The 72,089-nt window shown below is 36.8% G+C and overlaps 1 protein-coding gene and 1 pseudogene across 8 annotated transcripts; one reads left to right on the forward strand and one right to left on the reverse strand.

Annotated features, from left to right (window-relative positions):
- Positions 1-2,881: 2,881 nt before the first annotated feature.
- Positions 2,882-33,814, forward strand: CPSF6 (cleavage and polyadenylation specific factor 6). 8 transcript variants are annotated; one of them, XR_002644278.2, is made up of 12 exons: positions 2,882-3,011; positions 10,840-11,049; positions 12,703-12,806; positions 17,282-17,427; positions 18,349-18,522; positions 18,652-18,762; positions 19,222-19,726; positions 21,836-21,951; positions 22,447-22,600; positions 24,892-25,084; positions 25,165-25,240; positions 25,626-33,814. XR_002644278.2 is itself a non-coding variant. In XM_022571572.2 (11 exons), exons 1-10 carry the CDS (start codon positions 2,952-2,954, stop codon positions 25,079-25,081), a joined length of 1,770 nt encoding a protein of 589 aa, XP_022427280.1. In that variant the 5' UTR covers positions 2,882-2,951; the 3' UTR covers positions 25,082-25,084; positions 25,626-33,814. The 8 variants fall into 8 exon arrangements, 6 of the variants coding, with proteins under 6 accessions (XP_022427280.1, XP_022427279.1, XP_022427281.1 ...); XR_016394973.1 differs by having other exon boundaries at positions 24,892-25,240; XM_022571572.2 differs by lacking the exon at positions 25,165-25,240.
- A 35,266-nt stretch (positions 33,815-69,080) lies between these two features.
- On the reverse strand, positions 69,081-70,142 carry LOC115803510 (cytochrome b-c1 complex subunit Rieske, mitochondrial pseudogene; annotated as a pseudogene).
- Between the last annotated feature and the right edge of the window lie 1,947 nt (positions 70,143-72,089).

The following is a 72,089-nucleotide window of genomic DNA, read 5'->3' on the forward strand; positions in this document are numbered from 1 at the left end:
ATCTGCAAAGTCTGTTTTAGAATGTAAGTAACATATTCACAGATTCCAGGGATTGGGATGTAGAACTCTATGATGGGCCATTATTGCACCTACCACATTACCAATCTAAAAAATGCTCTTGCCCTTTATCATGAGTGGCTCTTTTTTTCTAGGAAGCCCCATAGAAAAAAGGAAATCAGTGTTTCCAAGAAGCAGAAGCAGATAGGCATTTTTCATACTATGTCATTTAAACCACTATCAACCTTCAACCTTGGTGAGGTAAATATTATTACCCCAATTTTAAAGATTCTGAAATTGAACATGAGAGAGGATGGGTAACTTGAAGGAGGTCATCTAGCTTAAAGTGTCTGACTAGAAATTTGTATCCAGATCACCAGACTGGTCTCTAAGACTCCAGCCAAGCTTTTCTACCATATTAAGCACAGTTATCACTTGGCTTATCATTGTATGAATAATTTCTGGGCAGTATGTATCTTATGAAACACACTCTAACTTGGTGGGTTTTTAAAAAGGTGAAAAAGAAATAAAGAATGGGAGAAGGTTTCAAACTGGAGAGACACCTTTGAATAGAGTGTTGTAGTCCCCACTTACCTGAGGGGATATGTTCCAAGACCCCAGTGGATGCCTGAAACTGCAGATAGTACTGACCCCTACGTATACAATGTTTTTTCCTGGACTAATAGGTATTAACACACATATGTGGAATTTAGAGAAATGGTATAGATAAACCTATTTACAAAGCGGAAATAGACACAGACGCAGAGGACAAACGTACGGACACCAAGGGGGGAGGGGTGGTTGGATGGATTGGGAGATTCGGATTGACGTATGTACACTACTATGTGTGAAGTAGATGGCTGGTGAGTGCCTACTGTACAGCACAGGGGGAAAAGAGGTACAATCTGTCTGCAGGACATATAGTAAGTTAACCTTAAAAATGCATTCCAATATACTTTAGATGCAGACAAATACTGTTTGATTCCACTTATACGAGGTACCTAGAATAGTCAAATTCATAGAGTCAGAAACTGCATTGGTAGATGCCAGGGGGTAGGGGTGTGGGGAGGGGGAATGGGGAGTTAGTGTTTAAAGGGGACAGAGTTTCAGTTTAGGAAGGTGAAAAATTCGGGAGATGGATGATGGTGAGAATTGCACAACAATTTGAGTGCTACTGAACTGTACAGTTAAATATGGTTAAAATGGTATGTTTTATATTATGTGACTTTTACCACAATAAAAAAAATTTTTAAAAAAAGTGCTAGACAAAAAGATGATTCATTTCCAGGGCTGGTTGGAGTGGGATGGCTAAAGATTACTTGACACTACTAAGAACGGTAGCAACTTAAAACTTAGAAATTGTCTATTTCCAGAATTTTCCATTTAACATTTTTGGATTGCAGTTGACCCCAGGTAACTGAAAACCTCTTTAAGGGAGGACTGCTATATTGGTGGCAAAAGCTTTCTTTATTAACCACGTGACTCCGGTTAAACCACTTTGGTTCTTTTTTTATTTTATTTATTTATTATTATTATTTTGCGGTACGCGGGCCTCTCACTGTTATGGCCTCTCCCGTTGCGGAGCACAGGCTCTGGACGCGCAGGCTCAGCGGCCATGGCTCACGTGCCTAGTCGCTCCGCGGCATGTGGGATCTTCCCGGACCGGGGCACGAACCCGTGTCCCCTGCATCGGCAGGCGGACTCTCAACCACTGCGCCACCAGGCAAGCCCCGGTTCTTTTTTTAAAAAATAAATTTATTTATTTGATTTATTTCTTTTTGGCTGCGTTGGGTCTTCGTTGCTGTGCACGGGTTTTCTCTACTTGCGAAGAGCAGGGCTACTTTTTGTCGCGGTACTCGGGCTTCTTGCGGTGGCGGAGCACAGACTCTAGGCACACTGGCCTCAGTAGTTGTGGCACACGGGCTCAGTCGTTGCGGCTCACAGGCTCTAGAGCGCAGGCTCAGTAGTTGTGGCGCACGGGCGTAATTGCTCCGCAGCATGTGGGATTTTCCCGGACCAGGGCTCCAACCCAGCTCCCCTGCATTGGCAGGCGGATACCCAACCACCATGCCACTAGGAAAAACCGATTCTTTAGGTCTCTGTTTCCTTTCTCAACTGTAAAAGATGTTTGGATTTAATGACACCTTTTCCAGTTTTCTGACATTCTATGAGTCTAAGAGTGAAGCCCTTGCCTGAAGATACCTCCACCTTATAGGGTGGGTCCAAGAGGGACCGCATTCAAGTTAGAGGCATTTAAACTATCCCAGAGAAAACCAACTGCAGCTCAAAGGAGGAAACAAATGAAGAGAGATGAAAGGTTGGGGGTGGGGGGAGGTGGGACGCGGAGGAGAGGAAAGAAGACGATGCCGATGATAGAGATGGAACGATAAACAGCATGCAAATGACACAAGTAGCATGCAAATAACTAAAGATAATCATCAACGGGTAACTAGCGTTTACAAGGCAAACGAAATTCTGCTGGTCTCTGAGGTTGCAGGGGTGAGACATCCTCTCTGGGCGCTCACAGAAAGCGGAGCTACACTTTGTATTTCATCGTGACATAAAACTTCCACCTCTCTAAAAGCCCTGGCTGTGAGAAATGTAAGAAAAACCGAGAAATGAAAATATCACAAAACACTTGAGTCTGCCAGGGACAACGTGAAACCACAGTCTCTGGAAATGACTGGGACCACCCCCGCCCCGCCCCGCCCCGCCCCGCCCCTCAAGCCTAATCCAGACACACAAAAGAAACCGCTTGTGCCCTTCGAGGTGCAGTTTTGATTCTCCGCCTGCGGAACTGGCGGCAGCGGAGCAGACGCACGCCCCCGGCCGCCCCCGCCTCAGCCCTCGGAAGTGACGCAGCGCGCCCCGCCCCCGGCGCTAGATCCGCTGCTGCTGCCGCGGCGGGCGGACCTGCAGGAGGTAGCGGCGGCGGCGGCCGAGGCCGAGGGAAGATGGCGGACGGTGTGGACCACATAGACATTTACGCGGATGTGGGCGAAGAGTTCAACCAGGTACGTGAGGGCCCTGGGCCCACGCCGCCGAAGTAGGTGGTGCTGCGGCCGGGATGCGGACCCGGGGCCCACCGTGGGCCGCGAGCCGCCGCGGCTGCAGCCCGTGCGCCCTTGGCGCTTGTGGGCCGCGCCGCCCGACCCAGGCGCGGCGCTCCCCTCACCCCTCGTTCTAGCACGTCGTCTTGCGGGCGGCAGGCGCCGCCACCCGCCGCGGGTCCCCGAGCGCGAACGCGGGCCGCCGTGCAGCCGCCGCCGACCCCTCCCTCTCCTCTGCCTCGCTCCCCATTGTTGGCGGCGGCTGGCGGGCGCTTCCCGCCGTGTTAGGCCTGGGCGGAGGGCGGCTTGTGCGCGGGGGGAGAACCGGCCGCCCCTGCGCCCCCTCCCCGGCCGCCGGGGCGAGGAGGAAGCCTGGCGGGGCGCGCGCCGGCCGCCGTCTCGCCCCCGGCCCTGCCGCTCGGGCTCCGATTCTTCCGGTCGCTCCATTTTGTCTCTGTCGGCGCACGGTCGCCTCATGGAAGGCCGCATTCACGGCCCTTTGTATCCCGCGCGCTCTGCTTCCTGCGCTCCCCTGCTCGTGTTTGCGACAGGTTTCGGCGTGGCGCCTTCTTCCTCCTCCCCTCACACTCCGGGAAGGCGGCTTCGTGGCGGGCAAGTTTGCAACAAGTCCTTTGACTTTCGGACCCATGGCTCGTGTTTAAAAAGTCGGTTCGCTGCCTCCCTGCCTCGTTGGCCCAGGGCTTGTAGTGCCTTTGAGGCCCAGTCGTTCGTGCTTGGCCTTTGTGATGAAAATACCTGTGAAGATAGGTGGCCCGGGCGAAAAGGAAGACTTGGACGCCCGAGGGCTGGATGGAACAAAAAAAGGCGGTAGCTCACCAAGAGATCAGAGGTGTGATGAAAGAATCTCACCCGAAATTCACATGGTGTTGGTTTTAAAATAAAGGATTGTAGCTATGACCCGATTTCCGAAAGCAAAATGTTTACTGTCCTCCGAGGGGTTTTGAAAGGCCGGAGAAAGTGAGAATGCAAGGTTTTTCCGGTATCTCACTGGCCACAGTAGCCTAGAAGGACTAGCTGTGGAGCTATGATGTCTGATGTTGGGCATCCTTGCGAAGGGTTGTTACTAGAGTAGTGACGTTTAAGCTGTAAGCCTACTGCTCACATCTCTACTCCCTTTTATGTAGTAACACATTTAAAAAATTAAATTGTGCGTAATTGCAGTGCACCTAATCGCTTTATCTCTTATATTTTCCAGGTCCATATGAGAAGCTTAGTAAAATTCTGGTTAATGTGTTTTTGTGGGTTTTTCCCCCTTCCATTAAGGATCTTATTTGTGACTAGGGGCTAAAGATTTTATTTTAAATAGGGAAAGCTAGAAATCTTTTCTGGTTTTTTTGAGAGATGATTGTGCCCCTGGTTTAAATATTAGAAAAAAAATGCAATTAGCTTTAAATGTTTCCTACTCCGTTAAAGACTGAATATTTAAATGTAACCCACTGTAATCAAACATTAAGTTTGAAATTTTTTTCTTTTTTGTTGTGTTTATATTTTGGATATATGATGCCTGAGTTGTGTCAGTGACAGTTTAGAAAATTACCTTGAGTGCTAAACAGAGTCAGATTCTAACCCTTTTTTAAGGTCAGTAGACGAAGACTTCTCAGGAAATTTCTTTTCCTTTTATTTATCAAATAAGTGTAACATTCCATCGAAAAGGGGTCCATATCTGGAAGCAAAGGAAGAGTTAAATGTTCAAGACAGTCTTCATTAGCTTTCTTACAAGAAAATATATGTGCTTTGTCTTTCTACCCACAATAAAGGAAGAATTGGGCTACAATTTTAGAAGTTGAGCTTTCTTCAGAACCTTTTAATTAAATATTTTTTAGGCTTTTGCCTGTTTAATTTGGGATGGGCATTTCTCTAACCTGTATAGCTGGATGTAGTGATACTTGCTTATCCCTGTGCAGTAACTAGTGCTGACTGAGCAGGAGGTAAGAAGAGGTTAAAATTCTGTGGCCCTGATGAGGAACTGCTTTAAAGGGTTCTTTTAAAAATGTAACTTTTTGTTGATTTGTACATATAGTATTATATTTCACACATAGTTGCATGATTTTTACTAGAAAGATATTTATACTTTTCAATCGGTTAATGGGATTAAAGAGACTTTGTTTTTGTTATTATTTTGCATATCACTGGCCTTTGTAATCTGCTTGCTGTGGTAATTCCTGTTCAAAATATGGCCACATAAGGATAGTTGGTGGATTTTAAGGTTCATCCTTCATTTTTAATAATGTTACTATCATTGAAATATTTATCTGAAATTTTATCAGAATTAGAGGCAACTACAAAATTATTATTGATTGTTTTATTTTGCACTCTTACTTTGCACTGACATTACTTCTGCTGGTTGCTGTAGTAAACTATGACTTTTTTTTGGCTGTGTTGGGTCTTCGTTGCTGCACACAGGCTTTCTCTAGTTACGGTGAGCGTGGCTTCTCTTGTTGCGGAGCACAGGCTCTAGAGCGCAGGCTCAGTAGTTGTGGCGCACGGGCATAGCTGCTCCGTGGCATGTGGGATCTTCCTGGACCAGGGCTCAATCCCGTGTCCCCTGCACTGGCAGGCGGATTCTTAACCACTGCGCCACCAGGGAAGTCCCAACTATGACTCTTTATTTTGTTGTAGTTGAGTAAAATGTTTTGCTAAGTATAACGGGTCATGACTTTGGCTTCTAAACTGCTGTAAACATTTGAAAAAAATCTTTGTTCTTCAATGTGAGCTGTAGTTTTAATTGCACAGTATGCTTTGAAATTCTTTGTAATTCATGTATTTTTCATTTTTTTAAATTTTAAATGGTCATACTTTTATGATGCTTTTTTTTCCATGTGTGTTTTGGTAAAGAACAGTATAATAAACCTATTTCAAAATATGAGATATTCTGCTGTCTTAGAAGAAACTTTCATTTGGATATGGTGTGAGAAAAAGTTAGTAAAACTATAGAATAGTTCCTTTCTTCACCAGATGAATTAAGAATGGAGAATGAAGAATGAAATTGGAGAAAGGGAGAAGGCACAAGGGACTCAACTATTCCTTATAGCTGCTCTTTTAGTTCTTAAGTTGAAGGTCTTTGCATGTAACCAACCAAATTGAGAACAGTTGCTCCAGTGGAAGAATTTGAACTTCCAAACCTCTACCTTGGATTTGGAGTTGAGAAGAAAGTGGATGGTTTCAGACTCTATAGTGTGTATCAATTCAGTTTGAACTGGGATTTGTACTTGAAGGTAGTAGTTACTAGCCTGATATTTAATAATTATAGATTTTTATTTTGACCAAAACTAAATTAAATTTTTTAACTCAATTGTTTAATATATCTTGAGTATTTGTTACATGCCAACAAGGAAGGATACAAAGTTTAGATAGTCTGTCTTTAGAGTGCACTGTAGTGGGATTGGGAGACACATACATAAATATAACACTAACAGGTCATGTGTTACAGAAACCACTCCTTTATGTGTATATTTTATTTTATTTTTTTATGTGTATCTTTATCTGTAGAATTTTTGTTGGCAGAGGAGAGGAAAGTCAGATTCTGTGAACTTCAGGAAAGCTTATGCTGGGTGCGTTGAAATAGTGTGTATTTTGCTTGTTTGGGGAGTAAAAGCTCTTAATGTGGCATTTAGTTATTGATGTACCTGGTGGTAGGTCACTGATAGCAGTGCTCACTTAGTAATCTGACCATCCAACTTTAAAATGAAAATGTATATAGGTAGTGGGAAAAAATTCATTTGGAAGCTAGAGACCTAGACATGCTTATAACTCTACTTGCCTTTATATCATGAGTCGTTATAGTTTATATTTAGTTATTGTGTATCTACTATAGCCAATGTCTAGCTAATTTTGGAAAATAAGTTTATTAGGCAAATATCAGTGAAATCTTATTTCTGATAAATTTATGTTGAATAGAGAACCCTCTAAGATAAGGCTTGTAAGGTGGAAACTGAGGTAGGTAGAGATTGATTCAGAAACTTGGATAGAAGAAATGTTTAGGGGAGCTGGAACTCTTCTTACTCAGTTTTATTATTTATGAGTAGTTCATTCAGTTGCCCACTTTGTGGTTTATGTGGCATATTTTTAGTACCAAGTTGGCTTCCTTACCATTAGTTGAGCTTTTTACAGGGATTACAAACTAATTTTAATATCTACTTGAAACATAGACAGAATCAGAAAATGAAGTATTTTAAAAAGATAAATATGTATTAGATTATTTGCTGTTGGATTTTATGTGCTGGTATATTATATTCTCTTCCATGGTATAGAATACATTTTGTAAATGCAAAATAAAACCTTTCCCCCTGCTATATTTCTCTAAATGGAAATGACTATTAAATTTCCTTTTTTTTTTTTTTTACTACGAAGACTTTGAACAAGTGGCCTTTACTGTGCCATTAGTGGTAGTATCATAGAATGCAGGAGTGGTATTAATACAAATTTAGGACCACCAAAAGCAGTCTTGGGCCTATCAGGGAGAGTGAAAATATAGTACAACTATACCACAGTCATCCCAATAATGGTATACAGTATATCTGTGACATGAAAATTTTATGGGAGGTGATTAGGGAAAGTATGTCTAAAAAATAATTATTTGGAGGGAGGGGTTAATGATAATGAAAAAAAGGTTGAGAAACACTGCTTTTAAAAGGAGCTAATTGAATTTTGGTTATTTTACTATCCATCTTAATTTAAGTGTTTTCTCTGGGCAACAGCTACTCATATATCATGAGGAACATAATCTTGGAGTGTACAATCTTGAAAGGATACCTTGCCTTTAAAATGATTATAGTAATTAGAATGTAGGGAATGAAATAACTTAGTGGATTTTTTAACAAACCCTAAGAGCTGTTGCCTACTGGAATTTATATATAATGTACATACAGCTCTATTGGTGATTAGCTGCTATGAAAAGTAGATAGTTACAATTGGGCAGTATTTGGTATCTAAAATAATTAGAGGGGTAATGTTGATTATTTTTTGTTGTTGTTGTTTTTGAATGCCATTAAAATTTCCTAATGGTAATAATCAAAAGACTACATAGTAGAACTTGACACTGTGGGCTATCTCTCTTTGACAAAGTTTGTCCAATAGACTTTCAGAGCTCACCTTCTTTATTTCTGACCCGTGATATACATTTTCCATAATGTCTGAATGTGCATGTTTTCCCCCTTTTTAGAGTGGGAACAGAAAGTAGGATGTGTTCTGTGTGTGTATATATATATATTTTTTTTTCCTTAATCTGGAGGATAGGTGTGATATGCTAAAGCTGAAAAGGAAGATTACTGATACTACAGAAGAGTATGTGTTTTGAGTTGCATTTTAGTAATGGTGGCAAATGTATTCAGATTCATTAATATTTTTTCACCAAGTCCAAATGCATACCATTGGGGTAGAAGTACAGGCTGTGGCCTTGGAACTGAGCGAAGCTAACTAGTCCACATGGAGATCAAACCCCAGGACCATGGTCTCAATTAGCATCATACTTCAACCAATTGGAAGCAGTCCAGCTACCAGACAAAATGGCTGATCCTAAATATTGGTAGAATCATATCAGTATGGAAAATTGGTTGGTGTCAACATAGGAATTCGTGGATGGACAAAAATAGTAAGTCATGGTGATTCACCAGGTTAGTGTAGCTGCAATTATGCTTGTAAATGATGTCTACTTATGTGAACATTTTCCTAGATTTACAACTGATGAAAAATCATAATGTGTTAACCTGTTTCATGAAAGTGTAAATCTAAATACTTTTATTTTAGTTCTGCTATTAATAACCCTTGCATTCTCTTTTACTCTCCCTCAGACCATATAGTGTGATTATAGTCTCTGCTGAGGAGGATGGAAACACAACTCCTTTTGAATAATAGTAATAATAATTCTACTTGATGTACAGAACTGGATTGCCAAAGAGTCTAAAGTGCCCACTACCCCTTGCGGGAAGGTTTTTAGTATCTTAAGTGTGTGGAATCACTGCTGCAGCCATGCCACCTGAAGCTTCAGCTACACTGAAACTTCATAACAAAACTCACCCTTCTTTTTTCTAATTTTTGCTATCACTGCGATTTGATCATGTTGGTTGGTTTTTAAAAACTCAGTTCTCAAAGGTTATTTTGGTATTGTTGTACAAACAAAATTATGGCATTATTCAGCGACTTGTGGTCTTAGTTTCTGCCCATTGCTAATGATGGTTTTGTTCTCTGACTTACCTTGAGATTTTTGTTCCTTGTTAAATGTTACAGACATTCAACCTGGTTAACAATGTTATGTAGAGATTCTGTTACATAATCAGTAAATTGGATAACTTCGTTATGCAGAAGGTTACCTGAAATGACTTTACAAATTTCAGGTCCCTTTGGCTATGCGTTATAAGTGGTATTTCCCCTTCTAGATTTTTTTCTTCTTTTTCTGTTTCTTTTTAAAAAAATCTTTTTCTGGCTCCCTTCTGAATAACAAAACGACAGCCATGTTCCCTTGGGACCTATAATAAAAATATTTTGTTGATCTGTTCACAGTCATCACAAATATCTTCTCTGTGTCATTCTTTATCCATATAATAGTCCCTAAAACTATTAGCTTTTCCTTATGTACCATTTGTATTCATCCTTAGTGAATTGTATTAATGGAGATGATACGAGTTATGTCTGAACTCTTTAAGTTTATTGTTTTCTAAGTGTAATTGCCTCTCTTCCCTTATTATCTCAAATATTCTACCTCATAAGAATAAAATAGTTCACATCCATCTAGGTACTTGGCGGTGGAAAGGGAGGAAGATAAAAATAGAACTTTTCCTCTGATACTGGCTAGTCAAGCCTGTGGCCCAGTAACTGTTACCAAAGGCAATTTAAATGGTGTTCAGTGTTCTGCCAGTACCTGCATTTCATTTTTCTTGTGCTTATTTACAGATTGAACCCTATTTTTCCATTTTTCTCCTGTTCACATATTTGCTTTTTTTCGTTTACCTCTTACTTGCATATCACTTGGGCATGTAAGTGGCATCTACTAGCATTGCTTTAATTCTGCTGCTGACAATGGCAAAGCTTTACTAGATCCTTGTTCGTATCCCTTTTCTCTTGGCTATGTAGATATCTTTTGCCAGTTGACTAAGAAGTCAGGTAAGCATTAACTCTTTGTTGACGGAGAATAATGAAACTATTAATAGATACTAATTTGGATAGTTTAACCTGTGTTTTATTTATTGTTTCTCTTTCCCCTGTTCATTTGTTGTGACATACGGAATCATTTACATACCCACATTTCTTTATCCCTTTCCTATGGCTTAGCTTACTATGCTTTTTCTAAAACTAATAGCTTTCAGAGTTGGGAAGCAAGATACTGAATACCAAAGAAAACAATAGTTGTATTTTTCTGTTAAATATTAAAATATTTGTAATGGCTCTGATTTTTGTGATATTTTTGTGTCAAAAAAATGTAAGCCCATCTATTTGTATTCATGTGTTGTTACTTTTAGAGTATTTTATTTCCATGGAAAGTTTTTTATTATTTATTTTGTCTACATGTTATTCTATTCCTAGAGGAATGTTATTTCCTGTATTATAATAAATATCGGTGGGAAAATAGGATTGATTGTATAGAAATTCGCTTTATAGGCACTGTTCAAGAAGAATACGTCTGTGGCATAAAATGAAAAGATTTGTACTGAGATCTTTGGCTGTTTCTATCTTCTACCAAATGTTTAAAACAAAATAGTTGAATGAATTTGCATTCAAATCTGTTTAGTAGTAGTCTGACTGTTGTATAATCTAGAGCATTATTTCTGTATCTCAGGAAGCTGAATATGGTGGGCATGATCAGATAGATTTGTATGATGATGTCATCTCTCCATCTGCAAATAATGGAGATGCCCCAGAAGATCGGGATTACATGGATACTCTCCCACCAACTGTTGGTGATGATGTGGGTAAAGGAGCAGCACCAAATGTTGTCTATACATATACTGGAAAGAGAATTGCATTATATATTGGAAATCTAACATGGGTAAGTGACTTAACATATGAATTAAAGCATAGGTGATTGATTTCAAACTGTTTCAGTAGTTGGTTTTCTCCAGTTTTATAAAATAAGAATTTGAAGTTACTAGATTGGTTCTACATGCTTGCTTATGCAACGAGGAGGGAAATAGAAGTACCTTTAAAATATCGTAAATTCCAAATCTTCTAGTTCTGAATTTTGTAGACATTCAACTTGTTTTGGTAGAGATTCCAGTTAAATATAGTTCGATTTTATCTTCAAATCAATTCTTTTTATTTTACTACTCCTACACTTCAGCTATCCCAGTTTTACAAAGAAAAATGCTCACATAAAGTCTCAAACCGAGATTCAGAAGTGCAGGAGAGAAACAGAATACAACTCCTGGTTTTAAGAGTTTTCATTATCTAAATCATACTACAGACGTGTTGAGTTTCATTTTTGCTCATAAATTTGAAATCTGATTTATGGAAATGCTGCTATATACATTGTATTTTAATTTGGGTTATTTATGAGACCGTAGGATTATTATTGGTTAGGAGTTTCATTAGCTGGATGTTCAGTGTTATCTATATTTCATTAGTATTAAATCTTTACTAAAATAGTCCTATAGAATTTTTGCATCTCTACTTAGAAACATTTGCTACACATAATTGAAAATTTTTTAGTTGTCTAGAAACCAAAACTTGTTACTGTTCCATTTCCTTAATAGCATTTTATTTTTAAATGTTTACATTTTTAAAAACCTAATTGATCTATCTCCCACTACCCAGTCTGAGGAAATTTTTTTTTTTTTAAGTTTTTTGGGTTTTTTTTTTTTTTTTTTTTGATATGGACCATATTTAGAGTCTTTATTGAATTTGTTACAGTATTGCTTCTGTTTTATGTTTTGGTATTTTGGCTCTGAGGCATGTGGGATCTTAGTTCTCCAACCAGGGATCGAACCCACACCGCCTGCATTGGAAGGCAAAGTTTTAACCACTGGACCGCCAGGGAAGTCCCTGAGCAATTTTTAAATATTAGAGACAGTAGCAATGTAGTTATGAAGAGTATGGTTGCTAAGTAAGCCTCTGAATTTTAGTTTTTACATATGTTAGTTTTATAACCTTGGAAAAGCTCTTTAACCTCTCTATAACCTCTCTATCCCATGTGTAAAATGGGAGTGATATAGGACTTTTATGTTTTAAGAATTAAATATTTGATATAAAGTACATGGTAGGTACTCAATACATGTTAGGTGTTTTGTTTTGTTTTGTTTTGTTTCCATCTTGCATTGAAACATAAGATGGAGTTTATTTCCCCAAATAATTTCCTTTAAGGAAAGGAAGTGACAAGTGACATTGGTTTTATTGAAAATTTAAAGTTGTAGCAGTTGAAAGCTGGAAGAGACCAAAAACTCATTAAGAGTTTAAAAAAAAAAAAAAATCTATGTTCTCTCTAAGGGTATGTAGCTTCTAATTTCCAAAACTTATCAAGGGATAAAATTATATCCTCAGATGCTTTTGTGCTATTTAAAAATTGAAGGCTGACTGGCAGTAATTGTACTTAATTTGCACTGAGCATTTTCTCTTGTTTATCCTAAGTTTACCCTTAAAAAATAAATGGAAACAATAAAAATCTTGGATATGTTTTGATGGTTAATGAGGGGGAAATATCTTGCAGTGGACAACAGATGAAGACTTAACTGAAGCAGTTCATTCTTTGGGCGTAAATGATATTTTGGAGATAAAATTTTTTGAAAATCGGGCAAATGGCCAGTCAAAGGGGTAAGAATTTTGTTTTAATTCTTTTTTTTCCCTAATGGAAGTTAGTAGCTAGTGATTACAATTTTGGCGGTAACTTTCCTTGAAGTTAATGCTAACTACACATGTGTAGGATGTTTTATTTCTACATTGTCAGGAGGTTCTTGGACAAAGATTCATACTCATTTCATGTATCCTGTGATCTACCACACTAAAACTAGTGGAGCTGGGAGTGTAGATAGATTAAGTTTCTTTTCCAATTTTCCTGAATTTTCTCCATCTATGGTTGAAATGATTTTTGAAATGACAGTTTGAAGAAGCATTGCTATCCCTGTAATTAAGGGATAGTGGAAGATGGGCAACTGAAGAATAATGTAACATGGATGTTTTGCTTTATTTTTTTAAACTATTAAACTACACAAATGAGGTAGGATCATTACGGGATCATTATAAAATACAGATGTCGAAATGTAAGAAAATAAAAAGCCACAATCTCATCATCCATAGATGATCGCTCTTGACATTTTAGTGAATATACTTTCAGGTTTTTAAATTTTTACTGCAAAAACAATAGAATTACAACTCAGGTTTTATAATGTATTTGATACACGGAGTAAAACAAATATTTAACAATAAACATACATCTTCCCTAATGTATTAAGTTCTTTCTATCATACCTTGTATGCTACCGTAATTTATTTTACCATTCTAATTTTTGGTTATTTGGGTTTCCAGTTTTTGCCTATTATAAATAATGTTGTGGCAGGCTTCGTTTTATATAAATCTTTAGGTTCAGATTTTGGACTTTTTAAAAGGTAATTTGCTAGATGCAGAATGATGAAGTAAAAAATATGCTTAATGTACTTACTTTATATTGTTTAATATGCCAGTTTTCAATAACTAGAATATTTTCAAAATACGTACAGAGTCTGACTGCTTTTCATGAACTTCACTTCTACTACCTGATCCGAGCCACTGTTCTCTCTTACTTGAACTTCTGTAATAGCCTCCTACGTGGTGTTCCTGCCTTCACTCTGATTCTCTACAGTCTATATACATGATACATAGCAGAAGTTGAAAAAAAGTGACATCAATATTTGCCTGCTCAGAATTTTCTAATGGTTATCTATTTTATTCAGAGTAAAACCCAGAATCTTCACTGTGGCCTACAAGGCACTAAGACCAGTTTCCCCACTACCTCTCTGACCTCATCTCCTGCTACTCTTTGCCTTCCCTATGCTGCTTCAGCCACATTAGTCTCTGATGTTCCTCAAACACATTGCTACTTAAGACCTTTACACTGTTTCTTCTTTTTGGTTTATTTTTTCCCAAAATGTCCACATTTGGGATCTGTCACTTCATTCAGGATTTTGCTTGAGTTCCCTTCCCTGGCCACCCTATGCAAGACCTTCTGCCTCCATCACTGTTTCCTTTTTTTAGTTTTTCTTATGATGTATTTTACTCGTTTATTGTCTTGTCTCCTACTAGGTTTAGATTGTAACCTCCATAAGAGCTTGGCTCACTGTTGTATCCCTAACCCTAGAATGGTGCCTGGGATATAGGAGGTGGTGCTCAATAAATGTTTGTTAAATTAGTGAATTAATTAAATTATTTCTAAATGTTGTGACCCAAGATAATCTTTAATCAGACAGCAGACTTTTTTGACCAAGGATCTAGTTTGTTTTTTTTTTGCGGTACGCGGGCCTCTCACTGTGTGGCCTCTCCCGTTGCGGAGCACAGGCTCAGCGGCCATGGCTCACGGGCCCAGCTGCTCCGCGGCATGTGGGATCTTCCTGGACCGGGACACGAACCCGTGTCCCCTGCATCGGCAGGCGGACTCTCAACCACTGCACCACCAGGAACCCCAAGGATCTAGTTTTTTTTTTTTTTTTTTGCGGTACGCAGACTTCTCACTGTTGTGGCCTATCCCGTTGCAGAGCACAGGCTCAGCGGCCATGGCTCACGGGCCCAGCCGCTCCGCAGCATGTGGGATCTTCCCGGACCGGGGCACGAACCCATGTCCCCTGCATCTGCAGGCGGACTCTCAACCACTGTGCCACCAGGGAAGCCCCAAGGATCTAGTTTTTTAAAAAATATTTATTTATTTATTTTGGCTGTGCTCGGTCTTAGTTGTGACATGCGGGATCTTCGTTGCAGCATGCGGACTCAGTTGCAGTAGGCAGGCTTCTTAGTTGCGACATGGAGGCTTCTTAGTTGCGGCGTGCGTGTGGGATCTAGTTCCCCCGATCGAACCTGGGTCCCCTGCATTGGGAGCACAGAGTCTTATTCAGTGGGCCACCAGGGAAGTCCCAAGGGAGAAAAGGCTTCTAAGAGTCCTTCTGAGAATAATTTAGAATATTGTATAACTGTGAGTTGACGCTCATTCATTTTTTTTTTCTATTTTAACTTTATTTTTCCTAGTGAGATATAATCACATACTACAAAATTCATCATTATAAAGTCTTCAAATCAGTGGGTTTTAGTTTATTTATAAAGTTACACAACCATTACCACTGTCTAATTCCAGAATATTTAATCACCCCCAAAGGAAATCCCATATGCATTAGCAATCTGTCTCTGTGGATTTGCCTATTCTGAAATGGTATCATAAAGAATGTGGTCCCATGTGACTAGCGTCTTACACTTAGCATAATGTTTTCAGGGTTCATCATGTTGTAGCATGTGTCAGTACTTAATTTCTTTTTATAGCTAAATAATATTCCACCATGTGGATACACCACATTTTAAAAATCCCATCCATCATTTGGTGGACATTTGGGTTGTTTCCATTTTTGCTATTATGAATAAGACCCCTATGAATATTCATATACCAGTTTTTGCATGAGCATATATTTTCTTTCTTTTTTTTTTTTTTAAGGAAATTGTTTCTTTCATCTAAATAGGTTACACTGTTATTATATCTTCTACCACTGCTACTACTTGATTAAATAGCTTGAATTTGGGGCTGTTTTATAAAATGTTAATTTTGAAAAATAATTTTGTATTTTTAAACACTAGATAGATTATCATAAGCAAAGTGAGCTACTCATACTGTGAGAAGCACATGGAGATGAGATCTGACTGTGGAAACTGTGTACTAAGCATCCCATTTCTTCTTCATTCTAAGGTGCAAATTCTCTGGGAGCCAACAATGGGTTAAATTGCACTATTAACTTTTTTTGTCTTGTTTTGGGGGAAGTTGATTATTGGTCCAATACATTATACCTGATTTATGTATGTTAATTGTGTAAACAGGGAACTCTGTAATAATACTGATAAATAATAACATCAGCGTAGCATGTGAAAAAAAAAGATAGGTTACACTGTAGTCCCCATATGATTTGGCAGTATTCCAGAACCACCCTTTCATATAGACAGACAAATATTTAGTGAAAGAAGTTAAATTTATAAATATTTATAAAATTTCCATTTTTTTTCTTATAAATTATGCCCCTGTGAATATTCATGTACCAATTTGTGTGAACATATATTTGCAATTCTGTTAGGTACACGTGTACACCAGGAGATTTATTTTTCTGCCATGAGGCTTGCAGGATCTCAGTTCTCCAACCAGCGATTGAACCTGGGCCACGGCAATGAAAGCGCCAAGTCCTAACCACTAGACAGACCACCAGGGAACTCCCAGGAGAGAAGATTTATTGGATTGTATTTTTAACTCTGTATTTAACCTTTTAAGGAGCTGCCGGGATGTTTGTCAAAGTGGCTGCACTACTTTACATTTTCCATCAAACAGTGTATGTGGGTTCTAGTTTTCTCCACATCCTCACCAGCACTTGTTAATTGTCTTTTTGGTTAGTGAATGTGAAATGGTATCATTGTGGTTTTAATTTACATTTCCCTGTTGGCTAATGATATTGAGCATCTTTTCATGGTGACATTATTCATAATAAAAAAGTGGAAACAACCCAAATGTCTTGTCAATTTTTGGAAAATGTGGTATATCCATATAATGAAATATTATTCAGCCATGAAAAGGAATTAAGCACTGACACATGCTACAACATGCATAAACCTTGAAAACATTACACTTAGTGGAAAAAGCCAATCACAAAAGACCACATACTGTATAATTCCATTTATATGAAGTGTCCAGAATAGGCAAATCTGTAGGGACAGAATGTGGATTAGTGATTCATTAGGGTTGGAGGATGGGAAGAAATGGAGTGACAGCTAACACTTATGGGGAGTTTTTTGAGTGATGAAAATTGTTTTTAAAATTGATTGTGGTGATGTTTGTAAAATTCTGAATATGCTAAAAAAAATAAACCACTGAATTCTATACACTTAAAGTGAGTAGGTAGTATGATGTGTTGTTATAAAAAAAAAGTTAAAGATCAAAGTGTGAGCTTTGTATATTTCTAAGAAATATTTTCCGTTTTCTTAGGTAAAATTAAATTCAGACCATTTCCTTTTTAATAAGAGTAATAACAGTTAATCCCTCCTCACTTTCTACCCACACCCCTTTAAACATCTTTTAGGTTTGCCCTTGTTGGTGTTGGATCTGAAGCATCCTCAAAAAAGTTAATGGATCTGTTGCCTAAAAGAGAACTTCATGGTCAGAATCCTGTTGTAACTCCATGCAATAAACAGTTCCTGAGTCAATTTGAAATGCAGTCCAGGAAAAGTAAGCAACCCCTCAAAGGCTTTTATTAAAAGTTGTACATTTAAAAAAAAAAAAAAAAGTTGTACATTTTAACTAATCTTGGTAGCATTTGTTAGATGTTATATTGGAGAAGTCGTCTTAATATTTATACTTAGTATTTAGTTCATTGGAGAATCCATTTTAGAAAGTCCATGCTTTGAATTTGATTTAAATTACCGATTATGACTGGTCCCGTGTACTGGGAACCTACTCCCGTTTTTCTGTAGATGTCACAGACCCAGCATTATACAACAGTGTACAAGTTCTATAGCCCTGTCATTCCCATCGTAAAAAAAGGAAGAAACTACATTCTAATCCTTAGATTGAAGGAAAGTTATGTGGGTGTCTGTTATGGTGGGGGAGGAACCATTGATAATCAGAAAGTATTTGTTGATTTTCTGCTTAGCACCAAGACCTTTCACTACTTGGTAAAGTGGCTATAGAGAAGATTTGCCATTATACACTTACAAATGTTATCACTTAGAGATAAATGGATGATCAGGCAATTAACAGAAATTCAAGTGGTTGTTTCAATGTTCTAGCACTTAACACTCAACTGACGAATGTTACAAAATTTAAATGATTATACTTACTGACATTTAGATTTCTGTTGGAGAATTTTGGTCTTGGCGGCTGCAGAGTACTGGTTTTTTGAAAGTAACTCATGTTTGCTTATTGGAAATACATTTAAGCCTGGATCTTTTGAGGCTTCAAAAGAACTTAAATAGATATGAATGTTTTCCTAAACTGGTACTTCTCATGTAGTTTGGACAGGCCCAAGGCATCTGCAAGTTAGTATATAGTGTAAATGAACTTTGAAATAGAGTTGTTTCTAATATCTAACAGTGGTTATGTATCAGCTATTTTAATAAATGCTATTTATGAGTATTTGGATATTTGCAGCTACGCAGTCAGGACAAATGTCTGGGGAAGGTAAAGCTGGTCCTCCGGGAGGCAGTTCACGTGCAGCCTTTCCACAAGGTGGTAGAGGACGGGCCCGTTTTCCAGGGGCTGTTCCTGGTGGGGACAGATTTCCTGGGCCAGCAGGACCAGGAGGGCCACCTCCACCTTTTCCAGGTAAAATTTTTCTTAAATTACCATGGATAAAATGTGTCTACCTAATACCTCTTTTCCTTTTCTCTCTTTTTCAAGTAATGCATTATTAATGTGACTTACTCTCCTTGTTATGCTATTTTTGGAATCCAGGAAATTTGATCAAGCATCTTGTTAAAGGAACTCGGCCTTTGTTCCTGGAAACTAGGATTCCATGGCATATGGGGCACAGCATAGAGGAAATACCCATTTTTGGCCTAAAAGGTCTTTATTTTTCTCCAAACTTGCTTGACTTATATATAGAATATTTACATCCGTCTTATTTTCTTACCTCTTAAAAAATCCTTTCAGGACCATTTTTCCTTGTTTCACTTTCTAGCTTGGCATCAGAGTAGACTATAAGGTGGGTGATTTCACTGTAAGAAGTGTGTGTACGCTGAAAGATGGAAACTATCTCTAAGCAATGTAATCTATTAAAGTTTTTGTTTCAGTAATTTTTCTTAAGCATAAATTGAGCTAGCTAAATGTGTAAGGATAAACTTCACCTTTGTAATTGTTAGTGTAGCATTTACCATATGGGTTGCATTTAAAGAGAAAGAGTCTTGGTCTATGAGTTACGCTTTAAAAGTATAATTTTGGCGTGAAGATAAACTGCCTTATTGAAGTGTTTTTTCTCTCTCTCTCTCTCTCTCTCTCTCTCTCTCCCTCCCCTTTATTCTATAGCTGGACAGACTCCACCACGTCCACCCTTAGGTCCTCCAGGCCCACCCGGTCCACCAGGTCCTCCACCTCCTGGTCAGGTTCTGCCTCCTCCTTTAGCTGGGCCTCCTAATCGAGGAGATCGCCCTCCACCACCAGTTCTTTTTCCTGGACAACCTTTTGGGCAGCCTCCATTGGGTCCGCTTCCTCCTGGTCCTCCACCTCCAGTTCCAGGCTACGGCCCCCCTCCTGGTCCACCACCTCCACAACAGGGACCACCTCCACCTCCAGGCCCCTTTCCACCTCGCCCACCTGGCCCTCTTGGGCCACCCCTTACACTCGCTCCTCCTCCGCATCTTCCTGGACCACCTCCAGGTGCCCCACCACCAGCTCCACATGTGAACCCCGCTTTCTTTCCTCCACCAACTAACAGCGGCATGCCTACATCAGATAGCCGGGGTCCACCACCAACGGATCCATATGGCCGGCCTCCACCATATGATAGGGGTGACTATGGGCCTCCTGGAAGGTAAGTTAGTATGTATCTATAAAAGTAGACTTGGTGTATTTGATCTGCAAAAGGTATTTTTCTCTGTCAGTGAAGTTTTAAAAAAATCATGACCTTTTCCCCAGGTACATAATTTTTTGTATTGTTTTCTCTTAGAAGAAGCAGTGTGATATGGTGAAAAACATACTGAACGGGGTTGGGAATAATCCAGCTCTGCCACTTATACAGCCATGTGATTTTAGGGCAAGTCACTTTGTTTTCATCATTTTTAAGTTAAAAGAGGTTAATAAAGATAACTTAAGCGAGCAAATGGGATCCTTAAGCTATTTTCAAGGTTTTAAAGTCAATCTCATTTACCATTGATGACATTACATAGAATGGTAAAGTTTCTTCATTGGTTTAGGAATTAGGTCAGTTTATTAGATAGGTACTATTGATTATCTCATGCTTATCAGGAGTCCTGAGTAGCAGAATTACTAGCTTTTAATTAAAATGGGAACATTAAATAATTTACAAGCATATTTGGGTAGACAAAGACTTGTAAAACACAGACTTTATGGAAATTAAAATGGTTAATGGCAATCCTTAGAAAGAAGCTGCATGGAAGTCACGGTGGAACTAAGTGATCCCTAAGCCCCCTTTCAAAATACTTTTAAAGCTATCCATACTCAAATCATAATCTAGAGATTAATCTCTAAGAACTACTTGAATTTGCCTCGTTCAGTTTCTTCTGAGTTTATCATTTGATTTTATATTCTTTAACTATCACTGTTGAATGACTTTGTATTTTGTTTTGTCTGACAGTGTTCTGCAGGGATGGATTTGAGCATCTGCCTAATTCCATACAGTTGCACAGGGCCAGGGAAATAAATTTGATGTTGTAAACAAAGTCTCCTGACATTTATTTACCATAGAGCTTGTGTCTTTATGTGACTGCCAAAATTGCTTCGTTTTCTTTTGAAAAACGTTATAACTAGGAAGCTAGCACAACTTTTCTCCTGTTCAGCTTAATTTCAGTGAGCAACTACCTATTAAGTGTCCACTCAGTGTATAGGGGTGGGTTAGGTGGTTTGGTTTGACAGTTTAAAATTTGAATCTCATGTCTTTTTTCTAACATAATAGAATTTCTACAGTGTCAGTTTTTCTTAAAATACATTTGTGTATATATTTTTACTTATTATTGAGTAATTTTTAATTGAAAATTGGAGAAAACTGATTATCTTGCGTGGGTTTTTTTTTTTTTAGGGCATCAGATGGGTATGAGTCACAGAAATTAATTGAAATCATGCATGGATTTTGAACAACTTGTGATTTGGTTGGGCTGTTTATAAAGTTTTGGGAATAACAATAATACCTTATAAACATGAAGAAGGTTATATTAGCTGTTTCCTCATTTCATTAGAATGAACTGCTACTGCTTACCTCAGTTCAACATCCTACGTAGTAACTAATAACTAAGATGGCAAAAAGTTTTACCTTTTCCTATACTGCACATGCAGTCACAATTTTTAAAGTTGTCCAGCAGCTTTAGAAAATCTTGGAATTTTACTGTTTTTTTTCCAACAAATATTTACAGGTACTGAGTGCCTTTTATTTGCCAGATATCCTTCTAGGGATTCAGTGGCAAACAAGATAAGTCTAAAGTCTTCTCCCTCCTGAAATTTTATTAGTCCAACAGACATTTATTATCCTTCTCTTATGAATTGGGCCTTGCGCCTAGAGGATCCAAATATAAATGAAACCAAATTCCATCCCTTGATAGTGTAGGGTTGTATTTTTTGCAGTCAGGATTTTTTGTTTAGATATACATATGTGTCGGGACATAAGAACAATTTATTATATCTGTTTTTGTATGACTCTGAAAAATAGTATATTATACTTACGTAAATACATAATTTCTGGCCTCCAGAAAGATGAGGTTTCTAAGTTGCTACTTTATTTCAGCTGAAAGATAAGGGAATTTTGCTTAGACCTTCTCTCTTCGTAGGAAAAAGATCACATTTCAATCTGAAAAAGTAACTATTAGCTCTAAGGCACTTGTCAAAAGCAATTATTTGAATTGCTTTACACTATTGTGACTAATTTAGAAAATCTTTTGAGTATGATTTAAGGTTTATTTCGATTTTACAGGGAAATGGATACTGCAAGAACACCACTGAGTGAAGCTGAGTTTGAAGAAATCATGAATAGAAATAGGGCAATCTCAAGCAGTGCTATTTCAAGAGCTGTGTCTGATGCCAGTGCTGGTTTGTATATTTCTTTCTGTATTAACATTTCTTATTTATGTTATTAGGAATGACCTAAAAAGTACAGTCTTGAAGATGGGTCATCTACATGTAGTAGTTATTTTTATATTTACAAATCATTACCTATACTTTATTTAAAAGGCATTGAAGGGAACTGTATGTCACAGTGTAGTGGAAAAACCCCTAATTTAAAAATTTTAGGTGTAAATTTAAATATTAGCCCTGACATTTAATGGCTCAGGGACCTTAAGGCAGCTCATTTATTCTCATATTTACTAAATGATTATGTGTTTCACACAGCTATAATAGTAACAAATGGTGTTAACTTCATGTACATTAAAGCCTTTCAGAATGGTGAAACTCTGAGAAAAATTAAGACATCTTCTGTAGTGATTTTAAAGTGCATTCCTTTTGTAAAATGGTTGCCCCAAATGGTTTGGTGGTATTTTGAAAACAAAATTTATTTGACTTCGGCCCCTCTCCTTCCACTTACAGGTGATTATGGGAGTGCTATTGAGACATTGGTAACTGCAATTTCTTTAATTAAACAATCCAAAGTATCTGCTGATGATCGTTGCAAAGTTCTTATTAGCTCTTTGCAAGATTGCCTTCATGGAATTGAATCCAAGTCTTATGGTTCTGGATCAAGGTAAAACTTTCCTGTCTCATGTCTGTTTAAAACTGCTGCTTTGCAAATAGAAAAAATACTGTGTTTGGGACTTTATAGGACTTTGATTTTACTTATTACTGTTTACTTAGCAGCTAGTGTGATCTTGTTGTTGTTTTTGTTTAAACCCTAAATCAAATGTTAGGTGTTTGCTTGCTTAAAACCTTTCAGTGGCTTCCAGTTATTCTTAGAATAAGACTGTAAATATTGAAGTGCTGTGTGATATAGTTCTACCTATCTTTTCAGTCTCACTGTGTACCTCTCCTCTGGCTCACTGTTCTCTCGCCACATTGGTCTCCCTTCTCTTCTTGACACATCAAGCACTTGCCCACCTCACTGTTTTGTTTTGGGTTTTTTTTTTTGCGGTACACGGGCCTCTCACTGTTGTGGCCTCTCCTGTTGTGGAGCACAGGCTGCGGACGCGCAGGCTCAGTGGCCATGGCTCACGGGCCCAGCCGCTCCGCGGCATGTGGGATCTTCCCGGACTGGGGCACAAACCCATGTCCCCTGCATCGGCAGGCAGACTCAACCACTGCGCCACCAGGGAAGGTGCACCTCACTGTTTTTGTACTTGGTATTTATGCCCACCTCGCTGTTTTTGTACTTCGTATTTCTTCTGCTGGGAGTCCTTTTCCCTGGCTCTAATAGCTGGCTCCTTATCCATCATGCCTCAACTCAATCTGACTTGCTAAGAGGGGTCTTCTCCCAGGTTATTCTGTCATGTTCATTCTGTTTAGTTTTCATAATACTTACTACAGTCTATTTTTATTTGTTACTAATGCACATTTTTTTTCACTAGAACACATCGAAAGATGGAAAGGACCTTACCTGTCTTGTTCGCTACAATATTTGTAATGATGAAACAGTGCTTGGTACAGATTGGGTGCTAAATAAATATTTCTTGAACAAAGGAGTTAATAATCTATTTCTTAGTATTTTTATTTTAATTCGGCAGTTCCTTTTTTTGGCATTACTGCTAACCTTGAAATTTTACATATTTTCAAAAGGTAGATCTTTAACCTTGACGTGATACTTTCAGGTCTTTATAGTGTACTTTATCTAGTGGTAGAGTTGTCTTCATTAAGTTAGGAAAAGAGAGCTTGTCTTTGTCATGGTCCACAACTTTATAATTATTACCTTTTTGACCCAGTATAAAGATGTTTGGACCTGAACACATTTGTTATAGCTGAAGACCGTATGTTATATAGTTTTCTTTTAACTATTTAAGTCTAGAATAATAACTTCTACTTTAATCACAGGCTTAGCACTTAACAGTGTTTGCTAAGTTGAGCTGTCTGGTGCAGAAATACAAAATAGAGATTAAATTAATAGCCAGTTGTTATTTCCTTGTTGTGAATTTCAGAATTTAGAATAGTAGGATTTCTAAGATACATACTCTGGTTAAAGTACCTGTTTTTTGTTGTTGTTTTTAAAGGCAGTTCATGAAACATTTCTCTTTGTTAAATAAAAATGAGAATAGTATCTCAGTCTTTTCTGGTGGTCATGTTTACTAAGTTTCTTCTCTGCTTCCCACCATGCCCCTCAGCACCACCACCCCCCAAGCATACCTACGAATATATTTCATTAGGAAGTTTCTTAGTGGGGTAACACTCATGATGAACCATATTTTGGCTAGTTTTAAATGTAAAATTGATATTTACATATAGGTTTAGGTAACCTGCATTAATGGGTGGTAGTTTTATGTATTTAAGTCTCATTATATATTGAGTGATTTCATGAATTTTGTGTCTAAAAAACTACCTTCTGTATGTTCTTTAGCTTGAAACACAAGTCCTTTGAAATTTTCTCTCCTTTACCTTTCTGCTTTTCATTCAGTAAATACCACATGTCTGTTTTAGGCTGCTAGTTATAATAGATGTAATAGATGATATGGTGTATTGCCATGGTGTGTCTGGTTCCCAATTTTTATTTATTTGGCTGCGCCGGGTCTTAGTTGCGGCACATGTGATTTTTAGTTGTGGCATTCGGGATCTAGTTCCCTGACCAGGGATCAAACCCAGGACCCCCCTGCATTGGGAGCGAGGAGTCTTAACTGTTGGACCACCAGGGAAGTCCCGGGTGAATGTTTTTAAAAATGGGGTTTCTAGTTCATGCTTGTACGTGAGTAAATCATTATTGGCAGTTCAGGATATTTTAGTTTAAATTATATTTATAAGTTATTTTTTGCCATAGGTATTTTTAAACACCAAAATATTGAATATCTTTTTAAGCTATCTAATTATGGAGAGCATTAATCCAGTAATTTCTTTTAGAAGACGTGAACGATCAAGAGAAAGGGATCATAGTAGATCACGAGAAAAGAGTCGGCGTCATAAATCCCGCAGTAGAGATCGTCATGATGATTATTACAGAGAGAGAAGCAGAGAACGAGAGAGACACCGGGACCGGGACCGGGACCGTGATCGAGAGCGCGACCGAGAGCGCGAGTATCGTCATCGTTAGAAGGTGGGTATTCCTTGTTCCTGTTGTATTTAACATATGTATTATTAATAGTAGTTATAACTCCAAGGCTATTGTTTATGCAGTATATACCCACATTTTACATGGTTCAACTACTTGTTCTGAATTTAATCTTCTGGAAACATCTGAGATAAATGACAGGTGAGTAATAACAGGTAAACATTTTGACCTCTTATCCTTAAATATTGTGTTGCTTGCTTGAGCTACAGCTTTTAGGTTTCAGGTTGTTAATGGTCCTAAGAAATAATCAAGAGGACTCATTGTCTACTTCTAAAAATCTAAAAATTGGAATTCTCTTAATCACATACATAGTTTTCATGTGATTTAAAATATAAAATATAGGGAGTTAATTCATACTATATATAGTATGCTTGGACTTCAAAAAATAAAGTTTCTTTCCTTGAACTAACTTTATTTATCCCTAAAAATTTTAAAGAAAATCTGACAGTATAATAGTTTATAATACAGGAAGAATATAGGAGGGTGGTTTCTCAGCATTGAGAAAAACTTTTTTTTTTTTTTTTAGAAAAGACACTTTTCCTGCCATCTGGGTTTTGTTTTTAAAAGAAAAGAAACAGTATTCTTTAATTTGCAAAGAAGATAAGAAAGTTACTCAATTAAAATGGATTCAGGGTATTCCATGTAGAGAATTTTAAATTGTACCAAATCATACATCCCAGGTTAGAATAACCTTGAAATAATTTTCTTTGATGTTTCATTCATAAACCATAATCATTGTGTCTTTTTTTTCTGTATTTTAAAACTATTGTGTACATTTTTCATAAAGCGGGAAGAGTTGTCTGTTTATACTTCATTTTCACGTGTAATTTTATTTTTATATTTGTGAACAGCGTTTATTCATGTGAAAAGTGGGGAGAGGGCACTATAAGGCTTGTGCATGTGACACAAAGGTTATTCTGTAAACAGATTTTTTTTCTTCATATGTTGGTGGCATATCCAAAATAAATTAGGCTAAAACAAACCCCTTATTGGTAATTACTCTTTACATGATTATTTTCCATAAAATAAAATTGGGAAATATTGAAAATTCAATTATGGTAATTGTTAGTATTTAAATTGTTATGGGCAAAATCAAAGGATTGTATGTAATTCTGTGACAAAATAACAGTTTCTTTAGATATATTTTAGCAAACGAGATCCTTTTTAAGTAATATTACTTAGAAAATAAGCATGTAAGTCTTATTTTTATGGTACACAAATAACCTATTACATTATTTACAGTTTGAAGGGCTTTTTGAAGTAAAAAGGCAAGTTTTAATACTTTTCCTTGCATTTTGAATATGCATTTTGAATATATATCAAAACCTTAATTTTAAAATAGTTCTCCATGTACTGTATTATAGAACTTAACATAAATAATTCTCAAAACATTATTTTAATATGAGGCAAAACTTTTTATTTTTAAAACTAAGCTTATTGAAATTGATACTGTTTTTGGATGTAAGAACTGAATGTTGTATCATGTAAGACTAAATACTAAATTTTAAAGATGTAGCCCTTTGCCTCTCCCACTCCCGCCCACCCCACCCCCCAGTTGAATAGATCTGATCCCATCTTATGAAAAAATTCTCAGTGTCCATCAGTGCTTAAGGTGAATTGTGGCCAACTTAGGGAAATGTTTAACGTATATCAGCCATTTCATTTAAAGTAAGGTACAGGTCCTTCAATTTATATTTTTATTTAGACTTTGTCAGTTATCAACAAGCTTCTAGTTACTGAAGTCATGATAATGGAACTTGCATACATTTTCAGTCATCTCCAAGATTGGATATGCCCATCAAGGGCATTCTGAGCCAGTTTATACCCAAAGTTAATTAACAAGTCTTCTTAATGGTTTTAGCATAGTTAAGTAAACTCCTTCTGAAAGGTCCATTGTTAATTTTAAATACTTTGAATTAACATTACATTCCGGTAATGGGTACACCTAACTATATCATGGTTTGAGTTTCATTACGTTCAGACATTAACTATGAATTCCTAACTTGCAAACTATTGTTGACATTTTTTCTTAATCACTGATGTGTACCATACCAAAATTCCCATGTTTTGTTTGTGCATTAATCAGAATTGAGTTGTAATATTGTTATGTGCCTTCATCCAAGCAAAATTTTACATAAGCATTTCCAGTGCAAAAAATTCTGTTATCCTGGAATATTGTACCTTTGCTATACCAAACAGTATTTATTGTGAACATAGATGTGAATAAATGGGTAGGGACTGGGATTAAATATATCTGAGTGAAAAACTTTTTTGAGCAAATAAAAAATATCTGCACATTTAATCACCATCATAATGAGGTCTATTGACCTTTTTTAGAAGTTTTAAAATATGAGTCCTTTTGAACTTTCATGTAAATCTTAAATGGACTAAATGGAATAAGAGTAACTTGGAAGCTAAAGTGAATGTCAGTAGTAAGTCTGTATGCAAATAAAACAATAATGTAATCTATTATTAAAGTGATGATGAATGGCTAAAAGGGCAAGTTCTTAATTTAACTGGAAACTTAAATGACGTTGGCAAGCTGTTAATGTCTGTCCCATCTTAATTTTTTTGTGTGTTTGAACTGTTGGTAATGTTAATTGCATTCTCTCATTTAAAAAATGTATTAGTTTTTCTAAAAGCATTTAATATCTAAGTTCAAATATATAATATTTTAATGGGAATATCGGTATTGTAAATTTCAGCATGTAAATATATTGTGCTTCATATTCTGTAATTTCTGCCTCTATTCTCAGACCACTCTGAGCAAAACAAAAGTAGTTCAGTGTTTTAAGATTATATGCTTTTTACAGAAATAATTTTGTTTTCATAGTTGTTTTCTTTTGTGTTCCTCTTATTACTTGCTGGGAACAACCCTACTCAGCGATTTCTGTTAACAGTTCCACTTTTCTTTGTATACTGAAGAGTAATGAACTGAAATTATTTTTTTAAAAACTCTTTATTCATGCTTTTCCTCTCTCTGACACATGATGTTTACACATTCTCAAATCATTATCCATTCCTTTGATTAGATTTTAAGCATCATATACGGGGTATAGGTTAAGTAACTATACTTTCCTTTGCTGTATGATTACTTTTCTCCTTTCACAAATACCATGATCTTAGATTTTGTTGTCATTGCACAAGATTTAGGGTGTTTTGCATTCCTTATTCAATTCATAGCTTTGCATTAATTTGGCAGGGGGAAGCCAAAAGAATCAAAAGTTCTTGCATAAATGTTAAGATGCTTTTATCTCCTCAAGAGTTAATGTTACTTTGAGTCTTATGTGAAAATTAAATTCTTCTAATCATCTGATGAATGATACGGGTGGTAATGAGATTTAAAAACTATTTCTGCAACTCTTAAGTCATCTGAGATCTGACTAATACTGTCCAGCCCTGTGTTTATTGTTTCCCCATATATCCTACCCGCTTCATCTGGATATGCCAGCTTTCATTATTTTCACTCTAATTTTCCTTGCTTTTAGTATTATTTGCAAAACCTGCCTGACTACACAGTTATGTTAATTAAAGTGAGAAGAGGGTAAAAAGTGATCCTAGAATGGATGTATAGTGTGTGTTTTGCTCACTGTGGTTTAAGAATATGGTTTTGTTTACAAATGATTAATGTTCCCTGTTAAAAAAAAAAAAATCAGTACCAATGTGAGTCACCTTGATCTCTCACCTTCATCTCAGTGTGAAATTTACTACCATTGTTCTAGTTTGTAAATTAGATTGTTTTGAATAAATAATGATTTGAATGAATAGTTAGCATTGTTTAAAGGAAATCTAATAACCAAAAAAGGACTAAGGGTGTCATATATGCTGTCCAAATTTACTAATTTGCCTTGGTGGTAGCATGTTTTAACTCTCACAGTGAAATCTAAATCACACAGCAGCTTATTTTGAAATGTCCATTTTGTGAAATTTTTTGGGCAAAGCTGGGTATTCTTTAACTGTGAAGTTTATTTCTACTGTTTAGTGAACTGCCTAGAGCAACAATCCTGTATATGTTTTATAGTGTAATGAAATGGGTTAGTTAAAATGAGGTAAGTACTATCTGCAGAGATGCAAAGATGAAAGTACGAAATGTTTTGGTAGTAAGTGAGTTTTTTGTAAACATCTACAACAAACAGGATTTTGTGTAATATGTTCTAGTCAATGCAAGGAGGGATTTTGATTTTAAAGAGTTCACTTGTATTTAGATACTTCTAGTTCTTTTGCCCACTTCATCTCCTTTCCTCTCATTAAGAAAAAAGTGAATTTTATTATATTGCATTAATAAAAGTATATCTCTAAAATTATATTAGAATCCTTCTTATTCAGTGTATTAATGTGAAAACCTGTAAAAGATCCATATCTAATATATTTGAATCTTCTACTTGAAAGGTGAATTAACTGATACCAGTAAATTTGCTTGGATAAGTTTTCTAACAGAAACACTCGTAATTTGAGTTGTTAGTATTGACTTGATCTTGCATTATCTCAAAATGCAGGTGCTTCTCTGTATTGAAATTTTAACTTAGTGCTCACTTTATATACTTCATTAAAGAGCCATAGATTCCATCTGTCTTAGTTTTTTTAACAACTGCTTACATAGATCTTCCTTCTATAACTGATAGCTAAAGCAAGAAATTGTGTGGCTTTGACATTACAGATTTGACCACATGGTATTCTGAAAACATGACCGTTGAATGTATTTGTCACTTTAAGCTTCTTTTTGATATCTGTGTTTATGTAGATTTCTACTTAGAAACTTGAGACTATAATATGGAATTGGGTTATTGGAAATGGGTTGTATTGCCTTCAAATTTGCTTTTTCTTTTTTTTTTTTGAGATTGTAAAATTTTGTATTTCCAAATGGATAAATGTAAAGTGTTTAGAAATAGAAATAAAAGCTGTCAGATTATCCCCCAGATTTTGTCTGTATGGTGAAAATTAGAGACTTATTAATAGTAAAGATCTATCTATAAGACAAAAGATAAGTGCATTCATCCTAAAGATATGTGTTGTAATTTCACAAATAGGATTCTCTACCTAAAAAATAGTAAAAATTCTCCATTGGAGTGATATAAAATTGCAGAGTATGCCATGTTTTTTGGAAGGGTTGGGTATTTTTGTTTTGCTCACTGTGACTTAATTTTTCCCTCTTATTTAAATCCCTTCCAGCATGATAAAATAACTGGGAGATAAACATCTTTTTGCAATGAGATTTATGAGTTTCCCATTATTTTTTCAGATTAGAACATATGCCTTGTCTCTCTTTAATACTTCAATACCAGTTTTTTTAAGTATATTGCAAAGTAGTAAAGATAAAATGTGTGAAGCTACCTTTCTAGATTTTTTTCCATGAAATAATTCCACCAAAAGCTTTATCAGCATAAGATAAAATACATGAAAGGTAACATTAGAAATGGCTTAAGTATCTATTTGAAAAATATGGGCAAATTAAAAACTATTTAAAAGTCCAGGATTATGACATCTGCTTTTTCATTTTGTAGTTGTAAAATTTAAGTTTTTACTGCTAGGCAATGTGAATGCGTATGTGTACTGATGCTCTTAAGTTGCTTACACCCTAATTGAGGAGGAAAGGACATAGAAGAAGATTTATAGTTGTGACAGAATATTAATTACTCTTAATTGTAGAGCAAAAAGTATTTTTCAGTTACTTTTATGGGATACTATCACTAAACATTGTGCCCTTTTGCCTCTTACATCATATTATTGAAACACTCTCTTGGAATTTATATTTTAAATATCTGGTGTTTCAGGTGATCACATATCCACGTTAACTGAATGTTTCTTTTGTGAACCTCTACCTGAAGTTTGCATATTTATGTACTCCTGAAACTTTAGGTTATCTCATTTATTGGGGTTTTTTTTCTTTATGTGAGTTTTCAATGAAATTTATCATTGTAGATTCCCATTTAGCTTGTTTCGGCTTAGTTTATATATTTACATTAGATATTTCAGTGTAGGTGGAATAGAGGGACAGTAATGTTATAAATTTGTATATGTCTAAAGATTTGTACGTGGATGTCATATTTATTTAAATGTGCATACTGAGCTTATATTTATAAATTTTGTAACATGGAGGACCGTTTGATTTATAACATTTGCAGAAGTTCCTGTATGTCAAATAAATACAACTAATCTGTAAAATAATTTATTGCATTTATATTCAGTTCTCATTTAATTGTTTATGAGTTATATAGAATTTATGTGGGTGAATGATAATATTTACATTAAAATCATCCAAGCGTTTTTCCATTTATTTTTGTAGTACGCATACTTTAGAAAATGACTTATAAATGTTTCCATCTTCACAGAAACAGTAGCTGCTACATTTTCATTTCCGTTTCAGTCATTAAATTTATAAGGCAATAATATTTAAGAAGAATGAAATCAGAATGTCTCAGTTTTAATCACATACATTTGGGAGCGTTTCTCCATCACAAAGGCAGCTACTGTTTCAGTTAATTCTTATTTTGTGTTAGAATACATAACAGTGAAGTAGATGCACGACTTGTGTATGTATAGTTAAGCCAGCATTTTTCTGTGTATTATGGGGAATAGCAAAATCTACATCATAAATTTTGACACATTACAGCTGAAGGAAGAGGAACACCTTCCAAGACAAAACAGTCTTCATGGGGGAAAAATGACGCTTGTCCAGCAGTTTGCTTCTTGTGATTGAACTGAACCTGTAAGGATTCATGGATAAAATGAACAGGAATAGATCTGAATAAAGCAAATCTGCATAAATGGTAACCAGTAGCTCTACTTTTATTTTTTATGTTGCTTACCTGTTTTATTTGAAGGAAACCTGTGTGATTTAAAAAGTTATAGCTTTTGCAACTTTATTACTGGTTATATACATTTGGCCATTATAATGTGCAAGCAATTGGAAAAAAAACGTCAAGTAAATGCTTGTTTTATAGTAGTTTGTTCTTGTTAAAAATGTTCATACGATAATGTCTGTAAACAGCACCACTTTGATTACAATAGATGTAGTGTTGTAATAAACTGTTTAATGGGGCTGATGTGTAAAGCTGTTCAAGTTATTTGATGTTTACACCTCAGGGAAAGTCTTGTGTTCAGCAATATCTAAAGATAATGTTACTATGACATTTATACTGTCCTTTAAAAAAAAATTGCAATAGCATTTTTGGATATGCATCAATCTAATCTTGCGTTCAGTGAATTAAACATACTAATTAAGTGTCTCTTGCCCTTGATTTTGATATTAGAATAGGTGATTACATGGGTATTTAATATTTCTATATTCTGCTTTTCTAGCTGTTTTTACCTAGTTAAGCTTGTGACTTTGCTGAATGGTATGTAAACTTGTAAAAACTGAAATTTCACAACATAACAACCCAGTCATTGTGTTAGGGGTCAACAAAGATTTTGTGGTTTTAACATTTTAGTAAAAACCCACACGTGATTTGCTACAGTAATGCAGCTTAATTACAACACAGATTTACTGAAACGCTTAATTGTAAACTGCTAGCATTGAAGAAATATTTTGACAGTTCTGATTTGATGCGGCAGTTATTAGCTATTTTATATTGATAGTGCTTATGGTTTATTGTTGAAGCCATGGGCAACGTAAATATAGGCAGCCGTGCAGCAGACAAATGTGAGTAAAGAAAGCCTTAGTTTTATTTTCCAGTTACAGGAAATAGATTTCTGAAGGGAGTGATGTTTAACATTGGGTTGTATTCTCCTATATGTGTAATAGGAGATTATAGGTGTACCGATCTCCACAGTTTAAGGAGTTCTGTGTATTCGTGCAACCTATTAATTCATGCTAAAGTTAACCTAATCAAAGATTTTTTTCAAACCTGCCTTGCATATAAGCCCACATTAAAAGCACCTGGCTAGCATGTGTTCTTAATTGTAAAATTAGCATAGGCAGAGTGTCAATTTGATTAGACATTTTTATAGAAAGTTCATTCTGAATCATTACTTCAGAAATTTGAGTTAAAATCCTTAAGCAAGTTAATATGTTTTTTAATGTTTTTAAAATCTGATTATCTTCGAGAGATCTTCTGATAATACACTTTCTTTTTTTTTTTTTTTTAAATGTATAGCCAAATTTTAGGACGTTGCTTGCTTAGGCACCCTAAATATTATGTAAGTGCAACCTTAGAAGCCCTCCAGAGAACTGCAGTTCTTTACTTTCATGTTGTCCACCATCATACCAGTTCTTGCAGAATTAGCTGTTTTAAATTATCCATATTATTGCCAGCTTTATTTTTAAAACATTTTGTGGTTAGAGTATTTGTGCATGGAATCATTGGTGTTTGTCAGAACTGTTTGCTCTCAGAAATGATTTTTTAAGTGTTCTATCTTGTTGAAAATGCAGTTGCCTTTTTAACATTTGAGAGTTGTATCAAAATCAGTTTTCTTGCTTTGTGTATAGATGTTGTTAGTTTTATTTCTTAGATTTTTTTTATATTACAATGCTGTAATGCGAAGAAGTATGGACATAAATATATTACAAGGGAATTAGTTAATAGTAAGCTTAAAAGGTAAGTAAATGTCCATAAGGATACAATTTTCTCTGAACAATTTAAAAATGGGATCATAAAAATCTTAACTGCTTGAACTTGAAATGAAAACTGGAAATTTTGTACTAATTAAATCCTTCATTTACCTTTTCATTTTTTTTTTTTTTTTTTTATCAGTGAAACCCTTTAATTGCTCATACTATATCACCCTTCTCCCTACTTGGCTGATCTCATTACGTGACTTTTGTTGCAGACAATGTGAGTGTACTAGAATTGTTTGCTGTTAGTGTATTATAAATGTTATCAGAAGGGAATAACTTTCTGATTTGACCAATTTTTGCCAAGTCTTTCTCTATCTGATACATGAATATATAGCAATGAAGGTGAAAATGCAAGCTATGTTTTATTCTTCATATCCCTTTTTTTTTTAATGGGCTGATGTTATTTGAAAAATTTTTTTAAATGTTTAAAAACAATCCAAAGAGATAAATCTCTACATAGACACCAAAAGAAGAGTCCCAGAGATCTTTTCATTTCTTCTTAATAATAATTATAGTGGATATGAAAACAAAACTGAATTTAATTTTAAACCATAGCACTTGTTAGTGCTATGCCATCACATTCCTTTCAGCCAGTAAAGTTATGAATGAGTGATGCAGCACCTGAATGGTATTGCTTTTGAAGCAGTATTTTGAATTGAATGTGCTGCTTTTGGTTAATGGACATAGGTTTTGGAAAGGATATTCCAGTATAAATTTATAAGTGTTTATTTTGTCAATTTTTATAAGCAAGATTCGGAGTAAGTTACAGTGGCTAATGATCATAGTTTAGTCCATTTACCTAGAATATTCTTAAGCAGTTAACTACAATTTGGAGTTCACAAAAAACTTATGGATTGTAGCTTAAGGTATTACTTTCAGTTAATTCTCCTGTGGAGAATATTGCTTTGTTTTCTACTAGTTTAAGGTCAGTTCTTAAAATAAACATGGAGATTTTAATGAATGTTGTATAACATTTTATAGTGAGGGGGAAAAATTGTTGGAAGGGTAAAGACTTTCTTTCCCTTATGTATTTAAATGTGCCAATAACCTAAATACATACTGTTTTATACAATGAGATGCTACTACAAGACTTTGTTGGCGTGCTCTGACATTTTGGTTTTCATACCTGAATGATCATTGCGTTTTCTGTATCTTGTAAGATGGCTTCACTTTTGTGTTTTAAGCTTCAGCTTGTTATTTTAAGAGGAAGTTTATGTTCTGTTTCTTTACTGAGAATACAGTATTGCGATCCTAGCTGTTTCACAGATAACTGCCTTTTAAATTTTATTCATTAAGTTCATTTGCATCCCATAGCCATCTGTAATATTTCCCATAGTTGTATGTACTTTAAGTGCACGCTTACCCATTGTACACATTAGACATTTTTGTGCTAAAATATATTAAGTGGGATTTTTGTAGCAAAGTATTTTTCTGTTTTTACAGTGTGTGTGTGTTGTTTTTTACGTTAACCCTCAGTTTAAACACTGGTGTATTTTATTTTTTAGCAACTTGACTCTTAGAAGCCTTAGACTAATTTTTTAATAAATATTCAACCAAAAATTATAAATTTATTAAGATGTGGCCTTACATATAGCATTCCTTATGTTTGTAATGTGAGATTTTTTGATTTAGAGAACTCAAAAGATTCAGGATTAAAGTATCTTATTGTAAGTTGAAATAGAAAATGTATTAAAATGTCTAAAATGTCTAGGCTTCTGGGAGGAAGTTCTTATACTCTTCTTTCTTGGTATTAGAAAGAAGCAATATGAATTTCTATGAATATTCAAAATATTCAGGCAGTTGTATCTTGTTCAGATTGATTTAGGTTTGTCTTAACCAATTTCTTTAAAATTTCAGGTTGTTGGCATTCACTCTGAGTATGCAGCTACTATGGTTTTTGTATGGGACATATAAACACTTGGTTAGGTATAGACAGATGTTAATGTTTTAAAGACTTCCTGCTATATTAATTAGCATATTGTAATGGAAGTTTTTTAAAATATTAGGTGGAATTTAATTGAAGTCACACAAATCTTGAAATGGTATCTGCAGATAATAAATACTACGGAGAGTTTTTCCTGTGGGAGTATCCTAAAACTCCGCCATGGGTGTAAATGTTTTACATTAATTTCATAATTGGACAGACCCTGCATTTAGTGAAAACATTTCATTTTGAAGATGTGTTCTTTTTGTCTCATTGTTACTGCGTAACACTTCTCAGCATTCTGTAAGTTAAATTATTTTAAAATGGTGAATTCGTGTTTATTTTTTTACTTTGAAAATTGTAGTACTCAGGTGGTATTTAATGGGAAAGGATCCTTTGGGGTAAATCATAATGTATTCTAAGGAATGCATCTATAACATTGACTTTAGCCTTAAAGAAAGGTCTATTATTCCTTCTTCCTCTTCATTCCATGGTATATTAGCAAAGTAGTTTACAGCCTTGTACAGCCTTACAAAGTTGTTTTACAATTTTTAATCGAAAGCCCTTAACAAAAAACTGTATCATATTACCAGTATACATGCATTACTGAACCATGGTTTGTAAATAATTTGACTAATACCAGAAGGCCAAAGAAAGTCTTAAAATTTTAGCTATTGACTCTATGGTGACTTCACAATAAGATTTCTGTGCAAAAGGTAAGGTGATATTTGATCAAATAAACATCTTTTTGGTGTCCCTGAGAACTAGACTTCCATATTCGCTTCTATTAAAAAGCTTATCCCATTTTATTAAAATGTTTGTAATTGCAATTTTGTGTTTAATGTTTACTTTCTTTTCTTTCTTTAGCATTTAGGTGACTGTTCAGCAGTTTGCTATATGGCCATTGTTGGCCTTTAAACTGCACTAGTAATGAGCATGGTATTTATCTTGTATTGAAAATAAAACACAGTTTTTATAATACTTTGCAGTTTGTCTTGTTTGTTTGATTTATAATTTTTTAACCATTGTGTATGGTGTGAATAATTCATATCTAATTGCAATATGCAGTATAACAGAAATTGTACTGTTTGTATTTTATCTTTAAGCCAGCCTCCTAGATACTGGTCATTTTCTTTTGTATTGGCCTTTTGATGGTCTTTAAAGCATATGATATGTGACTAAATTAGGATTTAGAAACCTAAAAGATTTCTAGGCTGCTTTATTTTTAAGTCTAAGATTCAGAAAATGTTTGTCTAATTTTAGAGGATTATTAACCTTACTAGACTTCAATCAAGTAAAAATGTTTCTAGGTTGCAGCAAAAATATTTCATACTAGCTTTGAAGTAATACAGAGTACTTTTTAAACAGTAACAAATTATGATTTCAATAAAGATTTGTGTGCCAGGTGTTAAATCAGGCCCCAGATTTCTCATCTGTATGATTCAGTGTATGTTGAAGGTAGCAATTCTGAACAGTTGAAATAACAATATAAGAAATAAATGACCATTACTAGGATCTCTTTCCGCGACCCCATTAAAATTGTGCTTGAGGTTTTATTAGTTTCCCTAATATTCTTTGTTATATGTTTACATTTTAAAGAGGATTGTGTTCATTGATCCTCACTTGCATTGAGTTAATTGAGCCTCTTGAAGAGTATTTGAAAGAAAAGATTATTGGGAACATCTTTTAATCAGGTGCTACACAAAACTTAATAGGAGTCAGTCAAGGCCTGATTTAGTGAAAGAGGGAGCTTTTTAATAAAGGATTTCTAAGGGAATTCCTTGGCGGTCCAATGCTTGACTCGGCACTTCCACTGCAGGGGCACAGGTTCGATCCCTGGGCAGGGAACTAAGATCCCTGCAAGCTATGTGGTGCGACCAAATAATAATAATAAAGGATTCGTAGACAGAATTTTCCCAGTCTTCTAGTTTTAATTCCAAAAGTAAATGATATTAGAAATAGTTTCCAGTGCTGTCTTGTCTTGTATCTTTGTTTCTCTTTTATATTTCACTAACAGTTCTTGAATTTTCATGTTATATCAATTCCAGTCAGTTGCTATTTTCAGTGTTAGATAAGGAATACATGTATATTTTTTACAAACTTTTCAAAAAACCTATGACTTATAGGAAAACTTGAGAAAATAGTTTACTTCCTTAAGTTACACCGAGTCCTGAAGAAGGAATAAGATTTAACTTGGGGAAAAGGGAAGGGGAGTACCTTCTAGGCAAAGGGAGGTTTGCACAAAAGACCTTTTGGTATGAGGGAGCATATTAGGAAGAATACTGATTTGACTGAAGTAGGGAATGAAGAACATGGCCTGTGTGTGGGGCTCAAGAAACAGACAAGGACCAAGACTCTGCAGGGCTTGTAAATCACACTAAAGATTGTCCCAGGAATGATGTGGCATCACTGAAGTGTGTGTAGTGTCAAAGCATTTCTGAAAGCTTGGCTGCACATTAAATCAGGTAGAGAATAGATGAGGTAAACCAGTGAAACTATTGCAAGAGTCTTTGACTAGAGAGATAGTGGGAATAATAGTGGTAGAGAAAAGTTGATTTGGTGAAAGACTTGAGACAAAACTGGTAATCGAAAGTTTGGAAGGATGATGTTTAGAACTTAGTGGTAGGTATGTCATTGCCTGAGATGGGAAACACTGGAAAAAGATAGACACTGAATTTAATGCCTTTGAGATCCAAGAAATAGCAAGTAGTCATGTATTCAATAGTTATATGGTTTTGGAGTTTAGAAGACATGTGGATTAAAGCCATAACTTTGTAGTAACAATTAAAATAGAGAAGAAACTAAATAATGGGGAGAGTCTTCATCATTTTTTCAATTTAATGGCTGTCAACCCAGCTGCAGAATAGAATCACCCATGCCCTCATTGTTTTTTTGGGGGTGGGGGGGGTGCCATCAGGATTCATTACATGTTTGATTTTTTATATTCCACATATAAATGATATCATAGGGTACTTGTCTGGCTTATTTTACTTAGCATATGCTCAAGGTCCATCCATGAGCATTTTTAAAAAATTGCTGTTGTACCTATTATCTCGATAGAGTTTCTTACCCTGTCGAATACGCAAGGTGGTTTTTTCCTTTTACAAGTGAGCCAACAGGCTCTGAGGGGTTATGGCTAGCAGAATGGTGAGTTGAAGTTAGAGTAGGTTTATGACTGCAAATCCACACAGCTTGTGTGCTGAATGGTTATCAAACTAAGCCCCCACTGCTGTTAAGTGCTAAATTAAAAAGCTTTATTGATAGCTGTAAGCATTTAGGAGTATATTACTTTAAAATGTTCATTTCTGGGACTTCCCTGGCCGGCCAGTGCTTGGGACTGTGCTGTTCCAACCCGGAGGGGGGGAGGGGGGAGGTGCAGGGTTTAGACCCCTGGTCAGGGAGCTAAGATCCCACATGCTGTGCAGTGTGGCCAAACAAAACAAAACAAAAAATGTTCATTTCCACAAATACTGAACATACCTGTTCTGTAAAATATACTGTGCTGTATAGGACGGACCATAGCAACTCAGTTGTATCTCGTTATTTTTATTTTTAAAAATTTCATATTAATAGTTGTACAGGTTCCACTGACATAATTCCTGTAGCTGTCCTATTAGATATAAGATCAATGAGTAACATTTGTGGAAATGTTAATTTAACATTGTGGGAAAATTTGGCATTGACTCAGGAATTGGGCCGCACCCCATTGCAGTATAGAAACTCGAGTATCACTGTGTACCACTTTAGTTCTTTTCCCCCTGAAACTGGTAAGTCATTTTACATTACTCTTTCTTCAGCTTTTCCCAAGTAAGGGAGAAAATGAAAACAAAATGCTGGAATCTAACTAAGCATCTAACTTACCCTAAGAACATGCTCATTTTATTAGAAAGTGATTTGCAGACTGAAGACTGGAGCTAATTGTTATTTGCTGAATTTAGTGATGACTGGCTTTTCACAGTTAATAATAGTATATCCATTGTAAAGATTTGTTGAAATCATTTTTATGCATCTCAGAAATTGTTTCAGGATGGCTGGCAGCCAACATGCTGTGTATATCTACACACCGGGAAACTGCCTACCTGTAAACTTCTGTGGTAATCAGTTTTATGTTGTCCTTGGCTTTCTAAATGATCTGAGTATGTAGATGAACACTAAAGGGAGGAGGGAGATAAATGGCACAACTCCTCACCCCTGGGTGAGATGACCTGAAGGTACCTTTTACCAGTTGTTTCACATGCTTACGTGAATGTTGAGGATGGAACATGCCTTCTTATTAGAAGTTGATCAGTTCAACGTAAATAGATAAAATGGGGTCATAAATGAAGATTTTTAATTTAAAATTTTATTATTCCTTACATCCTTCTTAGTCTTCTGTTTCTCTTCCCTAACCTTTGAATTGTGGGGTACTCCCAGGAGGCTTAGCCCCCCTGCATTCCTTGGTCCTCTTTACCTGTCTCATGGCTCTAAGTATTAATATGCTGTCAGTTTCTAAATTTATATTTCTGATTCAGACCTTTTTCTCAAACTGGAGATTTAAGTGTCTACCGACATCTCTACTTGAATATCAAACAGGCATCCCAAACATAACATGCCAAGGTTGAATTCTTTCATCCTCACCCATTCCCCACCACCTGCTCAGCCCACAGTCGTCCCTAACAGCTAACATCAACATCATTTCAAATGCTTAGGGTCAAAACCTGAAATTATTGACTCTTCTCACACCCCATATCCAGTACATCAGGAAATCTTGTCCACCACAGAAAATACCTAGAATCTGACAGCCCATTACTGCTTGCACTGCGCTCATTCTTTGCCTGTATTACTGCAGTGATTCCTAACAGCTCTCTGTGCTTTCCACTCCTGCCTCCCTGCAGTTTGTTCTTAGCACAGCTGTCAGAGCTTCTGTCGTTTCTGTTCAGAATCCTGCTATGGCTCCCCATTTGTACTAGAGTAAAACTCCAGTCCTTAAAAGGTTCCTCCATAATTTGGCTCCTATTACCTGTCTAACCAGACCTCCCAGTACCCTTCCCCATGCTCGCTGCATTCCAGCCATTCTCGCCTCCTTTTTTGGCCTTGCCACGTGGCTTGTGAGATCTTAGTTCCCCCACCAGGGGTTGAACCTGGGCCCTTGGCAGTGAGAACTCAAGAGTCCTAACCACTGAACAGCCAGGGAATTCCCCTGGCCTTTTTCAAACAGTCCAGGCATATTCCTCTCTCTTAGCCTTCGTATGGGCCGTTTTCCTTGCTTGGAATGCTTTGGATATCTGCATGACAGTATCATTTTAATGAGATTTATTTTCACCTTTCTATTGAAGAATGGAACTCAATATCTCCCTTAGTTCTGCTTTATTTTTCTATGTGTTTCCTAACATAATATATGTTGTTACCTAGCACAAGATGTTATCTTTGTTGTCTGTTTGACTATCAGGCACATGAAAGCGTATATCTTGTAAGTCCCAAGTGCCTACATAAGGGTATGGCACATAGATGTTCAGTGAATAATGAATGAATGTCCTTAAGGTTTAGGTCTACCACGTTATCCTGTTAGCTTATGCTTATGGTAGTACAGTTGTAAGAGCTAATTCAGCATCTTTCAAATTGTATATAACAAAAATTGCCATTTAAACCATTTTAAATATACATTTTAGTGGCATTAAGTACATTCACAATGTGCAGCCATTACCACTATACATTCTAGAACATCCTAAACAAATTCTGTACCCACTAAACAGTAACTCCCCATTCCTGTCCCACTTCTAGCCCCTGTAGCCTGGCAACCTCTACTGTACTTTCTATGAATTTGTGTGTCCTAGGTACATTATATGAGTAAAATTACACAATATTTGGTCCTATGTGCTGGCTTATTTCACTTAGCGTAATGTTTTCAAAATGCACATTGTAGCATGTGTTAGAATTTCATTACTTTTAAGAGTGAATATTCCATTGTATGTATATAGCACATTTTGTTTATCGATTTGTCAGTGGACATTTGGGTTTCCACCTTTTGGCTGAGGTGAATAATGCTGCTGTGAACATTGGTGTACAAGTATCTGAGTCTCTTCTTGAAATTCTTTTAGATATGTACCTAGGAGTGGAATTGTTGGATCATATGGTAATTCTATATTTAACTTTTTGAGGAACCCTGAAGCTTTTCCACAACAGCTATACTATTTTATATTTCCACAAGCCATGCGTGAGAATTTCAGTTTCTCCACATTTTTACTAAACGTATTTTCCATTTTTCTTCTAATAGCCATCTTGTTGGGTGTGAGGTATGACATTGTGAACTGTGATTTTTATTTAATTTTTTTCCTGAAGTTCCATCAGTTTTTGCCTCATGTAGTTTGATATTCAGTTGTTAGGCACATACACATTAAGAACTATGTCTTCGGGCTTCCCTGGTGGCGCAGTGGTTGAGAGTCCGCCTGCCGATGCAGGGGACGCGGGTTCGTGCCCCGGTCCGGAAAGATCCCACATGCCGCGGAGCGGCTGGGCCTGTGAGCCATGGCCGCTGGGCCTGCGCGTCCGGAGCCTGTGCTCCGCAACGGGAGAGGCCACAACAGTGAGAGGCCCGCGTACCACAAAAAAAAAAAAAAAAAAAAAGACGTCTTCTTGGAGAATGGACCCCTTTCTCATTGTGTAATGTCCCTCTTTATCAACTGATTTTTAAAGTGGCTCATCTTTAGCCAGTCTTTCCAAAGCACTTAACGTAGTTTTACATTGAACCAGTTGTGTTTGCACATTTTATTGGTTTACATAATGTTAAGTCATGAAATCACAGGAAAAACTACTATCGATATAGTTCAGGAACACACGCACTGAGTCTTATGTAATGTAATTAGCAGAAGTTCTTGGACATGAATTTTGTGTTAATAAGTCAGTTTTATAGAGAGACTGTACAGGTAGGTTATGTGGAGGGCATTTTAATTCTTATCATTGGGTACTCAGATTATCTCACTAGACTTTTGACTTGTATAAAGGATATTATAATGAAAATGCTTACAAGTAAATCTAAATGCACATCTTTTCCAAAAAGTTTCTTTTGGTGCTTGATTCAATAAGTATGAACAATTGAGGTTTTTGACACATGAAGTTGCCCTCTGATTGACCTTCACCACAGCTGTATGTGAAAATGTGTATTTCTCCACATCCTTTTCAATAATGGGTGCTTTAAAAATTATCGATTTTAGAGGTGAAAATTGATATATTAAAATATTGTGATTTTTTTTTTACAGAGGCTTAATATTTTAAAATATTAGTGTGCTGCCATCTAGTGATAACTATGTAAGAAAAAAGGGTAAGTTGTAATTTAGTAAGTTCATTTTATAATTGAGGAAAGAGATAAGTGTATGCATTCGGACCCAAAGTAATAACTAATTAAGGACAAACTCAAGAACTGAAAAATTCAAGCCAGGCTCTTATTCAAGAAAGATCTGAAGGATTCTTTTCTAATCATTGTCCCTGTTAAGTCACAGCAATATAGTTAAACCAAAAGATCAAAGTAATAATAATATTCTGATGAAGTCAGTTAATAAAACCTTTTTTATTTCCATCGTTATACTGAAAATATTTCTAAATTTGCTCAGTGCACATAATAAGGGTCATTTGAAGGGAAGGAATTTTGTACCTACATATTTTGTATTTATATATAGATTATATGGAGAATATAACATTTCTTTGAAAAGTATAGTATTCTAATGTCATTCTGAATAGAATTCTGTGGTAAGCATAAGAGTGTGGGCTTAATTTTACTTAGCTATATAATACTTTTTTTGTTTTTAACCCTAGGTGAAAAAGCCTATCTTTTTTAGCGTTTGAGTGGCCACTCTGCTAAAATTGGCATTCAGGAAGGGGACATAAGCCAAGGAATATTTTTTCTGCCCTTCGAGAGTCAGGAAATAAAGTAATTTATACTCAGTGAATACTCAAAATGACTGCCATGTGCAAAATACCATGAATACGCAAAGAAAGAAAACCATGTGCTGTCTGGAAGAAAGCCATTGAAGAGACTAATATATGTTGGCCACTTTCCCAGGTGGTATTTTTAATGTAAGCATCAAATCAATTCCATTGGAGTTCCTCATTTTACAGGTGAGGAAACAAATTTAGGAAGATTCAATAGCAGAGCAGTAATCCACTTTAGGGTCAGAAGAGCAAATCTAGAGAATGTGACAGTGGGATTTATTGGTCATTAGTTACAGAAGATAGGAGATGGTATGAAAGATTCTACAGATAAATTATTAGAATCAAAAGGTTAGAAAGCTTTGTGGACACAACATCAATATAGAAACTAGATATAAAGTAGCTAGTTTTAAATCTAATAAAAGATGTGCAAGCCCTTTAGGAGAAAGTTTTAAACCTCTAATGGAAGGCGTTCATATAGACCCAAATCAATGGACATACCATGTTCATGAATAGGAAGATTTAATGTAAATATGGCCATACCCTCCAAGTTAACTTAGCATCAGTGCAAATCCAATTAAAATTCCAAGAGGTTTGTCAGGTCTTACTGGATATGACAGTCTCCTAAACTTTATGCGGAATTAAAAGCAAATGACAACGAAGAGAGGGAAGAGTTGCTCTTGTCACATACCAAGGCCTGTAATAAGATAGTGCAGACTTTGTACACGAATAAATAAGTAGGCCATGAAACAATATAGAGGGACCAGAAACCACATATATATGAAAGCTAGATTTTATGCTAAGATGGAAATGCTATGGATTATACTGAAATAGAAAAATGGGATCTACCTAATGTTATACGTAAATATCAATTCTAGGTGTATTAAATGTCGATTTAATGGGAGAGGCAAAGCTAGTCTATTAAGAAAATATAGGAAATAATTTTATGAACTTGGATTAGAGAAGGATTTCTTAAGATACAAGTACAAATCATAAAGGGAATGATTGATAAATGTGAATAAATTAAATTAAGAACTTCCGTTCATTAAAAGACACCACAAAGTGAAAAGAGAAGCCCCAAACTGGGGAAAGACACTTGGAACATATAAAACTGACAAAGGATTAATATCAAGAATATATAATAAACTACAGACCTATAAGAGAATGACAGAAACCCAGTAGAAAAATGGGCAACAGACATGAACTGATACTTCACACAATATTCCATAAATATATGAAATGATACCCAACTTCATTAGTGATCTAGGAAAGGCATATTGAAATCACAGGTACCATTTCACACCTAGATTGGCCCCCCCCCCAAAAAAAGTTTAATCAGTTCTAAGTATTGGCTAGGAGATGGTGCAATGAAGAATACTGCGGAAAGGGTCTGAATTGTTAAAACCACTTTGGAAAACAGTTTAGCATTGCTTTGTAAAGTAAATGTGCATGTATACACTAGGGAATCTTGTGTCTTTGTACTTGGAGGCATTTACAAGAATGTATATAGCAGCATTATTTCCAATAGCAAAAAAAACTGGAAATGGCTCAGATGCCCACCAACAATAGAGCAGATAAATAGCAGGGCATCCATAATAATGAAATACTACATAGGCTGGAAAGACAAGAACTCTAGCTGCACACAACACCATAAATGAGTCTTACAATTATATTGACTGGAAGAAGCAAGCCACAGAATTCACACTGTATTATTCTATTTATGTAAAGTTCCAAGACAGGCAAAATTTTGAGTGTGTATTAGAGATTCCTATGTAAAGAAAACAATAGAAAAGTTCAAGGAAAACAATAGAAAAGTTCAACATTTAGCATAATAGTTCCGGAGGCAGGGAGGTAGAGGAATACAGTCAAGGGAGCATGCCACAGGAGGCTCCTAAGGTGGCATAATGTATTTGTTAATTGGAATGGTTGGTACTCATGTGTTTTTACTCTTTGAACTATAAATATACATTTTAGATATATTTAATACACAATAAGATTGCAGTGATAGAAATAGCCTTTTGTTGTGTTAAGTGCAACTGAATTCTAGATCAAGCTATCATCATACCTAGATAATGCTACTAACGAGTATTTAAGATAATACTTAAGGTATTTTTCCAAAAACATTACAAATGCTACTCTAAGACAGTTGATTTCCTGTTTATATCTGAAAATTTATTTGAGCACGAGTTGACTTGAAGTAGGAGATAGCACAATCCATTGAGGGCATGGCGATAGCAGATAATGTTATAACTAGCCTCCTGCTCTATTCTCAACATGAAAGATGTGTAGTTTGGAAAAACTACCATTGCTTTGATATGTTTTATTTCAAATAACATCAATGTAAAGCGTAAGGTTTATATTAGAAGTGAGCTTATGACACTACTTGCTCTCAGAACAGTCTTAAAATTAGTCTTAACACCATACTGGTTAAAGGAAACTACGTGCCTGGTCACCAGTGTCCCAGTGTACTAGAGTGGGTGTTGGGATAAGTGCAATTGCCAACAATGGTCAGTAACAAGATAAACATTCTGAAACTTTGAGTTGCATGTCAGGCTGCACACAAGTATTTTTTGTGTATTCATTGTTTTAGATGTGATGCAGTGGTCAGTACAATCAGTGTACTTGGATGTAGACTGAAGAGTCGTCCTCCCTCATCGAGCAGACTGTTCTGGAGTTCTATGCCTCCTAGAGCCACTCTGGGTGAGCCTTTGCTCTTAGACAGTAGTATACATGTGCCAAACCATCTCTGTCCTCCTTACGGTGATGTGGTACCTCCTTTTTTTTTCAAAAACTGTTTTGAAAAACAGCTGCTTGTGCTAACGGCTCCCAAATCTTGGAATGATGACCTCAGTTGGAGTCCGCTTCTTGAAGAAATTAGCTAAGATGGAGATTACCAGAACGAGTCTTCTTGGGACAGAATGGACCCTAGCATAGTGTTGGAAGCAACTACCACTAGGTGGCAGGCCAAGATGGGTTAGGGAAGCTATCGATATTATGTGGGTGGCAGTGAAGTGTCTTCCAATATTTGAAAGGCCTTAATTACCAATGGGTTCTGTGTATTCATTCTTTCAGGAATTACTGAGTTGCTTACTAGATGCCAGGCACTGTTCTAAGGGCCAGATTGGAAAAAAAAATTCCTTCATCTCAAGATTAGTGAAGAAATGAAAAGGTAATTTTTCTCTGAAGCAGTGGATATATTTTCATCAATTTGGGGGGCTCCCAATCTTCTATGACCGAGTTATTTTTGGATATTATGGAGCTAACTTGGCTGAAGAACATATAGCTCATGAACTTCACTTTTTGAGTGCTTTTATGTGCATGCTTTTAAGGGTTAGCCCCAAAAGAGGTGGTGCTGCAGTATTCAGGATGTCTTGGAAGAGGGGTTTATGTGAAGTCATATATGGTGTTCAAACCAGGACATTGTATAGTTAGCATCTCTCTCCAGGTAGGAGAGATTCATTCATTTAACAAATGTGCTGACCACAGATCTAGGAGCCAGAAATGCAGCACTGAGTGGAACAGACAACATCCCTCTTCTCTTGGAGCTTATTTTTAATGAGGAAAGATAGACAATGGTCAAATATACCAATTGGTGTTGAAGTTATTAAGTGAAATAAGGCAGGATATTTTTATACAGGTTCATCAGGGAAGGCCCTTTTTTATAAGGTGCAGTTTGAACAGAGATCCAAAGATAGTGAAGGAGTCAGCTATGTAGATATCAAGGAGAAGACCATTCTAGCAGAGGGAATGGTAAGTGGAGATGCCCTAAAGGGTAAGTGAAGCAGCAAAGGATGGTAGGATGAGGGAAGAGGAGAATGGTCAGAAATGAGTTTAGGGAAGTGTTTGGGGGCATGATTGTGTAGGGCTTTATAAGGAATGGTAAAGATTTTAGCTTTTACTCATGGTGTGACAGGAAACTTGGAAAGATATGAGTAGAGGAGTGATATAATCCTAAGTTTTATCACAGGTTGCTATCTGAAGAAGAGGCTGTTAGGGAGCAGTTGTGGTAGCAGGTAGACCAACTGGAATGATTTTGCATTAGTGTAGGTTTGAAATTAAAGTGTGTGGTTTTTTTTTTAAGATTTTTCTTTTTTTTGATGTGGACCATTATTTTAAAGTCTTTATTGAATTTGTTACAATATTGCTTCTGTTTTATGTTTTGGCTTTTTGGCTGCAAGGCATGTGGGAATCTTAGCTCCCCGACCAGGGATCAGACCTGCACCCCCTGCAATGGAAGGCAAAGTCTTAACCACTGGACCACCAGGGAAGTCCCTAAAGTGGTTTTGATTAAGGTAATAGCAGTGGAGAAGCAGTGAGACTGAGTATATTTTAAAGGTAAAGCCAGCTACATTTGTTGACGGACAAAAGGTGAATGTGAGAGAAAGAAATCAAGGCTATCTCTATAGTTTTTGACCTAAGAAATAAAAAAATGAGATAAAGAAGACTGGAGGGTGGGGTAGAAACATTTTCTGGTGGGAGCAGGAATAAAAAGTTTCATGTTGGGTATGTTGAGTTTGAGAGAACGATTAGACTACCAAGTGGAGATACCAAGTAGTCATTTGGATGTACATATCTGGAATTCAGGGACAATTTCATGGCTAAAGATATGACTGTGCAAGGTATCAGTGTCTAAATACTACTTAAAGCAGTGGGACCAGATGAGGTCACTGAGAGAATGATAGATAAAGAAAAAAATGTCAGCAGCCTGAACCATAGAGGACTCCTATGCCTAGAAATAGGGAAAATAGAATGATGCAACCAAAAAGACAGAGGCGGCAGCCTGTAAGAGAACCAAGGAAGAGGGGAAGAGAGAGAGGAGAGAAAGAAGGGGGGGGGGACAGGGAAGGAGGGTGGGAGAAAGGAAGGAAGGAAGAAAGGAGGGAGGGAGAGAGGGAGAGAAAATGAGGGGGGTCTCAGAAGACAAGTTTCACAAAAGAGGGAGTGAGGTGTGTCACGTGCTGAGGGTTTCGATAAGATGAAGACTGAATTGACCTTTTGGTTTGGTATCTGGAATTCATTGGTGACTTTGGGTGGAATGATTTTAATGGAGTGGTGAGGATAAAAGGAGTGAATTCAGGAGGGAATGAGAGGAGAGAAAGGAGATAGTTTTTAAAAGTATTGTAAAGAGCAAAGAAATGGGAAAGTAGCTGGAAGGAGATGTTATTATTAATCAGTGGATGTCTGGGGTCTCACACAAACCGAGTGTCATGATGAATATTCAAGAATGGCCAAGTCACATTTGAAAGGCCATCTTCCACTTGTTGCCTTATATAAAGTTGAAGCTCCCACGGAGCACACATTTTTACAAAATACCCACCCTCCAGTAAGCTACTAACTGGTCAGGGAAAAGTGAGAGTATATAAAAGTCTGGAACAGTGACCTCATTAAGGCCTCCATAGTCCTAACAATGGAGCTTCCCATTTTTTCTAACAATGCAAGTACTTGACAAGGACACAAACTCACAATAACTCAATAGCTTTACATATTGCAGTCACACTTATACTATGGAGAAGTTCATTTGCCTCCATGTACGAATATACTCATTATATATATATATTTATTTATCCAGGATAATTTGTGAGTTAGCATATGGAATTAGGACCCAGTCCTTTTTTGGGAAATCATGTAAGCAATTCTAGTAACAGAATTCTTTTGTAAAAGTAGAGAATAATAGTGGGCAGTGAACTTGATGACAGTTTACATCCAAAGTTCTTCTACCTTCTAGAAACCAGCCAAAGCAACAAGGGGGCAGGGGAGACACCCTCTGTATTTGTTTCCTAGCGCTGCTGTAACAATGCACCACAAAAACCATAAATGTATTGACTCACAGTTCTGAGGCCTAGAATTTGGAAATTTAGATGTAGGTAGGGCCATGTTCCCTCTGAAAACTGTATTCAATCCTCGTCTCCTCCTAAAACTATAAAACTCCTAGATGAAAACATAGGAGAAAAACTTGATGACATTGGATTGGGCAATGATTTCTTGAATATGACACCAAAAGCACAGGCAACAAAAGCAAACAGATTAGTGGGATCACATCAAACCTAAAAACTTCTACATGTTAAAGAAAATAAACAACAGAGTGAAAAGGTAACTATGGAATGGGAGAAAATTGTAAATCATATTTCTGATAAGGCTTAATATTTAGGATATACAAAGAACTCTTAACAGCTCAACAACAAAACAACCCAATTAAAGAATGGGCAAAGGACATGAATAGACATTTCTTCAAAGAATGGCCAACAAGCATATGAAAAGATGCTCAACATCAGTAATCACTAGAGAAATTCAAATTAAGCCAACAATGAGATACCACCTCATACCCACTAAGATGGCCACTATCAAAAAAAAACCCCAAAACAAAAAATAAGTGTTGGTGAGGATGTGGAGAAATTGGAATCCTTGTGTACCTTCGGTAGGAATGTAAAATGGTGCACCCACCCACTGTGGAAATCAGCATGAAAATTCCTTAAAAAACTGAAAATAGAACTACCATGTGATCTGGCAACCCCTCTTCTAAGCATATATCCAAAAATATTGAAAGGCAGGATTTTGAGGAAATATTCACACACCCATGTTCATTGCGGCATTATTCACAATATCCAAGAGTGGAAGCAGCCCAAATGTCCATCAACAGATGAATGAAGTGTGTTTCATTCATACAATGGAATATTATTCAGTCTTAAAAAAAGAAGGAAATCCTGTCACATGCTACAACATGGATGAACCTTAAGGACATTATGCTGCGTTAAATAAGCCAGTCGCAAAAGGACAAATACTGTATTATTCCACTATCATGAAACATCTAGTTTAGTCCCCAGTCAAAATTATGATTCCAAATTTCCTATTAAAATCATGGAAACAAATTTGAATGGTGGCTGCCAGGGGCTTGGGGGAGAGAAAAATGGAGAGTTGTTTTTTGGTGGATATAGAGTTTTACTTTTTCATGAAGAAGTTCTAGAGACTTATTACACAACAATGAATGTTGTGAATACAGTTAACTCTACTGAACTATACTCTTAAAAATGGTTAAGAGGTTAGGGGCTTCCCTGGTGGCGCAGTGGTTGAGAGTCCGCCTGCCAGTGCAGGGGACACGGGTTCGTGCCCCGGTCCGGGAATATCCCACATGCCGTGGAGCAGCTGGGCCCATGAGCCATGGCCACTGAGCCTGCGCCTCCGGAGCCTGTGCTCCGCAGCGGGAGAGGCCACAAGAGTGAGAGGCCCACGTACCGCAAAAAAAAAAAAAAAAAAAAAAGGTTAAGGGCTTCCCTGGTGGCGCAGTGGTTGAGAGTCTGCCTGCCGATGCAGGGGACACGGGTTCGTGCCCCGGTCTGGGAAGATCCCACATGCCGCGGAGAGGCTGAGCCTGCGCGTCCGGAGCCTGGGCTCCGCAACAGTGAGAGGCCCGCGTACCGAAAAAAAAAAAAAAAAAAGGTTAAGAGGTTAAATTTTATATTATGTATTTTACCACCATTTTTTAAATTTCAAAAAAGTGATAATAAAAGATTTTACCATATTATAAAAATAAGTGTGAGCTTATACAGATATAAACAAATAAATTGAAGTTATGGGTGAATTGACAAGGAATGGGAAATTTGCACAGTTTCAAATATCTCCACACAAAGTACTTACTAATTATAAAGGGGAAAACATTAATTTTACAGTGGAGGTACCTTGCAGACACACCTTAATTGAAGTGATCAAAGTGATTATCATCTGTAATGGGACAAATGGGAAACCATGTGCTATCTAATAGGATGCATTGAAAAGAACACAGCCTAGTATCTGCAATATTCCTGCCAAAGATACACAATCTGAATCTCGTCATGAGGAAAAATCAGACAAACCAAAATTGAGGGACATTTATACAAAGTAAATTACTATGATTTCAAAATTGTCAAGGTCATAAAAGTCAAGAAAAGAATGTAAGGAACTGTTCTAGCCTAAAAGGACCATAGAGACATGACAAAATCAATGTGTGATGGTAAACTGGATTCTTTTGCCCTAAAACACATTATTGGGATGATTATCAACACTTGAATAGGGTCTGAGTTGGTAGTAAAGTATAAGTGTCAATTCTCTGATTTTGATTGTGGTTATGTAGGAGAATGTTCTTGGTTGTAAGAATACACCTAACATAATGGGTATCAGTTCAGCAATTTATTCTCAAATGATTCAGGGAAAACAGTTCTTTATAATATTATCTCAACTTTCCTATAATCTTATGATTGTTTAAAAATTTTAATGGTTTATTTGAGCTTTATCAACTTTTAGGAAAAAACATGTTTCACCTTCTTTATTGTGAGTTTTCTCTGCAAATCTTTGAAAATTTGTTTTAGAGTCCTTAGTATGTTTTTGAACCCATATTGCAAAGTTTGAACAGCTTTATTATGGACAGATCTTCTAAGTTGGCATGTATGTTTAAAAATACTTCATCTGCCAAATGAACCTGAAAAGAACACAAATAATAGTTGCAAAATGTTGAATCCAAGTCAACACAGCCTGATAGTGAGGAAGCGACGTTTTCTCCAATGAATTTAAAGAAACTAGACAGAGCACATATTGTGTACTTGTTCATGTTTTAAAAGAATGCTTTGTTCACATCTTTCATTACAGCTTTGTTATCATACAGCTGACCAGAAATGTCATTCACAAACCAGTTCAAATCATCCAAAACTTGCTTCACTTTCTTGAATAAAGTCATAGCTAGTTTATAGTTGACAAGAAAGTTAAAAATCATTCATAAGGTTTTCTATAATAACCATATTACACAAAAATCAATAATTGGTCAGGGTTGTCATATCTGAAATAAAATCTCCAATAATGGACTACTACTTGCTGTTTGATTTATTTACCAGCTAATTTTATACATATTTTCCCATTTTTAAATTAACTTTTTTTTTTTTTTTTTTTTTTTTTTGCGTTACGCGGGCCTCTCACTGTTGTGGCCTCTCCCGTTGCGAAGCACAGGCTCTGGACGCGCAGGCTCAGCGGCCAATTAATTTTTAATAAAGTGTTTTGGATAAATGTTAAATGAACTTTTCTCATTTTAGTATTTTCCCAAATGCTCATGGATTAAAAGCAGCAATTATTTTGATGATTCCTATGAAATATTTGTTATTTAAGAATGACACTGTTCATTCTGACCTCTGAAAAGAAATTCTCTCTTTTGCTTTAAAATTTTAAGATCCACAACTATTAGCACTTCAGAATAACACTTAACGTTCTTTCTTGTCTGCGTTTAAGACTTTGGTCTAGTGCATTTTTATTTGATTTATGTGAAAGAAGAAGAAAACAAGACATGAAAACAAATGTAATGTGGTATCCTGTGTTGGGCCATGGCACAGAAAAAGGACATTAGTGGAAAAACTAGAGGGATCTAAATAAAGCCTAGAATTTAGTTAATAGTAATTTACTAATGTCAACATCTTAACGTAACTCTAGTTCATTTGTCAAATCTAAGAAATTAACATTGGGGAAACTCAGTGATGGAATTATCTGTACGACCTTTGCAACTTTTCTGTAAATATAAAAAATGTTTTAAAGGCACAAAGGCAATGTAGTGGAGAAAGGATAGCCTTTTAACAAGTGGTGCTTGGACAAGTAGACATCCATATGCAAAAAAATGAACTTGAATCCGTACCTCACACTACATACAGAAAATAACTCGAGGTGGATTGTAGACCTAAATGAAAAACCTATAGAACTTCTAGAAGAAAAATAAGAGAAAATCTTGTGACCTGTATGTTAGGCAAAGATTTCTTAGATACAACACCAAAAGCACAATCAAGAAAAGAACAAATAAATAAATTGAACTTCAACATAATTTATAAAACTTGTGCTTTTAAAAAGACACTGCTAAGATAATGAAAAGACTGGGAGAAAATCTTTGTAAAGCACATATTTGATGAAGGAACAAGAGGAATCTTTTGGAGGTGAAGAATATGATCATTCTCTTGACTGTGGTGATGGCCTCACGGGTACATGCATATATAAAAACTTATCAAATTGTATACTTTTAAAATGTGCAGTTTATTTTATGTTACTTATACCTCAGTAAAGTTGGGTTTTATCTTAAAGAAAAGGAACCAAGGAGAAATTCAGATAAAAACTAATAGAATATGAAACAAAAATTATTTTTTAAATGAGCATATAAACGAATAAAAATTATCCTGACATTGAGTAGCAAATTTTTTTTTTTTTTTTTTTTTTTTTTTGCGGTGCGCGGGCCTCTCACTATTGTGGCCTCTCCCGTTGCGGAGCACAGGCTCCGGACGCGCAGGCCCAGCGGCAGTGGCTCACGGGCCCAGCCGCTCCGCGGCATGTGGGATCTTCCCGGACTGGGGCACGAACCCTTGTCCCCTGCATCGGCAGGCGGACTCTCAACCACTGCGCCACCAGGGAAGCCCTTGAGTAGCAAATTTTAACATATTTTCAGATCATCCAAAAGCAGTAATTCATAAGGGAAAATTTTAATAAAAGTAGTAGACTTATGGACTGTCTGATAATACAATTAAAGAAGAGGAGTGAATTATAAGAACACAATAGGAAATTTTTAAATTTCTTGCTGATTTGACACAAAATAGTGACATCTACAAAGATAACACAAAATTCATGTCACTATGACAAGGATATTGGTGAAAAACTGGTTATTGAGTATTTAAAATTAGTCATTGCACAAGAAAAGTTTGAAATGCCCTGAAATCTGACAGCTCATTTATGGAAAAAAAACTTCATAGCAGTTGTGTCAAATTTGATCGCCACCCTAAACATTTACTTGAAAATATCTTTACTTTGTGATGCCAGAACTTTTAAAAATATAATAGCAAAAAATAAATTTTGATCAGCCACTCTAGAACAAAGACTGAATTCTCTTTCCATTTCCCATAGGATATATTACAAAATCGCTGTCATATAAAAAGGTAGTCACATAATATACACTATGAAATTCTAAGGAAGGAAGTATTATGAAAATTTTCATAATACTAAAATTTTCATAATAAAGTGAAATGCATCAATCATGTTTGCATAAGCCTTAAGGATTTTGAGTGGCTTTCTCTCCCACTTTAATTGTGAAATACTTCACTAGTACAACATTTTTCATTGCCTCATTTATTATACAACTGTTCCTTTTAATGAGGATGCAGTATTTACCAGAAGCTGAAACAACCACCCTTATCCCCCTTTTATATAGTGAAAATAACCACTTGGTCGTATGATTCCTTCCTTCGAGGGCCAGTCAGTTAGGATAGGTTAGGTTATGCCACAGTAACAACAACAACAAAAAAATCCTGAAATCTCAGTGGCTTAAAAACAGAATTTTTTCCTTATTCATATTACATGTCCATGCTGGATCACTCATCCTCATTCAGGAACTCAAGTTCAATGAACACTCCATCTTTATCATCTACAAAAATTTACAATGGTGGCAAGTCAAAGGGAGTGTGGTGGTGTCTCACACTGGCAATTAAATGTCACTCTCATGTTTCATTAAAGTAAGTTACATGGTATATTAGTTTCCTGTTGCTGCTGTAACAAGTTACCACAAATTTACTCACCCCGGCCTAGAACAACACACTTCTATTATCTCCAGTTCTAGAGGTCAGAAGTCCAAGATGGGTCTCACTTAGCTAAAATCAAGGTGTCAATAGGGCTGCATCTCTTCTGGAAGTTCCAGGGGAGAGTTTGCTTTTGGTTTGTGGTTGTTGTTTTTCCTTTTCCAGCTTCCACAGGCTCCACCTTATTCCTTGGCTCATGGTCCCTTTTTATCTTCAAAGGCAGTAATGGCCAGTTGAGTCTTTCTGACGTTGCATCACTCTGACACTGACTCTTTTGCCTCCCTCTTCCATATCTAAGTACCCTTTAGGCCCATCCAGATCATCCACAATAATCTCCTTATTTTAAGATCATCTTATTAGCAACTTTAATTCCCTGTGCAACCTTAATTCTCCCTTACCATGTATCATAACATATTTACATGTTCTGGGAATTAAGACATGGGACATCTTTGGGGACCCATCATTCTACCTACCTATGTCTAAATTCAAGGTCCATCCCTCCACCTTCTTATTGCAATGCCAGATGAGTTGGCATAGTGGATAATAAGATAGTATTTCTGGAAGTCATTTCTACACCAGGTCAACTAGCAATAATTTTGCTGTATGTGAAAGTGACTGCCATCCACATAACCCAAACTAAAAGTGTCTCTTTAGTCTACTTTCCCTTAACCACTTCCCCAAAATGTTTACAGCCAGATTCCGTCTTTTCCCTTCCCCACACATCACACAAAAGGAGAAGTAAAGGAGGGGAATTTGGAGTTGAAAGAAACAGCAAGGTTAGCTGTTGAAGTTAACACATCTCAATTTTGGAATTTTTACAAACACATATGACCACGTAAATATGTTATTAGGGCCCCTCTTGGGGCCTTATGAAGAGCCCATGCAAGTGGGGGCCCCAAAGCTTAAGCTTCATTAGCTTCATGGTAAATCTGCCTAATAATATAGCACAAGGTATAAATTCAAAAAGTACAAAAAGATAATGTAGGGTGAATTTTCCTCCAAACATGTCCTTCAGCCACCAGTTCTCTTCCTTGGAGACAATAAATATATTCTGTCTCCTATGTCCTGCCTGAAATATTATGCATAGATAAGCATTTTGTGCTGAAATATTTGGTAACCTCCCTCCCTCTTTTCTGACACAGTTAGCCTGTTATATACAATGTTCTGTACCCTGCTTTTTCTCTTAGACACCTTTATTGAGATATAGTTCCATACCATACAATTCACCCATTTAAAGTGTACAATTCAATGGTTTTTAATATATTCACAGAAATGTATATCATCACCAATGTTGATTTCAGAACATTTTCATCACCTCAAAAAGAAACCAGGTACCCTTGAGCTATCACCCACCTGACCCTTAACCCCAGCATAAGGCAACCACTAACCTACCTTCTGTCTCTATTTTCCTGGTCTGGGCATTTTATATGAATGGAATCACATAATATGTGGTCCTTTGTGACTGGCTTCTTTCACTTAGCATAATTTTTCAAAGTTTGTCCTGTATCAGTACTTGTACTAATCAGCACATGTATCAGAATTTAGTAATTTGTGTCTTCTCTCTCTTATTTGGTTAGCCTAGTAGAGGTTTATCAATTTAATCATTTTCTCAAAGAACTAGATTTTGGCTTTGTTGATTTTCTCTATTTTCCTGTTTTCAATTTCATTGATTTCTGCTCTAATTTGTATTATTTTCCTCTGCTTTAGGCTTGAATTGTTCTTCTTTTTCTAGTTTCCTAAGGTAGAAGCTTAGGGTGTTTTATATTACATCTTCTTCTCTACCAATATACGTATTTAATGCTATAAATTCCTCTGTAAGCACTGTTTTCACTGCATCCCATACACTTTGATAAGCTGTATTTTTATTTTCATTTAGTTTAAACAATTTTTTCATTTCTCTTGAGACTTCTTCTTTGACCCAAGTATTATTTAGAAGTGTGATGCTTCAAATTCATTTTTGAAAGATACTTTTCTGTGTATAGAATACTAGGTTGACAGTTTTTGCTTTTCAGTACTTTAAAGATGTTACTCCAATGACTTCACTGTATTATTTCTGACAAGAATTCTGATGTCACCCTTTGTTTCTCCATATGTAACAAGTCTTTGTTCTTTGGCTCCTTAAAAAAAAAATAACAGCTCTATTGAGATAAAATTATTTTCATCACCCATTAATAGTCACTTCTCATTTCTTCCCAATGCTCCTAGCACTAGGCAGTCACTAATCTACTTTCTGTCTCTATAGGATTGCCTCTTTGGACAACTCTGTACAACATACAAATAGAAGCATATAATGTGTGGTCTTCTGTGAGTGTCATTTTTCACTTAGCATAATGTTATCAAAATTCATCACGTTGTAGCATATATCAGTACTTCATTTCTTTTTATGGCCAAATAATATTCCATTATATGCATTCTGTTAAATATATGTACCACGTTTTATTTATCTGTTTATCAGTTGATAGGCATTTGAGTTGTTTCCATTTTTGGCTGTTATGAATAATGCTGCTATGAACATTTGTTTACAAGTTTTACATGAACGTGTGTTTTCATTTCTTTTGAAATGAAACGTAGAAGTTGAATTTCTGGGTCATAAGGTAACTCTGTGTTTAACCTTTTAAGAAACTGCTAGACTATTTTCCAAAATGATTGACCCATTTTACATTCCTGCCAGGAGTGTATGAGGGTTCCAGTTTCTTCACATCCTACCCAATGCTGGTTATTATCTGTCTTTTTGAATCTAGCCCTCCTAACCAGTACCACACTGTCTTGATTACCATTGTTTTGTAGTAAGTTCTGAAATTGGGGAGAGTGAGTCCTCCTACTTTGTTCTTATTTTTCAAGATTGTTTTGTCTATTCTGGGTTCCTTGAATTCCATACGAATTTTAGAATCAGCTTGTCAGTTTCTACAAAGAAGTTACTGGAACTCTGATAGGTAGATCAGTTTGGAGATTTTTTTGGGGGGGGGAGGAAGGTACCACTGTTTTTTTTTTTGTTTTTTTTAACATCTTTGTTGGAGTATAATTGCTTTACAATGGTGTGTTAGTTTCTGCTTTATAACAAAGTGAATCAGCTATACATATACATATATCTCCATATCTCCTCCCTCTTGCGTCTCCCTCCCACTCTCCCTATCCCACCCCTCTAGGTGGTCACAAAGCACCTAGCTGATCTCCCTGTGCTATGCAGCTGCTTCCCACTAGCTATCTATTTTACATCTGGTATTATATATAAGTCCATGCCGCCCTCTCACTTCGTCCCAGTTTACCCTTTACCCTTCCCCTGCCCTGTGTCCCTAAGTCCATTCTCTATGTCTGTGTTTTTATTCCTGTCCTGCCCCTAGGCTCTTCAGAACCTTCTTTTTATTTTTAGGTTCCATATATATGTGTTAGCATATGGTATTTGTTTTTCTCTTTCTGACTTACTTCACTCTGTATGACAGACTCTAGGTCCATCCAGCTCACTACAGACCACTCAATTTCATCTCTTTTTATGGCTGAGTAATATCCCATTGTATATATGTGCCACATCTTTATACATTCATCTGTCGATGGACACTTAGGTTGCTTCCATGTCCTGACTATTGTACAGTTTGGAGAATATTGCTGTCCTAACAATGGTAAGTCTTCTGGTCCACGAAAGTGTGGTATTTTACCAGTTATTTAGATCTTCTTTAACTTCTTTCAACAATGGTTTGTTTTCAGTGTATACGTTTTGCACTTTTATTTTTTGCTAAAGTTATTCCTAAGTATCTTATTCTTTTTTATACTTTTGTAAAAGGAATTCTTACCTTTATTTCATCTTTGGATTGTTCATTGACAGTGTATAGAAATGAAGTTGATTTTGTATATTGATCTTGTATCCTGCAACCTTGTTGAACTTGTTTATTAGTTCTAATGGGTTTTTTTTAAAAAAAAAGGATTCCTTAGGATATTCGATTGGGTTGGCCAAAAAGTTTGTTCAGGTTTTTCAGTAAGCTATAATTGGAAAACCCGAACAAACTTTTTGGCCAACCCAATATAGACAAGATCATGTCATCTGTGAATAGAGGTAGTTTTACTTCTTCCTTTCTAATCTGGATGCCTTTTATTTCTTTCTCATAAGTAATTGGCCTGGCTAGGGCCTTCAGTATAGTGTTGAATAGAAGTGGTGAGAGTGATCTTCTTTGTTTTGCTCCTGATCTTAGGGGGAAAGTATCCAGTCTTTCATCATTAAGTATAATGTTATCTGTGGGGGGTTTTTTGTGTTTTTCTTTTCAGTACGCGGGCCTCTCACTGCTGTGGCCTCTCCCGTTGCGGAGCACAGGCTCCGAACGCGCAGGCTCAGCGGCTATGGCTCACGGGCCCAGCCATTCCGCGGCATGTGGGATCCTCCCGGACCGGGGCACAAACCCATGTCCCCTGCATCGGCAGGCGGACTCTCAACCACTGCGCCACCAGGGAAGCCCTGTGGGTTTTTTATAGATATCCTTTATCAGATTGAATATGTTCCCTTCTATTCCTAGTTTGTTGAGTAGTTTCATCATGAAAGAGTGTGGGATTTTTTCAATGCTTTTTTTCTGTGTATTGAGATGATCATGTGATTTTTGTTTTTTTTTCCTGTTGATGTGATGTGTTACACTGATTTTCAGATGTTAAACCAACTAGTATTCCTGGGATAAAATCCATTAGGTCATGGTGTATAATTCCTTTTATGTGTTGCTGCATTCAGTTTGCTAGTACTTTGTCGAGGATTTTTATATCCATATTCATAAGAAATATTGGTCTGTAGTTTTCTGTTCTTGTGATGTCTTTCTCTAGTTTTGGTATCAGGGTAATATTTGCCTCATAAAATGGGTCAGGTACTGTTTCTTCCTCTTCTATTTTTTGGTAGAGTTTGTGAAGAATTGGTATTGATTCTCTTATCCATTCACATTTAATGTTATTATTGATATTGTTGGATTTACATCTGCCATTTTACTTTTTGTTTTTTATGTCTCATGTATTTTTTGTCCCACTATTTGTCCTTTACTGCATTTTTTTTTTTTTCCTGCGGTACGCGGGCCTCTCACTGTTGTGGCCTCTCCCGTTGCAGGGCACAGGCTTCGGATGCGCAGGCTCAGCAGCCATGGCTCAACAGGCCCAGCCGCTCCGCGGCATGTGGGATCTTCCCGGACCGGGGCACGAACCCGTGTCCCCTGCACTGGCAGGCGGACTCTCAACCACTGCGCCACCAGGGAAGCCCCCCTTTACTGCATTTTTTTGCATTCAACGAATTTTTCTAATATAGCATTTTAATGTGTTTAATGATTTTTCACTATTTTTAAGGGTTTTGTTTGGTAGTTGCTCTAGTTTTTACCATCTTTATCTTAAGTTATCCAAATAAGCTTCAGATTTAGACCACCAAAAAATAAAACTATTCCTCTTGGTCGCCTTTTTTTTTTTTTTCTTTTTGCGGTACGCGGGACTCTCACTGTTGTGGCCTCTCCCGTTGCGGGACACAGGCTCCAGAGGCGCAGGCTCAGCAGCCATGGCCTACGGGCCTAGCCGCTCCACGGCATATGGGATCTTCCCGGACCGGGACACGAACCCATGTCCCCTGCATCGGCAGGCGTTCTCTCAACCACTGCACCACCAGGGAAGCCCTTGGTCTCTTTATTAGGATCTATTTTGATTTGTAGGCAGGGAATTCACTTTCTTTTTAAAAACAATTCTATATTGTATATAATTTTGCAACGTCTATGTTCTTTTTACAGTCATAAAACAAAATAAAAATAAAATAAATAAAACAAAAATAAAAACAGGGCTTCCCTGGTGGTGCAGTGGTTGAGAGTCCGCCTGCCGATGTAGGGGACACAGGTTCGTGCCCCGGTCCGGGAAGATCCCACATGCCGCGGAGCGGCTAGGCCCGTGAGCCATGGCCGCTGAGCCTGTGCGTCCAGAGCCTGTGCTCCACAACGGGAGAGGCCACAACAGTGAAAGGCCCGTGTACCGCCAAAAAAAAAAAGGAAGTTTTAGATTCAGTAAAGTTGAACAAATATGAAAGTCTTTTCGGTGTAGCTCACAAAATTATTTATCATAAATTATATTTTTCAAATGTTCATAGCAGCTTTAAAAAATTCTTTATTTTGAAATAATTATAAATTCATAGAAGTTTGCAAAGACATGTACAGAAGAATCCTGTGCACTCTCCCTCCAGCCTCCTCCAATGTTAACATTTTGCACAACTATAGAACAGCATCCAAGTCAGAAAACTGACATTGATAAAATCTTGAGAGCTTATTTAAATTTCACCAGTTATACATGTATGTGTTTGTGAGTATATGTGGCCTTATGCTGTTTTATCACATGTGGAGCCTTAGATAATTATTGCCACAATCAAGATATTCAGCTGTACCCATTACCACAAGACTCCTTTCTTTCACTACTTTATAGCCATACCCATCTCCTTCCTCCCATCCCTAACCCATGGTAACTGCTATTCTCTTCTCCATCTCTTTTATTATGTTATTTCATGAAAGTTAAATAAGTGGAATCTTCCAGTATGTATCCTTTCGACATTGGCTTTTTTCATTTAGTATAATTTCCTTGAGGTTCCTCCAAGATGTTGTGTGTATCAATAGTTTGTTCCTTTTTTTTTTTTTTTTTATCACTGAGTAGTATTCCATGGTGTGGACACAACAGCTTGTTCACCCATTCACCCATGCAAGGGAATTTGGATAGTTTACAGTTTTTGGCTATTAAGAATAAAGTTGCTTTGAACATTCATATTCAAGTTCTTATGTGGAAAGAAGACATTTCTCTGGAATACATACCCAAGAGTGGGTTGCTGGTTTGTATAATAAGTCCATTTTTAATTTTGACAGGGATTGCCAGGCTATTTTCTAGAGGGGCTGTAATATTTTACATTACCACGAGCAATGTATGAGTGATCCAGTTTCTCTGCATCCTTGCCAGCTTTTGGTGCTCTTGCTATTTTTAATTTTTTCATTCTCATGTGTATAATGATATCTTATTGTAGTTTTAATTTGCATTTCTCTAATGGATAATAGTATTAAAAATATTTTCATTTGTTTATTTGCCACCTGTGTATCCTTTTTGGAGAAATGTCTGTGAATGTCTTTTCTGTGTCAATGCCCAGTTTTCTAATTAGATTATTATTTTTTTAATGTTGAAATTTGAAGGTCCTTTATGTATTCTAGATAAAGGGATTTTGTCTGATAAGTGATTTGCAAAATTTTCCCCTGATATCTAATTTGTCTTTTCAGCCTTTGAATAGGGTCTTTTGCAGAGCAAAAGTTTTTGATGAGGTCCAGTTTATCTGTTTTTCCTCTTATGAATTATGCTTTTGGTGTCAAGTCTAAGAATTCTTTACCTTGTTCTAGGTCTCAAGATTTTCTCCTATGTTCTTTTGTGTAAGTTTTATAATTTTACATTTAAGTTCAAAATTTGTTTTGAGCATAATTTTGCATAAGATATGAGGTTTAGGTCAAGGTTCTTTTTTTTCTTTTTGCCAATGGATATTCAATTATTCCAGAACCATTTATTGAAAAGACTATCCCTCCTCCATTAAGTTGCTTTTGCTCTTTTGTCAAAAATTAACTGGGCCTATTTGTATAAGTCTGTTTCTGGGCTTTCTATTCTGTTCCATTGACCTATGTGTCTGTCTTTCCTTCCACATCATACTTTCTTGATTACTATGATCAGTTTTTAATAGCTGTCTTTCCAGGTGGTATCTTTTTATTGTTTATTTTTCCTCAGAAATTTCTAAAATTAACTAATAAATAGATGCCGTGAAGGTAATATATTTTCTGTTTTCTCTCATTCTTATTCTTATTCAACTATGCTCTTATATTGTATCAGCTATGATGAAATCTCATTTTATTCTTGTCTCTCTGGATTTGTGGTTTATTCAGACAGTCAGAAGAGTATTATATGTAAATGCTATGGCATGTGTTGTGTTAAAATAATAAGTTGTTTTTATTGTTTAGAGAGAAAGAACTGAGAGGGGAAGAAGAGGAGCTGTCGTTTCTTGATTGTTTAAAATTTGCCATAATCTTCATGGTATGATTTCAACTAAGCTACAGAGTAAACATTAGTACTCTCATTTTATAGAGGAAGAAATTGAGCTTCATAGAGTATGACTTCATGAGGATGATCCTGGTTAGGATCATAGAGATGAGTGCAGCTTTTTAATCTTTTTTTTTTTTTTTTTTTGAAGAGAGAGCAGTTACTTGGGCAAATATGTATGAGGCACCTGAAGCCAAGTTTGTATCACTTACAGGAAATGTAGATCCTGATGGTGCTAATTCAGCCATGGATAACCTCTTCATGGTAGGATGGTTGGAAAGAAAGGGTATTTATCTAGTACCTGAGTTGCATAATTATATATCCTGCAAGGTGCCCTGCCTTAGTGTCCTACTTCACCATTCAGAGGTGTTTTCCCAGTTAAGATCCCACTTGGCCACATTAACAGAAAAGTGTGTTCTATCTTCTTTAAACACCTCTTCCTCTGAAGTTCAAAGAATCCAAGGATACTTACTCAGTCCAGAGTATCTATCCTATTTACTCTCACTTCATCCTGAAACTGGACAGCCCAGACAACTCAAGAAAATGACCTGTTCATCATAGCTGTTACTACTATTGCTAAGCCTCAGCCCTTCTCAGGGAGAGGCCAATATACTGTACCTTTCACCAGCCTGGAGACAGTTGTTGCTGAAGCATGTGGGAAGCCCTGTCAGGGAGAATAGATTTTATTCTCTGTTGCAGGATGCTGATTGCTTGGTGACCCATGATTGACCTCTCATTGGGTTTTACACTGGGACTCCCTCTCTTCCAGCCCCAGAATATGGATGTCGGTCTTCCAATGAAGAAAGCTCCTTCCAAAGTACTCTTATTCCCTAGTCTTGCCCACCCCTGACCTCCAGCAGTCTAGAAGGTCTTCCTCTTAGTGGAGCTCCCAGCCTTATCCAGGCAGGCTGCATTAAAATGTGGCTATGATAGAGAGAAGGCAAGGCCTGGATCACCCAGAGAGAAAAAAAAACTGAATCATCTTTCAGAAGCTGCTGAGGTGAGAATGGGGTTGACAAAGACAAGAGGGACTACGAAAGAAACACTCATAAAGCCTGTATTAATATGCCAAAAATAATATGTATTATTCTGTTTTATCATATTAATCATGTTTTTATTCTTTGTATTTTATGACAGTTAGCATCTTGGGGACCTTGTTGGCTGGGGAGAGACTGCCCCTCCCAGGACTAGCTAATTCCTAGAGATAGTAAATAATTTGCCTGAACATACATTTCATATGCAAACCGACCAGTTGAGAGCCCATACTTCTGACTACCTCTTTTATCTAACTCTCACACATTGAGCCAATACTTCTCCTGCCCTAAATCACCCCAGGTCCAGGGACCAAACAACTAGAGAGCACTCCTATAGCCCAGAGCCCATTGAAATTATTCAAACTAACATAGGCAAAACATTTTCAGACATAAATCATACCAATGTTTTCTTAGGTCAGTCTCCCAAGGCAATAGAAATAAAAGCAAAAATAAACAAATGGGACCTAATCAAACTTATAAGCTTTAGCACAGCAAAGGAAACCATAAACAAAACGAAATGACAACCTACGGACTGGGAGAAAATATTTGCAAATGATGGAACCAACAAGGGCTTAATTTCCAAAATATACAAACGGCTTAGTTACAATTCAGTAACAAAAAAACAAACAACCCGGTCGAAAAATGGACAGAAGACCTAAACAGACATTTCTCCAAAGAAGACATACAGATGGCCGATGGGCACATGAAAAGATGCTCATCACCACTAACTATTAGAGAAATGCAAGTCAGAACTACAGTGAAATACCACCTCACACCAGTCAGAATGGCCATCATTAAAAATTCTACAAATAATAAATGCTGGAGAGGGTGTGGAGAAAAGGGAACCCTCCTGCACTCTTGGTAGGAATGTAAATTGGTGCAGCCACTATGGAAAACAGGTTGGAGGTTCCTCAAAAAACTAAAAATAGAGTTTCCATATGATCCAGCAATCCCACTCCTGGGGATATACCAAGACAAAATTCAAAAAGATACATGCACCCCTATGTAAATAGCAGCACTATTTAAAATAGTCAAGACATGGAAAGAACCTAAATGTCCATTGACAGATGAATGGATAAAGAACATGTGATAAATATATATCACACACAATGGAATATTAGCCATTAAAAAGAATGAAATAATGCCATTTGCAGCAACATGGATGGACCTAGAGATTATCATACTAAACCAAGTAAGTCAGAGAAACACAAATATATGATTCACTTACATGTGGAATCTAAAAAATGATACAAATGAACTTATCTAGGAAACAGAAACTAACGGACACAGGAAACAAACTTATGTTTACCAAAGGGAAAAGGTGGGGGGGGGGAGGAATATATTAGGAGGTTGGGATTAACATGTACACAACAAGGACCTACTATATAGCACAGGAAACTCAATATTCTGTAATAACCTAAATGGAAAAAAAATAGATATATGTATAACTGAATCAATTTGCTGTACACCTGAAACTAACACATTATAAATCAACCATGCTCCAGTATAAAATTTAAAATAATAAATTTTTTTTGAAAAAGAAGGAAAAACAGCAGCAACAACAACAGCAACAAATAAATGGACACCTGAATTCCATGATTTAAAGAGGAGAGAAATTGGTAAGGAGAAACAAAGATGAGTGGAACATAATTTCAAGAAATGAGGCAATGGAAACTTCATTCACCAAGAATTTCTTTTTTTTTTTTGGCTGCACCATGCGTCTTGCAGGATCGTAGTTCCCCGACCAGGGATCAAACCTGGCCCCCCGGCAGTGGAAGTGCAGAGTCCTAACCACTGGTCCGCCAGGGAATTCCCCCACCAAGAATTTCTAATCATAAAAAGTAGTTAGTTACTCTTGCTGTATCTCAGGAATTCTTAATTGCTGACTTCCCCCCTCCCTATATTTATTTATAGATATATAATGGAATTCTTTTTAAAAATTGGAACTCCTATTTATTGTTGTAAATGTTAAAGTCACACTATGATATGAATGCTTCACTTTTCTAAGTTAAGAATTTACAGCTCCAGGGCTTCCCTGGTGGCGCAGTGGTTAAGAATCCTCCTGCCAATGCAGGGCACATAAGTTCGAGCCCTGGTCCGGGAAGATCCCACTTGCCGCGGAGGAACTAAGCCCGCGTGCCACAGCTACAGAAGCCTGCACGCCACAACTACTGAAGCCCGCTCGTCTCGAGTCCGTGCTCCGCAATGAAGAGAGTAGCCCCCTTTCGCCACCACTAGAGAAAGCCCATACGCAGCAATGAAGACCCAACGCAGCCAAAAATAAAATAAATTTATTTTTTTTAAAAAAATTTACATGGGCTTCCCTGGTGGCGCAGTGGTTGAGAGTCTGCCTGCCGATGCAGGGGACGCGGGTTCGTGCCCCGGTCTGGGAAGATTCCACATGCCACGGAGCAGCTGGGCCCGTGAGCCATGGCCGCTGAGCCTGCGCGTCCGGAGCCTGTGTCCCGCAACGGGAGAGGCTACAACAGTGAAAGGCCCGCGTACCGCAAAAAAAAAAAAAAAAAAAAAATTTACAGCTCCAGCTCAGACCCTTTTTTCTAAAGCTGAAAGATCACAGGACCCAGCTGCCTACCAGACACATCGACTTGGGATTTCAAACACAACATATTAAAAATTGGACTTATCTCCTACCCACCCTGTCCTCCTCTAAGTTTATTCACTGTCCTGTATTCCCCATAATTGGCCTGCCAGAAACCAAAAAATCGAGGTAGCTTTCCCCCTCTACCTTGCATCTCCCCATCCAAGCAATCCAAAAATTCCCCTGGTTCTGATCCTTTGAATATCTGTCTTATCTGTCTGCTGTTCTCTGTACCTCCTGACTGCTCCTATCTTGATCTTTCATTATTTCTCTTGTAGATTGTAACAGCAATTTCTCAAAGAATTATTTGCAGTCCACGGTCCTCCTAAGAGATCATGAATTGAAAAAAAAAAAAATTAAAACTTTTTTCCCCCATTTTTATGGGCTAATGATGCATGACTCCATATATTTTCATTTGTATATACAACAAAGGATTAATTGTGAATAACCACTTACATGAGTTACTAAGGATTACTGAAATTTTGTATTAATAAGCTAAAATTAGCACACGAATAGGATTTACCGATTAAACTATACCCTATAAAGAAGTCTGGCAGAATGCAATGTTATTGTACATCAATAGTTGGAATTACCCTAATTTTCAGAAAGGATGCCTTATCATTGTCATGGTTTTCAGTTCCTGCTTTTTAACTATAATTTCCCATAAATGTAGATTTATATCATAGTGCTTTAGGTTTATAGCTACCCTTAAAGACATATATTCATTTTGATTCAAATATTAATCATTCACAACCCTAATGATAAAGTAGATGTATATATAATCCCATCAAACTTTGGTTTAAAAAAAATGATACTTCATCCTAAAGACTCAGTACTTGTTTCTCAGGAAAGCGGCAACAGTAGGGTAAGGTATCTTATGGGATCGTTTCTTTCCCCTGCAAAGTAGACCACAGTCAAAAGAGTTTGAAGATCATGGTCTTTATTACTATCTTGGCTTTTAACTCCTGCCTTCCTCCTCCAAACACACACACATTATCACTTTAGTCTGTACTACCAAGAAGGGATCTCTTTTGCACACAAAGTATAATTATTTTGGACTTCCCTGGTCCAGTGGTTAAGACTCCATGTTCCCAATGCAGGAGGCATGGGTTCGAATCCTGGTCAGGGAACTAAGATCCCGCATGCCACGTGGCACTGCCAAAACAAACAAGCAAGCAAACAAAAAAACAAAATATAATTGTTTCATATCTCTTGCTCAGAATATTTCAGTTTCAACATTACCTTCAGCAATGATTATTAACACATTTAGGTGTTTTTCCCTTTAAGAATAAGTAAATAATAAAGCTTTTGACATTCTTCTGAGAAAAACATACATATACACATACACACAATAAAATCTTATACAACTTCAGAGGTTTTGCAACACCCCTGAAGCCCAACCACAGATCTAGGAATTCCTCACCCAGCCTATACAATTTACAAATTGAATCTCCTTTGAATAGCATAAAAGGTCTTTTGCCTACCTAGCCAAACTCTTTACTTCCACTCCCCACTTCAAAAGGAATTTCCAGAACATACTATGTTCTCTCTTATACCTTTTTTTAAAAATAATCTTTTAACTTTAGAATAGTTTGAGATTTACATAAAAATTGCTAAGATAGTACATATAGTTTCTGTATTCCCCAAACCCACTTTCCCCTATTTTTAACATCTTACCTCAGCGTAGTACATTTGTTACAATTAATGAACCAATATCTAAAAGTTATTAGTAAATAAAGTTCATACTTTATTCAGATTTCCTTAGTTTTTACCAAATGTCCTTTTTCTGTTCTAGGATCCTATCTAGAGTACCACATTACATTTAGTTGCTAGGTCCTTTTGGCTCCTTTTAGCTCTAATAGTTTCTCAGACTTTGCTTGTTTTTGATGACCTTGACAGTTTTGAGGGGCACTGATGGGGTATTTTGTAGAATGATGCTTAACTGGGATTTGTCTGATGTTTTTCTCATGACTAGGCAAGGATTATGTGTTTTGGGGAGGGAGACCACAGATACCATTTTCATCACATGGTATCTAGGATACATACTATCAACATAACTTATTACTGTTGATATTAACCTTGATCCACTGGCTGAAGTAGCATTTGTCAGGTTTCTCTGCAGTAAAATTACTCTTTTTGCTCCTTTCCATGCTATATTCTTGGGAAGAAAGTCACTATGCACAGCCCACACTTAAGGGGTGGTTAGTTACACTCCACTTTCTTGAGGGCAGAGTATCTACATAAATTTTTTGGAATACTTTGGCATGGGAGATTTGTCTATTCTCCCTTTCCTTTGTTTTTTTCTTTTTTTTTCTCTCCATACACCCGTCTGTAATTTTTAATTAGAATTAGCTATCAAAGACACTGCACCTTTGAAGCCTTTGAGCATAACAGTGTTTAACAGTGGCTTTATTAGGTGAATGCTTGAAAGTATTCAACATGAAATTCAATTTACTTCACATGTTTGCAAACACATTATTAGCAATTCTTAAATATTTCAAATCAACTAATTTGAAGTACAGAAGGCTTGTTCTCAAATAACTCTTCTGAGGTGACACGAAGACTGAAAGAAGCCCATGACTTGAGTCCAGGTCTCTAACCAACAATCACTATATCATCACTGGTGAACTCATATGAGGGAACTTCAAGGTTGAGAGGTGCAGACCCCTTCCTGATCCTGCCAGATGCATCATAGTGTGACCCACGGCAAGGGCAATAATAACCACCAAAATCTCCTGCGTTTGCAATGGGTACACAACCAAGATGAGTGCAGACACCTATCAAGACAAACCATTCAGGTTTCTTTACTCGTTCTAAATCATGCTGTGAGTCCCTCAACTGAAGTCCTTCAACTGCAGCTTTCTGGTCAGTTTCCTTCTTGGTACTGTGGCGCACAAACGGGTTGGCCTCTCCATTTGAAAGCCATGTTCTTGCCCTCTGGAATATCGGGTAACTTGATTCCGGTTTTGGACATGGCCAACACATCAGCAGAAGCACTCATGCTGGAAACGAACTGAGAAACGACATTCTTGGCAGCATACGCGACACCCACGGTAGTTGTTGCAGTTACCAAATAGGAGAAGCCTTTTGTAGCCTCACTGCTCTCTTTTGAAGACTTTGTACTATCTAACACTTGAGCATGACGATAGTCAGAGAAGTCAGGCACTTTGACGTTCGTATGGGAATAACGAAGAGAGGCAGGGACATTGAGGTCCACGGAGGCGACAAAAAGCTGGCCTGCGTGGCCTGGCCACTCAGCGACTCCCAGCACAGGAAGGACTGCTTCACGTCCAGCACTGGCGACTCCGAGGTGGCGGGCACCGTGGCCTGCACTAGTGGCCGACAGGACGGGTGCAAAAGGGCCCCGAGTGGGTGGCGACCAACAACATGGTGACAGCAGCTCCCTCCCTTTCCTTTGTTTTTAAAATTGTTTTACCTCCATCTGAAATGATGAAATAACAAAACACTCCCAGAATTTCCATGGCTAAACACACAATTTACTTCTTGTTCATGCCATAATCATCTATCATAGTTCAGCAAGTGGTTCTGTTCCACACAGTCACTCAGGCACCTGGGCTGACAGAGGTTTTACCAACAGGTAGCTAAACCTTCTGACACATACAACTTCACCAGCTGCCAAGGCAGATAGAAAAGCACTGGAGTGTTTTGCACTAGCACTTAAATGTTACAGTTTAGAAGTGACTCATCGTTTCTACCCATAGCTCATTGGCCAGAATTAGTTACATAGCTCTTCCTAAATTCAAGGGAGTAGGGAAGTATAATCCTCCCCTCTGCCTGGAAGGAAGAGAACCAGACATGGGAAGTTCCTATCACAAGTCTCCTACCCCAATTGCCCACCAAACAAAATCCTATTCTCCCTCCAATTCTCATCCAGCTGAAATGCTGTGAAGCCTTCACTGTCTCTTCCCCACTGACTTCAGGTCCCCTCTGTGCTCTCTGTGCTCCATCAGCCCTCTGTGCAGACCAACAATAAAGCAACTATATATTGGATTGTAATTGTTGGCTTGCATGTCCTGTAGAGGAAAACAGTCATGCCTTTTCACCTTGGTATCCTCAGCATTAACATGGTGCCTCTAACATAGAAAGTATTCAATCAATCAACTTTTATTATTTATTGAATTAGTTAATAGACAAATTCCTAAACCTACAACCAAATGTACACAGAACCTTCTTCCATAATACAATTATTCATGTATAATTTCTTGACAATTGAAGTAGAAATTTTTTTCCCTTACTATAGTGAAGCGTTGAATAATACCTTCAAAAATTTTTACATATATTGGCATGAGGAATCCTGTGTCTCAAACATATTGTCTTATTTCTAATTTATTCCAGAGGCCTGAGTTAACTCTTCATAAAAAAATGATTCTTTCTTTAAAATTCTAGGTTACCTTTTTGTAATTGTTTTCTCATGTTGCAGAAGCACATCCTTATGTAGTTTGTAGTTGTTTTTTATTTGTAAGTTTGTATTATTTCCTTGCATCATTTGTAATATCAAAACACTGTGTTTTTTGTGGTTTTTTTTTTTTTAACACTGTTTTAACACAGGTAGTCAAGAGAGAAGAATAACACCTTAATTGAAGGTGGAATGCATTTTTTATACAGGGAATTTACCAATTTTGTTGAATGTCTACACTATACACATGAGTGTGCTTCTTTCTGAGACGGCAGAGGAGAAATCTTAAAGGAGCATAAGTCCTCAAAGAGCTCATCATGATGAATATGAGGACAGTATGACAGCAAACCACAGAATAGACAATAAAGGCATAGATTACATGTGATTGACATATGTGTGTTATAAACTCTGAGTCCTCTGAGTTCAGGGTTGGCATGCTCTGGATGCAAAGTAGGTTGGAGAGGAGAAAAACTGGACATAAGGAGACTACTTAGAAAGCCATGTCAGTAGTCCTGTCACAAAATTCAGACCTAAACTAGATTTCACATACCAGAGTACATTGAGGATATTTGACTTGCAGTGAATTGAATTTCTTACATGAGGAAGATATTTTAAGTATAGTTTTTCTGTATTTAGGTTTATTTTATTCCCATTATTTTTCACAAAAATTAGTAGTCATGTGTGTATGTATATGTGTGTCTGTAAACTTTTCCAATTTAGAAGATAGTATTCTTATGAGGAAACTGAAAATTATCTTAAGTTCCTAGATGTTAAAACATCCATTCATTTTTTTTTTAGCAGGTTAGAGTTTACCATTCTATATTTGTATAGTATTTCTAATTTACTAAGTTACTCTTTAATTGAAAATCATTATGAATCGGCAAAGAAACTATTTTCCAAAATAAATGTGTAAGGCACTGTTAACTAGCCCTCATCATCTTTGGGTCAGGTCA

Source organism: Delphinapterus leucas, chromosome 11, assembly GCF_059928025.1.
Source record: "Delphinapterus leucas isolate spDelLeu-1000000601 "Yukka" chromosome 11, BTC_Dleu_Yukka2, whole genome shotgun sequence".
NCBI classification, from domain to species: Eukaryota; Metazoa; Chordata; class Mammalia; order Artiodactyla; family Monodontidae; genus Delphinapterus; species Delphinapterus leucas.

Excerpts from the sequence above, each read along its gene's own strand:
- CPSF6 (XM_022571572.2), top strand. The coding sequence starts at position 2,952 with ATGGCGGACGGTGTGGACCACATAGACATTTACGCGGATGTGGGCGAA. Across the intron at positions 12,807-17,281 it reads GCAAATGGCCAGTCAAAGGG|GTTTGCCCTTGTTGGTGTTG; the intron begins GTAAGAATTTTG and ends AACATCTTTTAG. Across the intron at positions 18,763-19,221 it reads ACCCATTTTTGGCCTAAAAG|CTGGACAGACTCCACCACGT; the intron begins GTCTTTATTTTT and ends TTTATTCTATAG.